The sequence below is a fragment of the Heterodontus francisci genome, unplaced genomic scaffold, assembly GCF_036365525.1.
Source record: "Heterodontus francisci isolate sHetFra1 unplaced genomic scaffold, sHetFra1.hap1 HAP1_SCAFFOLD_43, whole genome shotgun sequence".
Lineage (NCBI taxonomy): Eukaryota > Metazoa > Chordata > Chondrichthyes > Heterodontiformes > Heterodontidae > Heterodontus > Heterodontus francisci.
The window spans coordinates 13,326,229-13,398,317 of NW_027141852.1; the positions used below are offsets into that span (position 1 = coordinate 13,326,229).

The 72,089-nt window shown below is 46.4% G+C and overlaps 1 protein-coding gene across 1 annotated transcript; it reads left to right on the forward strand.

The window, feature by feature from the left end:
• The first annotated feature begins 25,374 nt into the window (after nt 1–25,374).
• On the forward strand, nt 25,375–25,785 carry LOC137365022 (histone H3). Its single transcript, XM_068027894.1, has one exon. It carries the CDS (start codon nt 25,375–25,377, stop codon nt 25,783–25,785), a length of 411 nt encoding a protein of 136 aa, XP_067883995.1.
• Nucleotides 25,786–72,089: the final 46,304 nt, after the last annotated feature.

The following is a 72,089-nucleotide window of genomic DNA, read 5'->3' on the forward strand; positions in this document are numbered from 1 at the left end:
CCAGTACCCGTCCACTTCTAATGTGTGGGTGTGATTTTTAATCTGTGCATGTCATTCTCTGATGGGAGTAGGGGTTTTATTCTGTACGTGTGTGGATTTTACACCATATCTCTTATTGTCTAGGATGTGATTGTGATTTTTAATCATTGTGTCCCAGTTTCTGACATGTTGGTGTGATTTTTACTCCATACATTTCATTCTCTGGTATTGGACTGTAGATTTTATTCCATACCTGTCAGTTTCTAATATGTGAGTGCAAGTTGTAGTCTGTATCTGGTATATAAATCTGCTTAATTGTGTGTGGGTTTTACTCTGTATCTGTCAGAGTCTGAAGTGTGAGAATAGGGTTTTCTTTGTACATGTCAGGTTCTGGTATGTATGAGAGATTTTCACTCTATACCTGTCAATTTCCAGTATTTCAGTATGGATTTCACTCTGCATCTGTCAGTGCGTAAATGTTTTATTCTGTATCTCTCATTTTCTGGGATGCAAATGTCGATTTTACCGGCTGTTTCTGGTATGTGAGTCTGGGTTTCAATCTGTATCTGCCAGGTTCTGGTACGTGTCTGCTATTTTAATCTGGACCTGTCATTTTTCTGGTATATGGTTGGGGCTTTTGATCTGTACCTCTCAGTATCTGTTACTTGAGTGCGTTTTACTTTGTACCTGTCAGTTTCTGGTATCTGAGTATCAGTTTTAATCTGTATCTGTAGGTTTTGGGTATGTGAGCGTGGGTTTATTCTGTATCATTCAATCTCTAGCATATGAGTAGCAGCTCTTCTCTGTATCTGTTGGTTTCTGGTATGTGACTGTGTGTTTTAATTTGCATCTTTCAGTTTCTGATTCATGTGTATGTGTTTTTCTGTAGCTATCAACGTCTGTGTGTCATTCTTACCTTTCAATTTTTGTTATAGAGGAATTGATTCCACTCTGGACCTCTCTGTTTTTGGTATATGTCTGTGTGTTTTACATTGTAACTGTCCATCTTTGTTTTGGGAATCTGGTTTATTCTGTATCTGGCAGTCTCTGGTATATGAGTGGTTTATTTTATTCACTGTACATGTCAGTTTCTGTTTTGTGAGTGAGGATTTTAATCTTTATTTAAACTTTTCAAATACTTTTTAATGTGCTTTTCACACTGTATCTGTCAGTTTCCAGTAGATAAGTGTGCGTTTTATTGTGTACAAATCTTGTATCTTCACCTTGGAATGTGTGTCTCAGTTAAACTCCTCTGTATCTGTCAGTCCCTGATGTGGGCATGTTTATTTTAATCTATATCTGTTAGTCTCATTTAAATGATTGTTTCTGTGTGTGTCTGTGTGTTTAGTATTTACTTTCAATAACCAGAACACCAACCACATCTGCACCCAACCCCTCACCTATTTCTAACTCTTGCATTTGTCAAAATATCTAAAATTCAATTACATTCACAGAATCCTGCTAATTTTCAGATTTTTAATTGTGAATTACTACCACAATTTCTGTCCATTAAATACCAACTCAGCTTTCAGTTGTTTGATAACTGTCACAGTTCTATATCTGATACTCATTGAGGCAGTTTGTGTGTGTGAGATTCATTAAGTGTCAGTCAGTCGCTTGAACTTGATCTATTCTGTGTCTTTCTGTGTTAATGTGTGTCAGAGTGTGAATATTTTTATATTTGCCAGTCCGTACTGCTATGTGCCATTGTGGGATTAATTTTAATCTGTCAGTCTCTGGTACTACATGTGAATGTGTGCATATGTAATTGTGAGTCTCTCGTACTGTGTGAGAGTTAGATTAAATCTGTACAACATAGTCTCCAGTGCTGTACGTTAGTATGAAATTGAATCTGTGCTTGTCCGCAATGTGCTGTATGAGAGTCTGTCACATTTTTCCAAATGTTCTTCTGTGCTATTGTATGTTAATTAGTCATTCATTTTGTATCTCTGTCAATCTGTGGTGATGTATGTCAATATGAGATTTATTCTCCAACTGTCACTCACTGCTACTGCATGTTTTGTGGGATTTATTTCTGTGTCTGACAGTCTCTGTTACTCTTTGTGAAACTTTTAAATCTTGAAGTTCAGAGTCTTGGGTGCAGTCGTACAAGGAACACAAAGTCAGCTTGCAAATACTGCAAACAATTAGGAAGGCAGATGGCATGTTAGCCTTTATTAAAAGGACATTGGAGTCCAAGCATAAGGAAGACTTGCTACAATTGTGGAGGGTTTTGATGAGACCACACATGCAGCTGTGTGTGCTCTTCCTGGTTTCCATATTTAAGGAAGGATATACTTGCATTGGAGATGGTGAAATGAATATTCACTCGATTGATTCCGGAGATTAGAGTGTTGTACTATGATGAGAGCTGACTAAATTGGTTGTTTATTCTGTTACGAAAAGGTGAGAAGGGGTCCAGGGGTTCCCTCTCAGTCTTTGCCTGGTTTAATCGTAACAGGGTTCAATTTTTAAAACACCGTGCTTTTAGCTCCCCCTTAGTGAATCCTTGTTCATTGCTCCAGTTGTAAGGCAAAGAAATCAAACAGATTTCCTTAGATTTAAACAAGAAAGTTAGAAGTTTATTAACCTTAAACTCTAATCTGGTTAACGACTATGAATACGCGAAGTGACCAGGCTAGCATACCCGATAAACACAGGTGCAGATAGAGACAGAATACATAGAAGGAATAAAGGGGGAACAGTTTGAGGCAATATCTGGTATTTACAGTCCTTTAGGTTCAACATGGAGTCTTTGGTTGCCAGTAAGTCTTGCAATTCGTTGGGGCTGATTTCACACTTCAACTTGTTCCGATGTAGGAGTCTTTTCTCTCTTGAGGTTTATGTGTCTTCTGTGGGTCCGGTGGCTTGGGTGAAAGGAGGAGAGCCAGGCGAGAGACGTGTTTGTTTCAACTACAGTTGCACACCGCCTTCTGAATTCAAACTGTCCTGTGGCAAGTTCAAAAAACCTGGACCAGCCAGTTAGTCATGTGACCAGCTGGTTTAACCGGTCCTGGCTCTGTGAATTGCATCATCTTAGCAGGGCCTGGAATGTGCTTCCTTACACCTTCAATGTCTGGTGATCAAAATCCATTTGGGGTTAATTAGAGCAGGGAAACAGTCCTTTATCTCCACATGCAGCATCTCTTAGAATGTAAATAACCTACCAGCCCAGTGTCTGGTGATCTTCAAGCAAGTTATTTCTTCATTCCAGCAACAGTTTAAAATCAATGTTCATTTGACAAAAGTAATATGCCTCATTCTTGGCAGGTGGGGCCAGCGAAATGAAATGCAAATTGTTTTTAAAGTGCATTTCATTAAAAGGGACTGGAGAGAAAATTAGGAATGGAACACATACACTCATCTCTCACACTCATTCAGAACCCTAACGATTGTTACAGGCTGTCTTTTCTTGGTCGCAGTGCTGCTTTAAACGGCATTTTCTGACATCCCAATAAACATGTGGATTTTGGGGAAGGTATTTTTTACAGTTTACGTATTTCCAAGATTGTCCAAGGTGTCTTTGTTCCAATTGAGGTAAAAGCCTGCTACCCAACCCGAACCTGACGGGACCCGATGACGTGTCGGGTTCGGGTCAGGCCTCTCTTCCGGGTCCACCTTCGGGCCGGACGCACACTGCAAGAATTGCAGGTAAGTATTAAGAGTTAAAAACGTACCAGAGCTGCGAGTCCAGAATGTCAAGCAGGGAAACTCTGAATCTGCGCAGTGAGCATCTTTATGACGTCATCACACTTGTGCTGCAGCTTCCTGAAGATTGGGAGTTGGAAGGTAAGTCAAGAGAACATTGCGGGGGTTGGGTCGGGTCGGGCTGGGCTCGGGGGGAAAATGGAGGGAACTCAGGCCGGGTTGGGTCCAATGTGATTCTGTCGGGTTCGGGTTGGGTTTTTTTTGTTATCTGAGCAGGCCTTTATGTTGAGGTCTGCAGAGGGGAGGGTTAGGTTTAAGTAGACCTCGGTGAGAGTTCTGCTCAGGGGTGGGGGCAGTGGGCAGTTCCACTCTGAATTCTCTTTCAGTGCTTTGATGAGTCATGCAAGGGCTCTTCACTCAGGGAACGGCTGATTCCCTTTTTTCCTGACTGTGGGGGTGGATTGTTTGCTAATCCACCCCCATTCTCCTCTGGGACAAACCTGCCTGCAGGTATTTGTCCAATTTCTGCTGCAATCCCCTGCGTTACTTCGACTAGGTGAGGCATCACCTGCAATGTTTCTCTGCCTCTTGAGAACTTTATTTGTCTCTGCAGATGCCTGAAAATGCTGCTAGCAACTCTGGTGGGGTGCTTCTAGTGTCTGCATTTACATAGGAGGATGTGGTGTTTAATTTTTCAAACATTTTAGGGTTTGCTGACTGGACAGTGGGGGTTTCATCCGGGATTCTTTCCAGACTTCCTTTAACCTGCCCTCTTGGTCCCTTTTCCCCCGTTCCTTTCTCACCTTTTGCCAGCCTGATGCCTGGCCTATTCCCTTTCGTTCTCAGCAGGAGTCCCTTACAGTTCACCAGCCTTCTGCTGTCGGGGCCTCCAAACACCGATACAGGACTTAGAGGTGTAGATTTCACTGCAGGCTGGGGTTTCCCCTCAATCTGGCACATGTGGAAACTCCTACAGTACTCCACTACATCTTTGTAGAGTTTTAGCCAGTCAAACCGCTGTGCTATGTGGGCTCTGGGTTTTTGTACACCGACATATACAGCCACTGTAGTCCCGTGGGCCATTCTTAATATTTCTCTCCGGTCCCTCTGTGGCAGCACTAACTGGTGAACCACTGTCCACTCCTTGCTCTCAGGTCTGTGACGAGAACTCCACTTCTTCATCAGTTCCTCATTCTTTAAACAGTAGCAATCAGGGACTCCCTCTGCTTCAATTTCAGAATAGGTAGCCTGCGCTAACTCTCTCAATACTGGGTCAGCTCGCTGAGCCTCAGCTGGGGAAGATCTATTTAACTGATTCCCTGGGTCTTCTAACTTTCCAAAGAAAGTCTCGGACAGGCAGACCTCATGGTCATCTGCCAGCAGTGCCAATTCAGTCTCCTCTGGGGGAGCTGGTTTGATCATGGCCTCACTCATTACATTCAGAGAAACTGCAGAGGACCATCTCCTGCCACTGCCCTGTCTCTCTCACCTCCTGCGGTCTCTCTTTCACTACTGGGGAAGCTACCACCTTTGTCCCTGCCCGATCATTACCTAGGAGCAGGTCAACCCCATCCACAGGCAAACTAGGGACAATCCCTATGGTCACCGGTCCTAAAAATAGGTCGCACTCCAAGTGCACCTGGTGCAAAGGTACAGGCATACGCTGCCCTCCAATACCATTTACCACTATTCCGTAGTTTACTGCACTCTCTGGGGCAAAGGTCAGGCCTTTTCCCAGTAAAAGGGATCTAGTGACCCTGTGTCCCTGAGAATTACTATGGGCTTGCTGGCCCCACTCCAGTGGTATGGGGTTACTCTTCCTTCAGACACACATCCCTGATAACCTTCAGGAATCCTATTAAATTTTCCTGCACTTGCAACGGTAGACTTCCTGGGTCTCACTCTTACTGCAGTTAAAGCCATAACTTGTTCTGCTGTGCTTTCCATCAGGGTCCTTTCTTCACTGAGCGGGTGTGCCCTGATTAACCCGACAGGTTTTCCTTTTAGTTTCCAGCAGTCAGCTCTTAAATGCCCTGCTTTATTACAAATGGAAGCACACAGGTCTCCGGGTCTCACTCCTACTTACAGCACTTTCCTTTTTGGCTGAAGGAGGGTCCCCTGTGTTTCCTGCTTTTCTTCCCCTCCCAGTATTGCTTGGGCTTCTATCACCTTCCCACCCTCTGCCCTTTTCGGATTTGTAGGGGTGATTAGGAAAGGTTTTCCCCTGGGAAACTGATTTATAAATGAGAGCAAACTCATCGGCCAGGACTGCTGCCTGCTGTGCTTTATGAGCCTTTTGTTCCTCCACATGTGTCTTTATGGAGAGCAGGAGAGAGTTTTTAAATTCCTCTAACAAAATTACTTCTCTGAGATTTTCATAGCTGAGCTGTACTTTAAGAGCCCTCAGCCACTGGTCAAAAGCCACCTGCTTATTTCTCTCAAACTCCAGGTAATTTTGATCAGCTTGTTTTTGAGGGTCTAAATATTTGGCGATAGGCTTCTGGTACTAACTCATATGCCCCGAAGATAGCATTTTTTGTCAGTTCATAATTTCATGAACTCTCATCTGGCAACATGGAATAAACCTCATCAGCTTTTCCCACTAATTTGCTCTATAACAACAGAGTCCAAGCCTCAGCTGGTCACTTTAACTGCCTTATCAGTTTTTCAAAATACACAGAAAATGCTTCCATGTCTCCCTCATTGAATTTTGGGATCAGTTGGGAAAGTTTTAACAATCCTGTACCCAGCCCTGAATTGTGTTCCTCCATATTGGCCATGCTTTCACTGTGGTTACTCTGTCGCCCCTGAGTTAACTCAATCCATCTCAGCTCTCTTTCTTTGCATTCTTTCTGGAAGGTTTTTTCTCTTTCCCTCTCCTCTCTCTCTCTTTCCCTGTCTTCTAATTCAAGTTTCCTCTGTTCCAATTGTACCTTTGCTAGCAATACCCTGTCAGAGTCTACTTCTAACCCTGTTTCTGCTTCTTCAGATTCAAGGGTAAAATGATTGGCCACTGGTCTTAGGAGTTCAGACTTACTCACCTTGTCACGTACAGTGATCCCACACTGCTCAGCCATTTTCCTCAACTCCTCCATAGTCAGTGCTTTTAACTTATTCCAAGTTACTTCCCCCTGGCTTGGGGAGCTACTAGCTTCCATCGCAGACATGTAAGTATTCCAGCACACACAACCACGAGAAAACCTGTATTGAAATATTTTCTCTTTGTTGATTGGGAAAATATTGTCTTCCCACTTCCAATTTCCCTTTTGTCTATGGGTAAAATCTCAGATGCTCGCCCCCAAATTTCTCTTATGACCAGGTGAGAAGGGGTCGAGGGGTTCCCTCTCAGCCTTTGCCTGGTTTAACTGTAACAGGGGTTAATTTTTAAAACACTGTGTTTTTAATTCCCCCTTAGAGAATCTTTGTTCACTGCTCCAATTGTAAGGCAAAGAAATCAAATAGGTTTCCTTAGATTTAAACAAGGTAAAAGTTTATTAATCTTAACCTCTAATCAGGTTAATGATTATGAACATGCGATGCGACCAGGCTAGCATGCATATACGATAAACACACGCAGATAGAGACAGAAAAAGTAGAAGGAATAAATGGGAAATGTTTGAGGCAATATCTGGTAGGTACAGTCCTTTAAGTTCAATGTGGAGTCTTTGGTTGTCGATAGGTCTTGCAATTTGTTGGGGCACAGGTTCTGATGTAGCAGTCTTTTCTCCATTGAGATTTACGTGTCTTCCATATCCAGTGCCGTAAGTCGTTTCTTGATATCATGTGGAGTGAATCGAATTGGCTGAAGTCTGGCATCCGTGATGCTGGGGACTTCAGGAGGAGGCCGAGATGGATCATCAACTCGGCACTTCTGGCTGAGGATTGTTGCAAATGCTTCAGCCTTATCTTTCACACTGATGTGCTGGGCTCCTGCATCATTGAGGATGGGGATATTTGTGGAGCCACCTCCTCCAGTTAGTTGTTTAGTTGTCCACCACCATTCATGGCTGCATGTGGCACGACTGCAGAGCTTAGATCTGATCCGTTGGTTATGGGATCACTTAGCTCTGTCTATTGCATGCTGCTTACGCAGTTTGGCACGCATATAGTCCTGTGTTGTAGTTTCACCAGGTTGACACCTCATTTTGAGGTATGCCTGGTGCTGCTCCTGGCATGCCCTCCTGCACTCTTCATTGAATTAGGGTTGGTCTCCTGGCTTGATGGAGTAGAGTGGGGGATATGCCGGGCCATGCGGTTACAGATTGTGGTTGAGTACAATTCTGCTGCTGCTGATGGCCCACAGCGCCTCATGGATGCCCAGTTTTGCATTGCTAGATCTGTTCAAAATCAATCCCATTTAGCACGGTGATAGTGCCACACAACACGGTGGACGGTATCCTCAATGTGAAGGCGGGACTTTGTCTCCACAAGGACTGTGTGGTGGTCACTCCTATCAATACAGTCATGAACAGATGCATCTGCAGCAGGCAGATTGGTCAGGACGAAGTCAAGTATGTTTTCCCCTCTTGTTGGTTCCCTCACCACCTGCCACATACCCAGTCTAGCAGATATGTCCTTTAGGACTCGGCCAGCTCGGTCCGTAGTGGTGCTACCGAGCCACTGTTGGTGATGGACATTGAGGTCACCACCCAGAGTACATTCTGTGCCCTCGCCACCCTCAGTGCTTCCTCCAAGTGCTGTTCAACATGGAGGAGTACTGACTCATCAGCTGAGGGAGGGCGGTAGGTGGTAATCAGCAGGAGGTTTCCTTGTCCATGTTTGATCTGATGCCATGAGACATCATGGGGTCCAGAGTCAATGTTGAGGACTCCCAGAGCAACTCCCTCCCTACTGTATACCACTATGCCGCCACCTCTGGTGGGTCTGTCCTGCCGGTGGGACAGGACATACACGGGGATGGTGATGGCAGTGTCTGGGACACTGTCTGTCAGGTATGATTCCGTGAGTATGACTATGTCATGCTGTTGCTTGACTAGTCAGTGGGACAGCTCTCCCAACTTTGGTACAAGCCCCCAGATGTTAGTAAGGAGGACTTTGCAGGGTCGACAGGGCTGGGTTTGCCATTGTCGCTTCCGGTGCCTGGGTCGATGCCGGGTGGATCGTCCAGTTTCATTCCTTTTTATTGACTTCGTTGCGGTTAGGTACAACTGAGTGGCTTGTTGGGCCATTTCAGAGGGCATGTAAGAGTTAACCACATTGCTGTGGGTCTGTGCTAAATTATTCGGATTCATTCTGTACCTTTCCATCAGCTGCTCTACCTCATATTTAATTTGTAGCTTCGGGTGCACTCTTGTGGGATTGATCCGGTGCCTTTCAATCTGATAGTTGGTGTGATTTTGAACTGAGATTGATGGATCTACCTTTGAGCAGGACTAAGTTGGGGTGAATTGGAAACAACTTCTGCCTCTCCTGCTTTGTTTGATTGTCTGCTGGATTGAAAATGTGTCTCTGGAACTTGGGATCAGTGTGAGTCTGACTGTTTCTGCTCTCTGTGACTGTGGAACTCATGGCCTGTCTGTGCCTCTGAGCTCTGGGAGTGATAATGTACCTACTCTGTGTTAGAAGGAGTGGACTGTACATATCCTTGTGCCGGGGAATCATCACAATCCTTCTGGTTCCTTCAAGTATTTGCCAACAGAAAGAAAGAAAAATATCTCTTGTAACTCAAGATCAATTGAGGTGGAAACTAGAAAAGACATGAATGTAATATTTCAATTAATAATCATTATGACCAACCACACAGGATGATCAGTAATACAAAGAGTGTCAGTGTCTGATTCCACTGCAGCACTCAGCTTCTGCTGATCAGGTTTTCTTTGGTAGTTTTATAACAATTTAGTGACATCCAGGAACAAGCCAACATCTGCACTGCTCCATGAATGGGAATACCTGCTGGAGCAGGGATATTTGCACAAGTCAGATTTTTAATTCCACCTGGCATTATAATGCAAGAACTAGTAGCAGGATTAGGCCATCTGCCAGTCGAGTCTGTTCCACCATTCAATCAGATCATGGCAGATCTAATCATAGTCTCAACTCCACTGTCCTGCCTGTCCCCATAACACTTCACTCCCTTGCAAATCAAAAGTCAGTCTAACTCAGCCTTGAATATATTCAATGACCAGCTTCCACCATCCTCTTGGGTAGAGAATTCCAAAGAACAACAGCCCTTTGAGAGAAGAAATTCCTCCTCAATTCCATCGAAAATGGGAGATCCCTTATGTTGAAACTGTTCCCCCGAGTTCTTGTTTCCCCTCATGAGGGGAAACATCATCTCAACATCATCAAGCCCCTCAGTATCCTATATGTTTCAAAAGATCACCTCTCATTCTTCTGAACTCCAATGAGTGTAGCACAACCTGGTCAACCTTTCCTCACAAGACAACCATTCATCCCAGGAATCAACCTAGTGACACTTGCCTGAACTACCTCCAATGCAAATATATTCCTCCTTAAATAAGGATACCAAAACTGTAGGCAACACTCAAGGTGTGGTCTCACCAACACCCTGTTCAGTTGCAGCAAGACTTTCCTACATTTATACCACATCCCCCTTGCAATAACGGCCAACATTCCATTAGCCTTCCTAATTACTTGCTCTACTTTCATGCTAACTTTTTGGGATGCATACACAAGGACACCCAGATCCCTCTGTACCACAGCATTCTGCAGTCGCTCTCCATTTAAATAATATTCTGCTTTTCTATACAGTCTACCAAAGTGGATAACCTCACATTTTCCCCACACTATACTTAATTTGCCAAATTTTTGCCCACACATTTAACCTGTCTTTATCCCTTTGCAGACTCTTTGTGTCCTCCTCACAACTTGCTTTCCCACCTATCTTTGTATCAGTAAATTGAGTTACAATACATTCTGAAGGGGGAGGTGAAAGGGAAAAGGACATGTAACAGTAAACAAAGGAGAAGGCCTGATGAACCACGAGTAGTCATGTCTGACATAAACCAGACAAGGGTGAAAGTTTCATGTGTTCGTGCCTTGCTAATGATTGGATAGTACAATGTATACCTGCTTAGAATGTAATTGGGTAACCTAGCTATGTACAAGTAGACACAACTGGATTGAGATAAGAGACAAGACTGTGTAACAGAATGATTGGTAAATGTAAATGAGCTGCTATCTGTAAAATGGTATAAAAATGATGTTTTTGGAACTATTTGGGGAGTTCGTACACCATCTCGAATGGGTACGGTCTCCCTTGCAGATGCTTGCAATAAACCGGTGAACAAAGAGCTTGAGTCTCGTGTGGTCTATTATGGACAGAGGGTGACTGAACTCCTTTTCACACTCGGTCCCTTCATCAAAATCATTAATATAGATTGTAAGTAGTTGAGGCCCCAGCACTGATCCCTGTGGCACCCCACTAGTTACAGTTTGCCAACCTGAAAATGACCCATTTATCCCAGTTCTGTTTCTTGTTCAATAGTCAATCCTCTGTCCATGCTGATATATTACCCCACAATACCATGAGCTCTTACCTTGTGTTGTAATCTTATACATGGCACTTTAGCAAATACCTTTTAAAAGTCCAAATACAATACATCTACTGGTTCCCCTGCATCTACCCTGCTTGTTACATCCTCAAAGAACTCTACTAATTTTGTCAAACATGATTTCCCTTTCATAAATCCATGTTGACTCTGCATGATTGTATTATAAATGTTCTTTTGCTCCTTACTTCATCATGGATTCCAGCATTTTCCCAATGACACCCATTAGGCTAGCAGGCCTGTCATTGCCTGCTTTCTCTCTTCCTCCTTTCCTGAATAGGGACGTTACATTTGTGGTTTTAATATCCACTGGGACTGTTCCAGAATCGAGGGAATTTAAGAAGATTACAACCAATGCATCCACTATCTCTGCAGCCACTTCTTTTAAACCGATGCAAGCCATCAGGTCCAGGGGACCCGTCAGCCTTTAGTCCCATTAGTTTTCTTCGTACATTTTCTCTAGTGATAGTGATTGTTTCAAATTCCTCCCTCCTTTTCTGCCTTGATTTTCTACTATTCTTGGGATGCTTTTAGTGTCTTCAGTGAAGACATGCAAAATTCTTGTTCAAAGTCTCTGCCATTTCCTTATTTCTCATTCCACCAACCATTCAAACGAAACCGACAGCCGCTGTTCAAACCCTTAACACTTCTCACCTGGTGCCAGCCATAGGTATCGTTTGCATAACTGTCCCCATCCCTCCTGTCCGGCTCTGTTCCCTCTATTCACTGCTCAATAACAACAAACAGTGTGAAACTGGAGCTAAACCAGGAACATGCATTACAGGTTTGAGGATAGAAAACAACAATTATTTTCAACAGCAGCTTCTTCCCGTTCTGTCTCCCTTACCTTGTCCACAAATCGCCTGAGAAAGGCTTCTCCTTCCGCGCTCACTCCATGTTCCGGGACCAGTCCCTGCTCCCTCCGCCTCTTAGAAACAGCCCCCGAACTTGCTCCAGAGTCAATGTTGATCTCTGAGCCCCTCTGCGGACAGGCTCCCAAAACAACGTGCTGCTGGAAGGAGACTGCTGTTTACTCGCTTACACCGGGACTCCCATCTGTTTCAAACAAACTTCTTCCGCTCACAGAGTAAATGACGCGAAAGGACACTGCGAGGGGAGGGGAGAGCGCATGCGCTCTTCTGCTCCTGAACAGTGGGGCGGGTGGGACTGCATCGCGCATGCGCTTCTTTCCCCACTCATTCAGAAAATAAAAATGAATTGGAACTTTCCCCAGTTCAGTTTTCTCCGAGTTTGAGCAAAGGAACTGGGGCTGTGGGGAAAGGTCAGAGAACGTTTCAAGCTGGGGGATTCCCCCTTTCTGAAGCTCAGTTTGAGATCATTCCCTGCAGTGTGTTTGCTCTTCATTCACCCGTCTTCTCAAAGCAATCCTCTGAGGGAGTCGCTGTGTTTGCTGCGATCGCACAGGAGTTAATATCTGACAGTAACAGTCCCAGATTAATGTCATCACATTGAAACTGTCCCTCACTGACAGTCATATCGAACGGTGTGAGCTGAAAGATTACAGAGATCAACAGGGCCAAGAGCGTTAAATTTGGAACATTGTTCACCTCACGAACTGTTTCACAGAGTCGAGGAATAATAATGTGTCTGTTTATGACACAGTATCAGTTAGAGATGAGACTGCACCGTCTGTCTCCCAGGGGATCTTTCAAAATAAAATGAGGCTTCCAGGTCAGCCTGTAACTGCTGATGGGGATCTCTCTCTGTCTCACCTCTCATCACCCCCCGCCCGTTTCCACCCCGCCCCCGTCTCTCTCAATTTTTCACTATCAGCTCTGTCTCTCGTGCTCTATATAAACGTGGGATCCAGTTATTGGGTGTGACATGGACATACTGATAGTAAATGCACTATTGATACTGTCTCTCTTCCTCTCTAAATGCTGTACATATGTTTGGGATACATTATTGTTCTCAAAGTTATTGAGTGTGATACGTGTGCACTTTATTGTGTTACTGATACTGTCTCTGATGATACATATGAATGTGTAATACAGTGTGATATGGGCACACTGTTAGGAATGGTCGGACTTATTCTCTGCGGTGCTGTATATGAAGGGGGATAATGTTAGTGAACATGATAGAATCATAGAAGGTTTAAGGCAGAGAAAGAGGCCACTTGGCCCATCATGATCTGTGGCAGCAGAAAAAGGGCTAACATAAAGGAATGGCAGGGGTGCTTCAACCTCGAGAATGCACCTCTTGTGCTATGTGGGAGCTCCAGGATGCTTCCCGTATCCTGGAGAACCATTTGTGCCAGGAAGTATTGTCAATTGCAGCTGCTTAAGCTCTGGGTTTGGAACTTAAGAGGCAGCTGGTGAAACTGCGGTGCATTCGTGAGAAGTGAGTTATATGGATAGTATGTTTATAGATGTGGTCACCCCACAGATTAAGAGTATGCAGGGAGACAGGGAATGGGTGACCACTAGGCAGTCAAAGAGAATCAGGCAGGGAGTGCAGGACACCCTGAGTGCATCACACTCTCCGACAGGTTCTGAACACAGAGGACAGTGATGCTTCAGTTGGGGAGTGCAGCCAGAGCCAAATCCATGGCACCACGGGTGGCTCAGCTGCAAAGGGGAGTACAGGGAAGACTGGAAAAGCCATAGTGATAGATGATTCAATAGTCAAGGGAACAATCAGGCATTTCTGTGGCTGTAGACGTGAATCCCAGAATACTGTGGTGCCTCCCTGCTGCCAGGGTCAAGGACGTCATTAAGCAGTTACAGAGCATCCTCAAGGGGGAGGGTGAACAGCCAGCAGCTGTGGTCCACATCGGAACCAATGACAAAGTTGAAAGAAGGATGTTGTCCTCCAGTCAGAATTTAGGGAGCTCGGTAAGAAATTAGCATCAAAAGCAGTATTCTCCGGATTACTCCCAGTGCCAGGCAAAAATGAGTACAGGAATAGAAGGATAAGACAGATAAATGCCTGGCTGGAAAGATGGTGCAGGAGGGAGGGCTTTAGATTCTTGGGACAGCTCGGATGGGTTACACCTGAACAGAGCCGGGATGGAGTTCCTTGTGGGACATTTGCTAGTAATGTTGGGCAGGGTTTAAACTCATTTGGCAGGGGGGTGGGGACTGGAAGGTAGACTCAGATGGGACAAAATTAAAAATGAAAATGGAAGGCAGAAAATTAATGGATGAGTCTGGAAGACAGAGGAAACAAAGGTTAGAGATTTTTTTTAAAGTTTGGCAGTGCTCAAGAGTATCAATTTCAACGCAAGGAGTATAGAAAACGAAGCAGATGAGCTGAGGGCACAGATAGACACGTAGCAGTATGATATCATAGCTATTACAGAAACATGGCTTAAGGAGGGACAGGAATGGCAGCTCAACATTACTGGTTACAGGGTTTTCAGACACGATAGGGAGGAGGATAACAAAGGAGGGAGAGTGGCAATTTTGGTCAAAGAAACTAATCCAGCTGTGAGGAGGAATGATATGTTGGAAGGTTTATCAAATGAGGCCGTATAGATTGAGCTAAGGAAAAAAAAAAGGGGCAATCACACTGCTGGGAGTGTACTAAAGACCCCCAAACAGTCAGAGGGAGATAGAAGAGCAGATATGTAGGCAAATCTCTAAGAAGTGCAAGAACAATAGGGCAGTAACAGGAGGGGATTTTAACCACCCCAACATGAACTGGGATACTTTTAGTGTGAAAGGAATTGAGGGAGCAGAATTCTTGTGATGCATTCAGGAGAACTTTTTTTTAGCCAATATGTAGCAAGTGCAACAAGAGAGGGTGAAGTTTTAGATGTAGTTTTAGGAAATGAAGATGGGCAGGTGGAAGGAGTGGCAGTGGGAGAGCATTTTGGTGGTAGTGATCATGATTCAGTCAGAGTTAACATAATTATTAAAGGACAAGGATAGAACAGGAGTTAAAGTTCTCAGTTGGGGCAAGGACAACTTTACTAAGCTGAAGAGTGATTTAGCAAAAGTGGACTGGAAACAGGTACTTGAAGGTAAATCAGTGTCAGAGCAGTGGGAAGAATTCAAAGGGAAGATTCAAGGGGTTCGGAGTCAACATGTTCCCACAAAGAAAAAGGGTGGGAAGGCCAAATCTAGAGCCCCATGGATGTCAAGGAGCTTATGGGTATGATAAGGCAGTAAAGGAAAAATTAAGCCCGACATAGAGAACTCAATACTACAGAAAGCCGAGAGGGGTATAGAATGTGGAGTGGAGCGGGGGGGGGGGGGCGGGGGGGGTGGGGGGGGGATGCGAACTCAACATCGAAATTAGGGAAACTAAGAGCGGGCATGGAAGAATATTGGTAATCAAAATCAAGGTGAACACAAAAATGTTTTATCAATGCATTAAGAGTAAAAGGATAACTAAGGAAAGAGTTGGGCACAGAAAAGACCAAAAAGGCAACCTATGTGTAGAGGCAGAAGATGCTGGCATTGTTCTTCATGAATAATTTGCATCTGTCTTCACAAAAGAGGGGGACGATGCAGATACTGTAGATAACGAAGAGGGGTGTGAAGTATTAGACGTGATCAACAGAGGGAGAGAGGACATATTAATGGAATTAGCTTATTTGAAAATTGATAAATCACCAGGGCCGGATGAAATGAACCCCAGGCTCTTCAAAAGCAAGAGAGGAAATAGCGGAAGGTCTGACCATCGTTTTTCAGACCTCACTGGACTCAGGTGTGATGCTGGAGGATTGGAGGACTGCTAACATTGTACCTCTGTTTAAAAAGGGAGTGAGGGATAGACCGAATAATTACAGGACAGTCAGTCTGACCTCAGTAGTGGGAAAATTATTGGAATCTATTCAGAGAGACAGGATAAAATGTCACTCAGAAAGGCACAGATTAATCAAGGATAGTCCAGCATGGATTTGTTAAGGGAAGATCTTGTCTGACCAACTTGAACAAAATTTTGAAGAATTAAAAAGGAAGATAGTTGAGGGCAGTGCAGCTGATGTAGTCCACATGGATGTAAATGTAGGAGGCATGATCAAGAAGTTTGCAGATGACACAAAGATTGGCCATGTGGTAAATAGCAAGGAGGATAACTGGAGGCTGCAGGAAGATCTTCATGGTTTGGCCAGATGGGCAGAAAAATGGCAAATGGAATTCAATCCAGAGAAGTGTGAGGTGATGCATTTGGGGAGGTCAAACAAGGCAAAGGAATACACAATTAATAGGAAAATGCTGAAAGGTGTAGAGAAAGTGAGGGACCTTGGGGTAAATGTCCACAGATCCCTGAAGGTAGCAGGACAGGTCGATAAGGTGGTAAGAAGGCATATGGAATCCTTTCCTTTATTAGCCGAGGGATAGATATAAGAGCAGAGAGGTTATGCTGGAACCGTATAAATCATTAGTCAGGCCACAACTTGAGTAATGTGTGCAGTTCTGAGCACCTCATTACAGAAAGGATGTAATTGCCCTCGAGAGAGTACAGAGGATATTTACGAGGATGTTGCTGGGACTGGAACAATGCAGCTGTGAGGAAAGATTGGATAGGCTGGGGCGGTTCCCCTTGGCACAGAGAAGGCTGAGGGGAGATCTGACTGAAATGAACAAAATTTTGTGGATTCTGGATAGAGTTGAAGTGAAGGGCCTGTTTACCTTAGCAAAGAAATCAGTGACTCGGGGAATAGATTTTCAGTGATTGGCAGAAAGATGACAGGGGAGATGAGGAAAAACAATTTTCAGCCAGAGGGTGGTGGGTGTCTGGAACTCACTGCCTGAAAGGGTAGTTGAGGCAGAAACCCTCAACTCATTCAAAAGGAGTCTGGATATACACTTCAAATGCCGTAATCTGCAGGGGTACCGACCAAATGCTGAAATGTGGGATTAGAATGGGTGGAAAGTTTTTCATCTGGCACAGACATGATGGGCCAAATGGCCTCTTGCTGTGCCATAAACTTGCTTTGATTCTATAAATTATCCAGCTGCTGCAGTGGAATTTGAACTCATGTCTCTGGACCATTAGTGGAGAATTTTGGATTACTCGTCCTTTAATGTAACCACAAAATCACCATACCTCTGTTTGAGAGTTTTTACTGGTTTGTCATGTGGAGTTCAGTCTGCACAAATGGAATTGATAATCTATTTCACTCTGATCATGTATGAGATGTTTTTGGCTGGTAAATAATGTGGATCACAGTCAACTGTATTTTTCAATTCTGCAGCCTGGGTGAGTTCTACCCAGGCATCTAATTTACATCACAGTTTACACTTCGTATCAGCATTGCTCAGTCTGATACTGTATGTGATTTTTGGACTGGCAATGTTTAGATAAATTTACAGTAAAGGAATTGATACTGTATTTCAGTTTGATATTGTATCAGTTTTTAGAATGGGATGTAATGTTTAGATCAATCTGCACTAATAGAATTGATACTGTGTGTTTTTAGAATGGTATACAATGTTTAGATCAATCTACATGAATAGTATTGATACTGTATTTCAGTTTGGTATTGTATGAGTTTTTAGAATGGTATATAATGTTTAGACCAATCTACACTAATGGAATTGATTCCGTATCTTTCCATTTCACAGTGTGGGTGAGTTCTGAACTGGTATCTAATTTGTGTCTCAGCTTACAATATCTTTCAGCACCTTTGAAACTTTCACTGTAATGAATGTTGGACTTGTTTGCGACATGTATCTCAGGGTACACCATGGGGATGTTTCAACATCCTTTATAATCAATGGGTGTGAGCTTTGGGTATGGTATTTAATTTAAATCTCAGGGTACATCATTAGGTTAGATTCTGTGCCAATCAATCAGTCTTCTTCTTCTTTGGCCTCATTGTCTCGAGAGACAATGGGTAATTGCCCAGAGGCAGTCAGTGGTTTGTGAAGCAGCTCCTGGAGTGGCTATAAAGGCCAATTCTCGAGTGACAAACTCTTCCACAGGCACTGCAGATAAAATTGGTTGTCGGGGCTGTTACACAGTTGGCTCTCTCCTTGTGCTTCTGTCTTTTTTCCTGCAATCTGCTAAATCTCTTCGACTCGCCAGTCTTTAGCCCCGCTTTTATGGCTGCCCGCCAGCTCTGGCAATCTCTGGCAACTGACTCCCATGACTTGTGGTCAATGTCACAGGACTGCATGTCGCGTTTGCACATGTCCTTAAAGCGGAGACATGGATGGCCGGTGGGTCTGATACCAGTGACGAGTTCCCTGCACAATGCGAGATGGGGATCCTGTCATCTTCCATGTGGCTCACATGGCCAAGCCATCTCAAGCGCCGCTGGCTCAGTAGGGTGTATATGCTGGGAATGCTGACCGTCACGAAGACTTCTGCATTGGAGATACAGTCCTGCCACCTGATGCCAAGGATTCTGCGGTGGCAGCAAATATGGAATGAGTTGAGATGTCACTCTTGGCTGACGTACGTTGTCTAGCCTTGCTGCTGTAGAGCAAGGTACTGAGGACACAGGCTTGATAAACTTGGACTTTTGTGTTCTGTGTCAGTGCATCATTTTCCCACACCCTCTTGGCCAGTCTGGATAAAGCAGCAGATGCCTTTCCCATGCGCTTGTTGATTTCTGCATCGAGAAATAGGTTACTCGTGATAGTTGAGCCTAGGTAGGTGAACTCTTGAACCACTTCCAGAGTGTGGTCGCCGATATTGATGGAATCAATAACAAACAGTAACGTGTACCAATTCTATCTGATATTTAATTGATAGCTAAGTCTGCATTATATTTAGATTGACACATTGCATTTCAATCTGCTAGTGGGTGTGATTTTGACCTGGGATTGATGTATCTGACTGTCAGTGGGACTGAATTGGGTGAAATGGAAACAACTTCTTTCTCTCCTGCTTTGTTTGATTGTTGGATTGAAAATGTGTCTCTGGAACTTGGGATCCATGTGGGCCTGACTACTTCTGCAGTCTGAGACTAGGGAATTAACGAACCATCTGTACCTCTGTACTCTGAGTGATAATGTACCTACTGTGTGTGAGAGGAGCTGGCTGCACTGTTCCTTGTGCCTCGAGTGCAGCAACCATCACATTCATCATGATTCCTTCAAGTATTTGCCTGTATGAAGAAAAAATATATCTTATAACTCAAGAACAGGTGAGGTGCAAAATATCAAATATGTGAATTTACTTTCTGAATTAATAATTATTAAGAACACACACAATTGAAAACCCATGTCAGTATCTGCCTCCACTGAAGTACTGAAGCTCCCAGCTCCTGCATCACAAGTGTTCTGGGCAGATCCATCCAGACAAAACACTGCACTGGGATCGTCCCAACTGCTCTATGCTCTACACAATATTTCCAGCCATCCTGCATCATTTGCATAAATAAAGAAAAATAAAGCCTGATATGTATATTGCTCAATTCATTTCTCCCCATACACTTGCTCACTTGTTCCACCTACCCTTACGTGCATCAATACTATTCACCTCAATCTCTCCATGTGATAGAAAATTCCAGATTCTATCCATTCACTGCGTAAATACAATTTTCATGAATTCCTCATTGGCTTTAGGAATGATGATTTTATATTTTTGGCTCTTGTTTCAGACACCACCACAAGTGGAAACATGTCTCCGTGTATTCCATAAAAGCCCTTCACTATTTCCTCACTTTTTTCATTTGTTATGTGACGTGAATGTTACTTGCCACTTATCAGCCTAAGCCTGGATGTTGTCCAGGTCTTGCTGCATCTGGGTTCGGGCTGCTTCAGTATCTGAGGAGTCATGAATGGTGCTGAACATTGCACAATCATCAGTGAACATCCCCACTTTCAGCCTTGTGATGGAGGGAAGGTCATTGATGAAGCAGCTGAAGATGGTTGGGCCTAGAACATGAGCCTGAGGAATTCCAGCTGTAATGTCCTGAGACTGAGATGATTGACCTGAACAACCACAGCCATCTTCCTTTGTGCTAGGTATGACTCCAACCAGCAGAGAGTTTTGCCCAATTCCCATTTACTCCAGTTTTGCTTGGGCTCCTTGATGCCATACATGGTCAATAGCTGCCTTGATATCAAGGGCAGTCACTCTCACCTCACAAGGCAATGTTTCTTTAACTCTAAAATAAAAGCAAAATTCTGCAGATGCTGCAAATCTGAAATTTAAAAAAACAAAATAGCTGGAAATACTTAGCAGTTCAGGCAGCGTATGTGGAGAGAGAAACAGAATTAACATTTCACGTCTGTGTCCTTTCATCTTACAATATGTTTTATGTCCTGGTATGTAATGGTCAAGTTCATTCAGTTTGCAGTAATGGAATTAATACTGTGTCTTCCGCTCTGACCATTTGTGAGATTTGTGGAGTGATGTGTAACATGGAGCTCAGTCTGCAGTCTGGGTACATTATTGGGATAAATTCTGTACTTTCCAATCAGGTTCTGTTTGTCTGCTGTATCTGACATTGAATTTGTAGTTCAGGCTGCACTCTTGTGAGAGTGACACAGTGCCTTGCAATCTGATAGTGGGTGTGATTTTGGACTGGGATTGATGTATCTCCTGGTCAGTTGGGGTGAAATGGAGACAACTTCAGTCTTTCCTGCTCTGAGTGACTGTTGGATTGAATAAATGTTTCTGGAACTTGGGATCAGTGCCGGTCTGACTACTTCTGCTGGCGGTAATTGTGGAATTGATGTCTCTGCTCTCTGTGAGTGACACTGTACTTACTGTGTGTGAGGAGCTGGCTGCACTTCCTCTTGTGTCGAGGAATCACTGCATTTATTCTGCTTCCTTCAAGTATTTGCCTATGGAAAGAAAAAAGTATTTATTATAATTCAGGAAGAGATGTGGTAGAAGATACAAAAGTGACCAAAACAATTTTTCAATTAATAATCATTGTGAACAATCACAAAGGAAACCCAGCAATGCAAACAGAGTCAGTGTCTGATTCCACTGCAGTCCTGCAGCCCCCAGCTACTGCATACCAGGGGCTTTGGCCATTTTACAACAATTAAATGACATCCAGAAACAATCCACTGGGACATGAATGGGACTGACCGACGGAACAGGGACTTTTACACAGGTCAGATTTCCAGTTCCCGCTCCCATGGTCTAACCATTCAAGCGAAACCAAACAGCCGCTGTTTAAAATGTGTCCTTCACATTTCTCACCTGGTGCCGATAATAGATTCTCTTTGTGAAACTCCCCACATCCTGACTGTCCGCATCTGTTTCCACACTTCACTGTCCAATAACAAGAAACTGTGGGATGAGGCTGGATCGCTCTCTTTGCGCTGGCACGGACATGATGGGCCGAATGGCCTCATTCTGCGCCGGAAATTTTCCATGTTTCTGTTTGCTGAATTGTTGCAGAAATCTGCGCCTGCGCTCCCCTCCCCCAGCACTGCCTGTGAGCGGAAGAAGATGGTTGAAAACAGCCGCGAATGGAGAGATCCCAGTCCCGGGGGAAGGGAGCAAACAGCAGCCTCCTTCCAGCAGCACATCGCTTTGGGAGCGTGTCCGCAGATAGACTCAGAGATCAGCATCAAGTCCGGGGCAAGTTCAGGCGGAGGCGGGGGCTGTTTGTAAGAGGTGGAATGGAGCAGTAACTGGTCCCGGAACATGGAATGAGTGGGGGAAGGGAGAGGCCATTTTCGGGCTGTGTGTGGACAGGGAAAGGAGACGGAATGGGAAGAACCTGTTACTGCAGTGCAGTCAAACAATGATAATATTTGTATGGCTGGGCTTCCTTTGTGGGCGTTCATTATTATTTGAGAGATTAAATTCTTTAAAATCCTGTATGTTCTACCTTCCCTGTATTTCAGTTATAAACATACTTTTGTTCAAACAGGCAAATAATTGAATGAACCGGAATAAATGTGATGTTTCCTCCACCCAAGTTACAAGGAAGACTGTCACCAGCTCCTTCTCATACAGTCCGTACATTATCACTCACAGAGCGCAGACGCACAGACAGGTCATCAGTTCCACAGTCTCAGACAGCAGAAATAGATCCAGAGACACATTTTCAATCCCTCAATCAAACAGAGCAGGAGAGACAGACGTTGTTTCCATGTCACCCCAACTCATAAATCCCAGTCCAAATTCTCACCGACTATCAAATTATCACTGTGCCAATCCCACGATCGTGCAACCTCAGCTACAAATTATGGTTCCCGTTTCAAAGTTACAGAATTAACCTCAATAATGGAGGCATTCAGTGTGCTTATGGGCGGCACAGTGGTTATCACCGCAGCCGCACAGTTCCAGCGACCCCCGGGTTCAGTTCTGGGTACTGCCTGTGCGGAGTTTGCGAGTTCTCCCTGTGTCTGCGTGGATTTCCGCCGGCTGCTCCGGTTTCCTCCCACCTCCAAAGACATGCAGGTTGATAGATTAATTGGCCATTGTAAATTGCCCCCAGTGTAGGGAGGTGGCAGGAGAATGGTGGGGATGTGTTCGAGAATATGGGATTAATGTAGGATTAGGATAAATGGGTGGTTGTTGGTTGGCACAGACTCAGTGGGCCGAAGGGCCTGTTTCAATGCTGTATCTCTAAATAATATAAAAATTTTCTCTGAGATTCAAGTTAAATACCAGCCCAAGATCCCCAGTACGCAAACTCCAAGTGTCACTACGTGCTGAGGTTCTATCTGTCCCCGGTGTTGCGAAGGATGGGCCTGGTCACATTGCCGCGGAACGCTCCATGCAGTTGGGCGGTGCCGTACCATCTATCCTTCGTGGAGCAGTTTCTGTGGGAAAACACCTTTGACCACCGGTCCATCAGGCAGTGGTCTGCACGGAATGTCCTCAAGGCCCTACGGGAAAAGGAAACGGTGGATCCTGTCGGATGGTTCCCCGAGGAGACCGTCAAAGTCATTTGGCGGAATGCCTCATCACCAGAACTTTCAAACAAGCACCAAGACGTAGCTTGGCTGGTGGTGAGAAGGGCCCTCCCCGTCAGATCCTTCATGCACACCCGAAGTCTCGCCCACTCCGCACAGTGCCCCCGCGTTGGCTGTGGTGGGGAAGAGACGGTCGCCCACCTCCTCCTGGAATGTGCCTTTGCAAAGCAGGTGTGGAAAGAGATGCAGTGGTTTTTGTCAAGGTTCATCCCAAGCAGCTCTGTAACACAGGAGTCTGTGATCTGCGGGCTGTTCCCAGGGACGCACACCGAGACAAACATCATCTGCTGCTGGAGGACTATCAATTCGGTGAAAGACGCCCTTTGGTCTGCCCGAAACTTGCTGGTCTTCCAGCGCAAGGAGTTGTCCACCACCGAATGTTGCAGACTGGCACATTCCAAGGTCCAGGACTACGTGCTGAGGGACGCACTAAAGCTTGAGGCAGCCGCAGCAAAGGCTCAATGGGGAAAGACCACAGTGTAAGGTTCCCCCACCAAGCTGGACTGAGGGGCTGGATCAATGGGAAACCCCTCGAACTGTTTCGTTAATATTCTCAATTGCTGTAAATGTAAAACTGTAATTGACATGACAATTGTGAAACGGAAGGGTTGGGAAGAAACTCATGACAGTATTGAAGGAAACTGATCTCCCTTGCAATGTTTGTATTTTTTGGTGCTGTTTGGAAACTGTTTGGCAATGTAATTTTTACAGATTTTTATGAATAAAGTATATTTTGGAAAAAAAAAGAAGAAAGCAGCTCCTAAGAAGGGCGCCAAGAAAACCTTAAGTAAACCGTCAGCAAAGGGCGGCAAGAGGCGCAGAATGTCGAGGAAGGAGAGTTACTCCATCTACATCTACAAAGTGATGAAGCAGGTTCACCCCGACACCGGCATCTCCTCCAAGGCCATGAGCATCCTGAACTCGTTTGTGAACGATATTTTCGGGCGCATCGCGGGTGAGGCTTCCCGCCTGGCCCATTACAACAAGCGCAGAACCATCAGCTCCCGGGAGATCCAGACCGCCGTGCGCCTGCTGCTGCCCGGGGAGCTGGCCAAGCACGCCGTGTCGGAAGGGACAAAGGCGGTGACCAAGTACACCAGCTCCAAGTAAAACTGCACAATGGACTGAAAAACATCCCAAATACAACGGCTCTTTTAAAAGCCACCCACAATCTCTCTGAAAATGCTACAACTTCATCTCTATGGTATCGATTTGTTTTGTTTCTTATATATGAAAAGTCTGGAACTTTCTAATTGCCTTTGTGATCTCTGTTTTATCCCAAGTATATTTGGGTGATTCACTTTCACTGTCTGTGAGATCTTTGTGTCTCTACTTAATGATGCCGTTTAAATTAATTACTGACCACTGACCGCAAGTGCGCTTTGATTTCGGACGCGTTCATATTCGGCCCCTTTCCTGTATTCCGCTAATAAAAGCTGACAGATCAGTTCTCAGTCACTTGTTTCCCTTGTTCAAGCTTGGCCTCAATAATTAATAAGTACAAGACAGGGCTAAATTGTGGCGAGTCGAAGAGACTTAGTCGTTGGCAGGAAAAAAGACAGAGGCGCAAGGGGAGAGCCAACTGTGCAACAGCCCCAACAAACAAATTTCTCTGCAGCACCTGTGGAAGAGCCTGTCACTCCAGAATTGGCCTTTATAGCCACTCCAGGCGCTGCTTCACAAACCACTGACCACCTCCAGGCGCGTATCCATTGTCTCTCGAGATAAGGAGGCCCAAAAGAAAAAAGAAAAAAAAGAACATTATCTGGAAACCCCGCTGTTGTAGGAAACCTCAGTCTCACATTTCAACACCTGACAGTAAAAATCTTCTCTCCGCTTTTGTCTTCCACAAATAGGTTCAATCTCGAATCAGTGATTCGGTATCTTGACAAAGATTGACCTGAAATGTATCCGTTTGCAGAATGCTGTGAAAGAGACTTTCTGCCGCCGCTTACAGACTGTTTCAAAAAGGACGGAGAATAAACGCGAATAGATACCAGATTGGAAAAGTGTATCTGGAACTTGTGACAAAGTGTAGAATAATACAAGAGAAAGAGTTTAAAATCTTTGCTGTAAAAGATCTTTGCTGACAAATATCATTGAAATGTTCTGATCATGTTCATAAGATGAATTAATGCAAATTTCTCCTTTGTCAAAACCGTTGTTTCCGGCACTGATATTGGCGGTTTTTAAAAAATTGAGTAATCAGTAATAATCGACCAATCGGAGGCAATAGCTTCCTGTGTTTCTGTTTATTATCGGAGTTTGGTTTAAACTGACTGGGCGTCGGGTTCCAGCCAATTACTGCTCAGGGCGGTTCCTCACAGAGTTTAAAAAGGCGGATGTGCAGCAGATTCAGTATTAACAGTCTGTGTGTCTCAGATTGTGCAGAATCCGTTGAGAAAATGGCCCGGACAAAGCAGACAGCGCGTAAATCGACCGGAGGCAAAGCTCCTCGCAAACAGCTGGCTACCAAAGCGGCCCGGAAGAGCGCTCCAGCCACGGGTGGAGTAAAGAAGCCTCATCGCTACAGACCCGGCACTGTGGCTCTGAGGGAGATCCGCCGCTACCAGAAATCCACTGAGCTCCTCATCCGCAAACTGCCCTTCCAGCGCCTGGTCAGAGAGATCGCTCAGGACTTCAAGACAGACCTGCGCTTCCAGAGCTCGGCCGTCATGGCCCTGCAGGAGGCCAGCGAGGCTTACCTGGTGGGGCTCTTTGAGGACACCAACCTGTGCGCCATCCACGCAAAGCGAGTCACCATCATGCCCAAAGACATCCAGCTGGCCCGCCGCATCCGCGGGGAACGCGCCTAAAACCCGGCTTCAGTAACAAGTGTAACAAGGGCTCTTTTCAGAGCCACCAAATCAGCAAAGGAAAGACCTTCCATCTCTGTTCATCATCAAACCCATTAGATTGGAGGGGCGGCCACATGGTTTCTGTTTTGTCACATCACTTTCCCGAAAGGCCTGTCGGACTGAGAGCTGATCTGGAATTTAGAAAGCAGCATTACCGGAGACTCATTGCTGTTCAGCACAATCTCAACCCTGCTCCTGGGATCCGTTAGCTGACATTTGGGGAAAAGAAATAGATCCCAGTTTTATTTGGAAGGAATTAATGGAGCCAGCTCCGTTCACATGAGGGTTATTTACAAACATTACCCAATGAGTTCGCTAATAGTTGAATCCCTTGGAGATCGGTACACAGGACATGTAAGGCAGCTCGGTCACACTGACTCGAACTGCCAGTTCCCCGGGGTTGTAAACCCTGACACTGCGAGGAGAGAATCCCCGACTCTCCCGCCGCCGGGGGAGTAGACAGCTTTGTGTCCGGAGAATAGGGAGGGCCGGGGGGGAAGGCACATATTAAAGCGCTGCAATGGACTCAGCTCCCGTGTGTGAGCAACTCTCAGATTCCGTCCTCTGGGAACAGTGCGGTCTAAACAAATCAGGTTAGGAGAGAAACATACAGCCCGACAATGGCCTCTTCCTGCATTTACTCTGCTCCGGGAGCAAATTCTCATTGAGAAGCCGGAGAGAGAGAAAAAACAGAATTCAAACTGTCTGCATGCGAAACAGGTCAATCCACTGTTACAATAACTCCATCTCTGATTCCCTCCTGACAGTAACCAGCCCTTTCACAGAGACTGTGGGTGGCTCTGAAAAGAGCCTTTGGTTTATTGGATGATATTTTCGCCTCTTTACTTTTTCTGGGAGCTCTGAGCACTGGTTTTCTTGGGCAGCAGCACGGCCTGGATATTAGGCAGCACCCCACCCTGAGCGATGGTCACTCCTCCCAGCAGCTTGTTGAGCTCCTCGTCGTTGCGGACGGCCAGCTGCAGGTGTCTGGGGATGATGCGGCTCTTCTTGTTGTCCCGGGCCGCGTTCCCGGCCAGCTCGAGGATTTCAGCGGTCAGATACTCGAGCACAACAGCCAGATAGACCGGGGCTCCGGCACCCACACGCTCAGCATAGTTACCCTTTCTCAGGAGTCTGTGAACACGGCCCACTGGGAACTGCAGTCTAGCCCGGGAGGAGTGAGACTTGGCCTTGGCCCGAGCTTTCCCGCTGGTCTTTCCTCTTCCTTTTTTCTTTTAATTTCCAAAATATACTTTATTCATAAAAATCTGTAAAAATTACATTGCCAAACAGTTTCCAAACAGCACGAAAAAATACAAACATTGCAAAAGAGATCAGTTTCTTTCAATAATGTCATGAGTTTCTTCCCAACCCTTCCGTTTCACAATTGTCATGTCAATTACAGTTTTACATTTACAGCAATTGAGAATATTAACGATACAGTTCGAGGGGCTTCCCATGGTTCCAGCCCCTCAGTCCAGCTTGGTGGGGGAACCTTACACTGTGGTCTTTCCCCATTGAGCCTTTGCTGCGGCTGCCCCAAGCTTTAGTGCGTCCCTCAGCACGTAGTCCTGGACCTTGGAATGTGCCAGTCTGCAACATTCGGTGGTGGACAACTCTTTGCGCTGGAAGACCAGCATGTTTCGGGCAGACCAAAGGGCGTCTTTCACCGAATTGATAGTCCTCCAGCAGCAGTTGATGTTTGTCCCAGTGTGCGTCCCTGGGAATAGCCCGTAGAGCACAGACTCCTGTGTTACAGAGCTGCTTGGGATGAACCTTGACAAAAACTACTGCATCTCTTTCCACACCTGCTTTGCAAAGGCACATTCCAGGAGGAGGTGGGCGACCGTCTCTTCCCCACCACAGCCAACGCGGGGGCACTGTGCGGAAAGGGCGAGACTTCGGGTGTGCATGAAGGATCTGACGGGGAGGGCCCTTCTCACCACCAGCCAAGCTACGTCTTGGTGCTTGTTTGAAAGTTCTGGTGATGAGGCATTCCGCCAAATGACTTTGAAGGTCTGCTCGGGGAACCATCCGACAGGATCCACCGTTTCCTTTTCCCGTAGGGCCTTGAGGACATTCCGTGCAGACCACTGCCTGATGGACCGGTGGTCAAAGGTGTTTTTCCGCAGAAACTGCTCCACGAAGAATACGTGGTACGGCGCCGCCCAACTGCATGGTGCGTTCCGCGGCAATGTGACCAGGCCCATCCTTCGCAACACCGGGGACAGATAGAACCTCAGCACGTAGTGACACTTGGAGTTTGCGTACTGGGGATCTACACATAACTTGATGCAGCCGCACACGAAGGTGGTCATCAGGATGAGGGCCACGTTGGGTACATTTTTCCCGCCCATGTCCAGAGATTTGAACATCGTGTCCCTCCGGACCCGGTCCATTTTAGATCCCCAGACGAAGCGGAAAATGGCTCGGTTGACTGCCACGGCGCAGGAGTGGGGTATGGGCCAGACCTGCGCCACGTAGAGCAACAACGTGAGCGCCTCGCACCTGATGACCAGGTTCTTACCCACAATGGAGAGAGATCGCTGCCCCCACATGCCCAACTTTTGTCGTACCTTGGCTACTCGCTCCTCCCATGTTTTGGTGCACGCCCCGGCACTTCCGAACCATATCCCCAGCACCTTCAGGTAATCTGACCTGACGGTGAAGGGGACAAAGGATCGGTCAGCCCAGTTGCCAAAGAACATGGCCTCGCTCTTGCCGTGGTTAACTTTGGCTCCCGAGGCCAGTTCGAACTGGTCGCAGATGCTCATCAGTCTGCGCACGGACAGCGGATCCAAGCAGAAGACGGTGACGTCATCCATGTACAGGGAGGTTTTGACCTGAGTGCCTCCGCTGCCTGGAATTGTCACCCCTTTTATGCTCGCATCCTTCCTAATAGACTCAGCAAAGGGTTCAATACAGCAAACAAACAAGACCGGGGACAGAGGACAGCCCTGTCTGACTCCAGATTTGATCGGGAAACTTTCAGATTCCCACCCGTTGATTGACACTGCGCTACTGATGTTTGTGTAGAGCAGTTGGATCCAATTGCAGATTCCCTCCCCAAACCCCATTTTGGAAAGCACGTCCATCATGTAGGTGTGCGATATCAACAATCTCACAAATACTTTGACGAAGAATGGTTATTTTCCGCAGCATTTACTGTACTTATAGACTGAGAACTCATCTCATTGGTCGGTACTTAATTCACCTCATTTGCCTATATTCTTCACCAATCAGGACACTGACAAACGGAAGAGGGCTGGATTTACCCGCCACACTATCAGAAGCAGAGAATTTGTCAATTTCACAAAGCCCGCCAATTTCATTCTCGGAAAAGAGCGGATTAAAATAAATGTCATCCTTAGTCAAAGATTTCAAATCCCTTCTCTTTTTTTTGTTTTATTCAATTCTTTCCGTCACCAATCACAAGCGCGGTTTAAAAATGTTGTTTAAATTGTGGTTCATTCTACAATCGTTTACAAACTGTTCCAGGTGGGAATAAATCCCTGTTCATAGCATTTCCCTGAAGGAAAACACTCAGTTTAGTCTTCAATCAGAGCCCAGTGTCCTTCTCTGAAAAGTGGAAGCCGGATCTGCTCAATCTGCTCTGTTCCTGTTTTGGCGAGTTGCTGTGAATAAAACGATGAATCAGTTCACATTTCAGGAATAGAGTGAAGGGACTAAGGTCTGACCTTTACAGCTCAAAACAGCTGTTAATGCAGTCATTCAGGAGCTGTGCAATAATAACAGCTTTAAGCAAAAAAGCGAAGGCGGATGAGCGGATTATGTGTCCGTGTACAGTTTATGGGACAGAAGACACAGGTACAGCAGTGGGAACGTTATTATGTTATACATTGTTTTAAAATAATTTAATAGAGATGTTCGGATGCAGCTTTTTCAGAGAGATTGTGGGTGGCTCTTAAAAGAGCCGTTGTGTTTGGGATCTTTTTCAGTCCATTGTGCAGTTTTACTTGGAGCTGGTGTACTTGGTCACCGCCTTTGTCCCTTCCGACACAGCGTGCTTGGCCAGCTCCCCGGGCAGCAGCAGGCGCACGGCGGTCTGGATCTCCAGGGAGCTGATGGTGCTGCGCTTGTTGTAATGGGCCAGGCGGGAAGCCTCACCCGCGATGCGCTCGAAAATATCGTTCACAAACGAGTTCATGATGCTCATGGCCTTGGAGGAGATGCCGGTGTCGGGGTGAACCTGCTTCATCACTTTGTAGATGTAGATGGAGTAACTCTCCTTCCTCGACTTTCTCCGCTTCTTGCCGCCCTTTGCTGACGGTTTATTTAAGGCTTTCTTGGCGCCCTTCTTAGGAGCTGCTTTCTTCTCTTCAGGCATTTTCAGATTCAATTTCAGACACAGAAATAAACCAAACCCCTTCCGAGTGCGGATTAAATAGACAACCCCACAGCTCTATGCTAATGAGGGATGGGGGGAAAGTAAAGATTGTGATTGGGTGATTGGGAGTGATGTCATAAAGGTTTTTTAACTGTAATTCTCTAATTGGTGTTTTTCCCCATCCAATCAGAATAAACATTTGCAACCAATCACAAACACCCTTCCTGCAATCAGGAAGGATATTTCACGAAGATCCTCCGGCCCCAGTTGATATTGAAAGAACCGCTCCCTGTGTACAGCTCCCTGGAAATGTCCTGGCTGTTGGTGGGAGGACACTTATTGTTGATTCTCTGTCGTTGTGTCTCTGCTATTGCATGTGAATGTGCAATTAATTCCACTGCTTTTAGTCTGTGGTACTGTGTTTGCACATGTTATGTAATTCGGTAGCTCTCGGTCTCTGGTGCTGTATGGATTCCTTATCTATCTGTCAGACTCTGGTACTGTGTTTGAGTATGACATCCATTCTGTATCTGTCAGTCTCTGGGATGGTACGTGAATTTGGGACTGACTCTGAATCTGTCAGTGGTTCTGTATGTGTAGAATTCAAGCTATCTGTGTCAGCATCTCACAATATGTAGGAGTTCACGATTTATTTGTCAGTCTCTGGTAATTTTGGCAGTTACTGAATCTGCCAGTGGTACTGTAGGAGTGTTTGTGATTGATTTTGTATGTGTCAGTCTTTGCTGCTACATCGGAGTGTGGGATTAATTTTGTATCTCTCAACCTCTGGTAGTGTGTGAGATTGTGGGATGAATTGATCAGCAGTCAGTGGTGCTCTATGTGAATGTGGAAATCATTCTGTAACTCCGTCTCATATTGTCATGTGCGAGTGGGAATCACATGTATCTTTTAATACCTAGTGGTGTGTGTGAGCATGGGATTCATCCTGTACTTGTCGGTGGTACTGTATGCATCTGTGGGATTGATTCTGTACCTTTCAGTCACTGGTATTGTGTATGAAAGTGAGATGAATTCTGGATCTGCCACACACTGGTTGTGTGTGTGTGTGTACACGTGTGTGTAAGAATATAATAAGATACGAAATAGGAGCAGAAATAGGCCATTTGACCCATCAAGCCTGCTCTGCCATTCGATAAGATCATGGCTCTTCTGATTGTGACCTTAATTTCACCTTCCTGCCTGCGCCCATAACCATTGATTCCCAACCATTGATTCCCATGTAGATCAAAAATTTGTCTAACAGAGCCTTGATTCAATGACTCAGCCTCCACAGTCCTCTGGGGCACAGAATTCCAAAGATGAACAACCCTCTGAGAGAAGAAATTCCTCTTCATCTCCTTCTTGAATGGAAGACCACTTAGCTTGAAACTCTCGCCCCTACATTCCCCCACAAGGAGAAACATCCTCTCAGCATCTACCTGTCCAGCCCACTGAGAATCTTATAGGTTTCAATAAGATCACCTCTCAATCTTCTAACTACAGTGGGTATAGGCCCAACCTGCTCAACTTTGTCTCATAAGGCAATCCTTCATCACAGAAATCAGCCTAGTGAACCTTCTTTGAATTGATTCCAATTCAAGTATATCCCTCCTTAAGTAAGGAGACCAAAACTGTATGGAGTCCTTTAGTTGGGTTGTCACTAATGCCCTAGACAGTTATAGTAAAACTTCCCTACTTTTATACTCCATTCCCCTTGCTAAAAATGCCAACATTCCATTTTCCTTCCTAATTACTTGCTATACCTTCATGCTAACTTTTTGTAATTCATGTACCTGGCACCCAGATCCCTTGGTACAGCAGCATTCTGCAGTCTCTCTCTATGTAAGTAATATTCTGTTTTTCTATTCTTCCTGCCAAATTAGACAACCTCACATTTTCCCACATTATACTCCAGCTGCCAAACTTTTGCCCATTGACTTAACCTATCTATATCTCTTTGCAGACACTTTATCCTCTTCATAACTTGCTTTCCTATCGATCTTTGTCACATCCATAAATTTGGCAACAATACACTTGATCGCTTCATGTAAGTTATTAATATAGACCATACATAGTTGAGGCACCAGCACTGATCATTGTGGCACTCCATTAGTTAGATTGCGAAAATGAAAATGCCCAATTTATCCCCACTCTCTGTTTCCTGTGAGTTAGCTCATCCTAGATCCATGTGTGTATAGTCTTCAGTTTGTATCTGTCAGCATCGAGTGCTCCATGTGAGTTTTGGACTCTTTCTCAATCTCTCAGTGCTACTATTTGTGTGTTAGATTGCTTTAGATGACTCAGGCTGAGGAATTGTGAGCGAGTGCAGTCATCAACCGATGCCTTTCAGCACCTGGCACTGAGCATGTGTTTCAGCATCACTCTCTATCTGGCAGTGTCTGGTACTCTGTATGAGTATGGGATTCATTATATAATCTTCTGTCCCTGGGACTGTTTGCAAGTCTGGATTCATTCTACATAAAATGTCAGCACAGCAACAGGCCACTGATGTGGTCGGTTTTAAGCAGACAATACGTTTGAGGTTTTGCCTAGTATTAAATATCTGTCACTGTGAACACAATAGTGAAAGATAATGTATCCTACAATCTAATACCGGATTGGTGTGCAAGTGTAACTCAGACTGTACGAAGCAATTTGATCAGTGTCATTCAGTCGGACAGTGAGAATTTTGGACTTGCATGTAAAATGAGCTCAGTCTGGAACTGTACAGTATCTTCCATCTGACACTATATGTGGTTTTTAGACTGGTAGAAAACTTATAGCTCACTAGACAAATCAAATTTATATTGTATCTTTTAGTTCCACAATCCAGATAAGTGTTAAACTGGAATCTGAGTTTGTATCTTAGGTTATACTGTTTTTCATAATCTCTCAATCTGATTATGCAGTTGAGATATGGACGAGTGTCCAAATGCGGGTGATGCAGTGGTTAGCACCGCAGCCTCACAGCTCCAGTGACCCGGGTTCAGTTCTGGGTACTGCCTGTGTGGAGTTTGCAAGTCCTCCCTGTGACCGCGTGGGTTTCCGCCGCGTGCTCCGGTTTCCTCCCACAGCCAAAGACTTGCAGGTTGATCAGTAAATTGGCCATTGTAAATTTCCCCTAGTGTAGGTCGGTGGTTGGAGAATGGTGGGGATGTGGTAGGGAGTATGGGATTAATGTAGGATTAATATAAATGGGTGGTTGTTGGTCGGCACAGACCCGGTGGGCGGATAGGCCTGTTTCAATGCTGTATCTCTAAATAAAAATAAATACATTATGGGAATTAATACTGCAACTTCTAACCTCATAACGTGTAAATATTTAGCTGGTATTTAACCTGAATCTCAGAGTACATTATTGAGGTTAATTCTGTAACTTTGAAACGGGAACCACGTGCCAGTTCTATATGTATTTAAATTGTAGCTGAGGTTAGTCATAGAGTCAGAGTTATACAGCATAGAAACAGGCCCTTCAGCCCATCGTGTCCATGTCAGCCATCAAGCACCTATCTATTCTAATCCTATTTTCTAGCACTTGGCCTGTAGCCTTGTATGCTATGGCATTTCAAGTGCTTATCTAAATTATTCTTAAATGTTGTGAGGGTTCCTGCCTCTACCGCCCCTTCAAACAGTGTGTTCCAGATTCCAACCCCTCTCTGGGAGAAAAGGTTTTTCCTCAATTCCCCGCTCAACCTCTTGCCCCTTACCTTAAATCCATGCCCCCTGGTTATTGACACCTCTGCTAAGGGAAAAAAAGTTTCTTCCTATCTACCGTATCCATGCCACTCATAATTTCTTATACCTCAATCAGGTCCCCCCTCGGCCTTCTCTGTTCTAAGGAAAACAACCATGGCCTATCCAGTCTCTCTTCACAGCTGAAATGTTCCAGCTCATGCAACATCCTGGTGAATCTCCTCTGCAACCTCTCCAGTGCAATCACATCCTTCCCATAGTGTGGCGACCAGAACTGTACACAGTACTCCAGCTGTGGCCGAACGAGCATTTTATACAACTCCATCATAACCTCCCTGCTGTTATATTCTATGCCTCGGCTAATAAAGGCAACTATCCCATATGTCTTCCTAACCACCTTTTCCACCTGTGCTGCTGCCTTCGGTGTTCAATGGACAAGTATACCAATGTCCCTCTGTACTTCCTGTGGTCCTTTCATCTATTGTATATTCTCTTGCCTTGTTAGTCCTCCCAAAATGCATCACCTCACACTTCTCAGAATTAAATTTTATCTGCCACTGCTCTGCCCACCTTACCAACCCATCTATATCGTCCGTAATCCAAGGCTTTCCTCCTCACTATTTACGACACCCACCAATTTTCATGTCATCTGCGAACTTACTGATCATATCACCTCTCTTCACATCTAAATCATTAATGTACACTGCAAACAGCAAGGGTCCCTGCACCAATCCCTGCGTACACCACTGGTCACAGGCTTTCAATCGCAAAAACAACCCTCGACCATCACCCTCTGCCTCCTGCCAATAAGCCAATTTTGGATCCAATTTGCCAAATTGCTCTGGATCCCATGGACTCTTACCTTCTTGACCAATCTCCCATGTGGGACCTTATCAAAAGCCTTACTGAAGTCCATGTAGACTACATCAACTGCTTTAACCTCATCTACATGCCGAATCACCACCTCACAAAATTCAATCAAATTTGTTAGACACGATCTCCCCCTGACAAAGCCATACTGACTATCCCTGATTGATCCCTGCCTCTCCAAGTGGAGATCTCTACACCAACATCGTCCTTCTCCATAGTGAACACAGAAGAAAAGTAACCAACCAAAACCTCGCTTACATCCTCCGGCTCCACATACAGATTGCCACGTTGGTCCCTAATGGGCCCTACTCTTTCCCTGGTTATCCTCTTGCCCTTAATATATTTATAAAATGCCTTGGGATTTTCCTTTATCTTGCCCACCAGTGTTTTTTCATGCCCCCTCTTCGCTCTCTTAATTACTTTTTTTTTAATGTACCCCCCCCCCACCTGCACTTTCTATACTCCTCGAGGGCCTTTGCTGTTTTCAACCCTCTGAATCTGCCATAAGCCTTTTTTTTTCCTTATTCAATCCTTGATATCCCTTGACATTCAGGGTTCCCTAAACTTGTTGGTCCTACCCTTCATCTTTCCGGGAACATGTGGGCCCTGAACTCTCACTATCTCCTTTATAAATGACTCCCGCTGGTCTGATGTCGACTTTCCTAGAAGTAGCTGCTCCCAGTCCACTTTGGCCAGATCCTGTTTTATCATATTGAAATTGACCTTCCCCCAAAACAGTACCTTTATTTCCAGTTCATTTTTGTCCTTTTCCATAACTGCCTTAAATCTTAGAGTTATGGTCACTATCCATGAAATGCTCCCCCACTGACACTTCCACCACTTGTTCGGCTTCATTCCCCGAGATTAGGTCCAGTACCACTTTCTCTTGCAGGACTCTCTACGTGCTTGCTCAAAAAGCTCTCCCGAATGCACTTTCAGAATTCCACCCCCTTTAACCTTTTGCACTACGACTATCCCAGTTAATATTGGGGAAGTTGAAATTCCCTCTTATTACCCTATTATTTTTACACCCCTTTTAGATTTACCTACATATCTGCTCCTCTATCTCTCCCTGACTGTTTGGAGGCGTGTAGTACACTCCCAGACAAGTGCTTGCCCCATTTTTGTTTTTAAGTTCTAACCATATGGCCTCATTTAAAGAACCTTTTAATATATCATCCTTCCTTACTGTAGTAAATGATTCCTTGGTCAATAGTGCAATGCCACCTCCTCTTTGACATTCACCCCACCCCATCCCCATCCCCATCCCCATCCCCCTCCCCCTCCCTCTTGCCCCCATTCCAGTCCTTGTCACACCTGAAGATTCTATACCCTGGAATATTGAGCTGTCAGTCCTGCCCTTCCCACAACCATGTTTCTGTGATAGCAATATCATATTGCCATGTGTTAATCAACGCCCTCAATTCATCTTCGGAGTTCTGAAGAAGGGTCACTGACCTTTTAATTTTTTATTTAGAGATACAGCAATGAAACAGGCCCTTTGGCCCACCGAGTCTGTGCCGACCATCAACCACCCATCCATACTAATCCTGCACTAATTGCATATTCCTACCACATCCCCACCTGTCCCTATGTTTCCCGACTACATACCTATACTAGGGGCCATTTATAATGGCCAATTTTACCTATCAACCTGCAAGTCTTTGGCATGTGGGAGGAAACCGGAGCACCCGGAGAAAACCCACGCAGACACAGGGAGAACTTGCAAACTCCACACAGGCAGCACCCAGAATTGAACCCGGGTCGCTGGAGCTGTGAGGCTGCGGTGCTAACCACTGTGCTGCCCCAAATGCCCTGAAATGGTAACTCTGCTTCTCTCTCCACAGATGCTGCCAGACCTGCTGAGTATTTTGAGCATTTCTTGTTTTTAGCCCTCAATTCATCTGCCTTACTTGTAAGACGCCTCGCGTTAAAATAGATGAAATCCAGCCTTGCATTATTCGCTTGCAATATTGTGGGATTGACACAGTGATAATTTGATAGTGAGAGAGAATTTGGACTGGGATTTATGTATCTACCTGTCAGTGGTACTGAGTTGGGGTGACATGGAAACAACGTCTGTCTCTCCTGCTCTGTTTGATTGATGGATTGAAAATGTGTCTCTGGAACGATTTCTGCTGTCTGAGACTGTGGAACTGATGACCTGTCTGTGTCTCTGCGCTGTGTGTGTGATAATGTACGGACTGTGTGTGAGAAGGAGCTGGTGGTTGGGCTTTGTCTGTGAATGGCTCTGTGGTGTAGTAGACAGCACGTCACTGTTATATTAAATATACGTCACCATCCAGTTGATGAAACCCTCCATTCTTTAACCATTGCACTGCCCCATGACAGGTAGATGGGGGAGGGGAGCGCAGGTGCAGATTTCTGCAAGAATTCACCAAACAGAAACATCAAAAAGTTCCAGCACAGAATTAGGCCATTTGGCCCATCGTATCCACACCAATGCAAAGGCAGCAATCCAGTCTAATCCCATAGTTTGTTATTGGACAGTGGGATGTGGGGAGTTACACAAAGAGAATCTATTATAGGCACCAGGTGAGAAGTGTGAAGGACACATTTTAAACAGTGGCTGTTTGGTTTCGCTTGAACGGTTAGACCATGGGAGCGGGAACTGGAAATCTGACCTGTGTAAAAGTCCCTGCTCCGTCGGTCAGTCCTATTCATGGCCCAGTGGATTGTTTCTGGATGTCATTTAATTGTTGTAAAATGGCCAAAGCCCCTGGTATGCAGTAGCTGGGGGCTGCAGGACTGCAGTGGAATCAGACACTGACTCTGTTTGTGTTGCTGGGTTTCCTTTGTGATTGTTCATAATGATTATTAATTGAAAAATTGTTTTGGTCACTTTTGTATCTTCTACCACATCTCTTCCTGAATTATAATAAATACATTTCCTTTCTACAGGCAAATACTTGATGGAAGCAGAATAAATGTCGTGATTCCTCGACACAAGAGGAAGTGCAGCCAGCTCCTCACACACAGTAAGTACAGTATCACTCACAGAGAGCAGAGACATCAGTTCCACAATCACCGACAGCAAACGTAGTCAGACCGGCACTGATCCCAAGTTCCAGACACATTTATTCAATCCAACAGTCACACAGCGCAGGACAGACTGCGGTTGGTTCCATTTCACCCCAACTCTGTCCCAGGTAGATACATCAATCTCCGCACAAAATCACACCCACTATCAGATTGCAAGGCACTGTGTCATTCTCACAAGAGTGCAGCCTGAACTACAAATTCTATGTCAGATGGGAAAGACAAACAGGACCTGATAGTAAAGTACAGAATTAATCTCAATAATGTTAGATTGCAGACTGAGCTGCATGTTACACACTACTCCACAAAACTCATAAATGGTAAAAATGGAAGACATAGTCTTCCATTACTGCAAACTGAGCACAAGTAGGAGGAGGATCAGGCCATTCAGCCCCTCAAGCCTGGCCCGCCATTCAATAAGATCATGGCTGATTTCTCCCATGCCTCAACTCCTCTTTTGGGCCTGCTCCGCTTAACCCTCCACTCCCTGAGATTTCAAAAATCTATCTACCACCTCCTTAAATACACTTCGTGACCTAGCCTCCACAACTCTCTGAGGTAGAGAATTCCAGAGATTCACCACCCTCAGAGAAAAAAATTCATACACATCTCAGTTTTAAATGTGTGCCCCCTTATTCTGTAACAATGTCCCCTAGTTCGAGATTCCCCCACCAGTGGAAATATATTCTCAACATCTACCCTGTCAAGCCCCCTTAGAATCTTATTTGTTTCATTAAGATCACCTCTCATTCTGTTCTTGATAAGACATCCCCTGCATTCCAGGAATCAGCCTAGTGAACCTTTTCTGAACTGCCTCCAATGCTTGGATATCCTTCCTTAAATACAGTGACCAAAACTGTACGCAGTACTCCACGTGTGGCCTCACCAACACCCTGTACAGTTGTAATAAGACTTTCCTATTTTTAAACTCTCACCCCTGAGCAATAAAGGCCAAAATTCCATTTGCCTTCCTAATTATTTGCTACACCTGCATGCTAACTTTTTGTGTTTCCTGCACAAGAACACCCAGATCCCTCTGAACTGCATTTTGAATTTTGTAGTTTTTCTCCATCTAAATAATAATCTGCCTTTTTATTCTTCCTGCCAAAGTGGATTACCTCACACTTTCCCACATTGAACTCCATCTGCCAAGTTTTTGCCCACTCACTTAACATATCCCTTTACAGTTTCTTTGTGTCCTCATCACAACATGCCTTTCCATCTATTTTTGTATCGTCAGCAAATGTGGATACTCTACAATCTGTCCCTTCCTCCAGGTCATTAATATAGATAGTAAATAGTTGAGGCCCTAGGACTGATCCTTGTGGCACCCCACTAAATACGGCTTTCCAACCTGAAAAAGACCAATTAATCCCGACACTCTGCCTTCTGTGTGTTAGCCAATCCTCAATCCATGCTAACACATTACCCCCAATACCCTGAGCTCCTATTTTGTGCAATAACCTTTTATGTGGCGCCTTCTGAAAATCCAAATACACTACATCTACTGGTTCCCCTTTATCCACTCTGCTTGTTATATCCTCAAAGAGCTCTAACAAGTTTGTCAAACATGATTTCCCTTTCATAAAACCATGTTGACTCTGTTTGATTGCATTATGTTTTTCTAAATGTCCTGCTGTTTCTTCCTCAATAATGGACTCTAGCATTTTCCCAATGACAGATGTTAAGCTAACTGGTCTATAGTTTCCTGCCTTCTGTCTCCCTCCTTTCTTGAATAAGGGCGTCGCATTAGCGGTTTTCCAATCCGCTGGCACCCTACGGAATCCAGTGAATTTTGGTATATTATGACCAATGCCCCTACTATCTCTGCAGCCACTTCTTTTAAAACCCTTGGATGGAGGCCATCAGGTCTTGGCGACTTGTCTGTCTTTAGTCCCATCAGTTTGTCCAGCACCTTTTCCCTCGTGATAGAGATTGTTACAAGTTCCTCCCTCCCATTTACACCTTGCTCATCTATTATTGTTGGGATGTTTATAGTGTCTTCCACCGTGAAGACCGATGCAAAATATTGGCTTAAATTATCTGCCATTCCCCTGTTCCATGTTATTTATTCCCCAGTCTCATCTTCTAAGGGTCCCACATGTACTTTAGCTACTCTCTTCCTTTTTATGTTCAAGGATATTCGATATTCCAGAAGAATAGGGAGAAAGGAAAAGGAGGTGGGGTAGCTTTGTTATTAAAGGAAGGGATCAGTGCAGTTGTGAGGAATGATATCGGTGTAATAGATGGTGATGTAGAATCAGTTTGGGTGAAAATAAGGAATAGCAAGGGAAAGAAATCACGCATTGGAGTGGTCTATAGGCCCCCGAGCTCTTGCTGTTTGTTTTTATATTTCTTGCCAATTTACTCTCAATCAATTTTCCCTCTTTATTCATTTTTTAAGTCATGCACTGCTGGTTTCTAAAAAATTCCCATTCCTCTGGCCTAGCACTAGCTTTTGCTGCTTTGTATGCCTTTGCTTTTGATTTGATACTCTCCTTAACTTACTTTGTTATCCTCGGGTGGTTCATCGTTCTCCTCGAGTCCTTCCTTCTGACCGGAATAAATGTTTGCTGAGTGTTATGAAATATCTGCTTAAAAGTCTGCCACTGCTCATCGACTGACTTCCCCCGTAGTCTATTTTCCCAGCCTGCTTTCGGCAACTCATTCTTCCTACCTCTGTAATTGCCCTTGTTCAAGTTGAAGACACTGGTTTGAGACCCCAGTTGCTCACCCTCAAACTGAATTTGAAATTCGACCATGTTATGATCACTGCCCCCTAGAGGATCCTTAACTACGAGATATTTTCTTTAAAGGTGCGGAGCTCCGTGGACTCGGCCTCATTTCCCGGCGGAGCAGCAGGAGAAGGTAGCGACTCTTCGGTGGGTAAGTGAAGGCAACAGGAGCTGTGTTTTAAAAGTTGTACTTACTGTTTTCCTTGTGTTCAAGTTACTTTTGGCGCGGGAGGAACCGGAAGCTGGACGGCAGCAAGGACTCCTGGGTAGGTATTTTCTTTAAAGGTGCGGAGCTCCGTGGACTCGGCCTCATTTCCCGGCGGAGCAGCAGGAGAAGGTAGCGACTCTTCGGTGGGTAAGTGAAGGCAACAGGAGCTGTGTTTTAAAAGTTGTACTTACTGTTTTCCTTGTGTTCAAGTTACTTTTGGCGCGGGAGGAACCGGAAGCTGGACGGCAGCAAGGACTCCTGGGTAGGTATTTTCTTTAAAGGTGCGGAGCTCCGTGGACTCGGCCTCATTTCCCGGCGGAGCAGCAGGAGAAGGTAGCGACTCTTCGGTGGGTAAGTGAAGGCAACAGGAGCTGTGTTTTAAAAGTTGTACTTACTGTTTTCCTTGTGTTCAAGTTACTTTTGGCGCGGGAGGAACCGGAAGCTGGACGGCAGCAAGGACTCCTGGGTAGGTATTTTCTTTAAAGGTGCGGAGCTCCGTGGACTCGGCCTCATTTCCCGGCGGAGCAGCAGGAGAAGGTAGCGACTCTTCGGTGGGTAAGTGAAGGCAACAGGAGCTGTGTTTTAAAAGTTGTACTTACTGTTTTCCTTGTGTTCAAGTTACTTTTGGCGCGGGAGGAACCGGAAGCTGGACGGCAGCAAGGACTCCTGGGTAGGTATTTTCTTTAAAGGTGCGGAGCAGAGTTAACCCGAGACCCTTTTTACCCTCCTCCTCTAGCCAAAAAGGACTGAACAGGTAAGCTATTTCACTGTTTTTGTTAATATCTATATTTGTACTTAATTAAGGGGTAATTGAGTAAAATAAATGGCAGCCAGGGGAGTGCAGTGCTCCTCCTGCAGTATGTTCGAGGTGAGGGGAACCTCCGGTGACCCTGCCGACTTCACCTGCTGGAAGTGCATCCGTCTCCAGCTCCTATCAGACCGTGTTAGGGAACTGGAGCTGGAGCTGGATGAACTGAGGATCATTCGGGAAGCTGAGGGGGTGATAGATAGAAGCTACAGGGATGTCGTTACTCCACAAAACAAAGGCAGCTGGGTAACAGTTAGAGGTGGGAAGAGGTCAGTGCAGGGATCTCCTGTGGTCGTTCCCCTCAGCAACAAGTATACAGTTTTAGATACTGTTGGGGGGGACGGCCTATCGGGGGCAGGCTGCAGTGAACGGGCCTCTGGCACGGGGTCCTGCACTGTGGCTCAGAAGGGAAGGAGGGAGAATGGGAGAGCACTAGTCATCGGGGACTCGATGGTGAGGAGTACCGACAGGCGGTTCTGTGGGCGCAAGCGAGACGCACGGATGGTTTGTTGCCTACCTGGTGCCAGGGTCCGTGATGTTTGTGATCGCGTCTTCAGGATCCTTAAAGGGGAGGGGGAGCAGCCAGAGGTCGTGGTGCACATTGGCACCAACGACGTAGGAAGGAAGGGTGGCACAGATGTTAGAAGTGAGTTTAGGGAGTTAGGCTGGAAGCTGAAAGCTCGGACGGACAGAGTTGTTATCTCTGGTTTGTTGCCGGCGCCACGTGATAGTGAGGCTAGGAATAGGGAGAGAGCACAGCTGAACACGTGGCTGCAGGAATGGTGTAGGAGGGAGGGCTTCCAGTTCTTGGATAATTGGACTGCATTCTGGGGAAGATGGGACCTGTTCAAACAGGACGGGCTGCATCTGAACCAGAGGGGCACCAATATCCTGGGAGGGAGGTTTGCTAGTACTGTTCGGGAGGGTTTAAACTAGTTTGGGAGGGGGATGGGAACCGGACTTGTAGTCCAGGGACCAGTGGGTCCACTCAGAAAGACAAAGAGTGTAGTGAGGTATTGGGGAAGGTAGCACTGTCGCAGAGGACAGATGGGCACGGAGAAGGGTTAAAGTGCGTATACTTCAACGCAAGAAGCATCAGGAATAAGGTGAGTGAATTGAAGGCGTGGATGGGCACTTGGGACTACGATGTTGTGGCCATCACTGAAACGTGGATAGATGAGGGGGAGGAATGGTTCTTGGAGGTACCTGGTTATAGATGTTTTCATAAGATTAGGAATGGTGATAAAAGAGGTGGGGGGGGTGGCATTGTTAGTTAGAAATAGTGTAACAAGTGCTGAAAGAATTTTCGAGGAGGATCTGCCGACTGAGGCACTGTGGGTTGAGGTCAGGAACAGGAAAGGAGCAGTCACCTTGATGGGAGTTTTCTATCGGCCCCCCAATAGCAGCAGGGAGGTGGAAGAGCAGATTGGGAAACAGATTTTGGAAAGGAGCAGAAGTCACAGGGTAGTAATTATGGGGGATTTCAACTTCCCAAATATTGATTGGCAACTCTTTAGATCGAATAGTTTGGATGGGGTAGTGTTTGTGCAGTATGTCCAGGAAGCTTTTCTGACTCAGTATGTAGACTGCCCGACCAGAGGGGAGGCAATATTGGATTTTGTACTAGGTAATGAACCAGGGCAAGTGATAGAGCTGTTGGTGGGCGAGCACTTTGGAGATAGTGATCACAATTCTGTAGCATTCACTGTGGTAATGGAGAGGGATAGGTATGTGCAACAGGGCAAGGTTTACAATTGGGGGAAGGGTAGATATGATGCTGTCAGGCAGGAACTGAGGAGCATAAGTTGGGAGCATATGCTGGCAGGGAAGGGCACGGTCGAAATGTGGAACTTTTTCAAGGAGCAGATAGTAGGGGCCATTGATAAGCATGTCCCTGTCAGACAGGGAAGGGATGGTCATGTGAGGGAACCGTGGTTGACAAGAGAGGTTGAGAGTCTTGTTAGGAAGAAGAAGGATGCGTATATAAGGTTGAGGAAAAAGGGCACAGGCATAGCTCTGGAGGGATACAAGATGGCCAGGAAGGATCTGAAGAAAGGGATTAGGAGAGCTAAGAGAGGGCATGAAAAATGCTTGGCGGGTAGGATAAAAGAAAACCCCAAGGCCTTTTACGCGTATGTCAGAAATATGAGGATGACTAGGGGGACTGTAGGTCCGGTCAAGGACAATAGCGGGAGACTGTGTGTTGAGCCGGAAGAGATAAGTGAGGTTTTGAATGAGTACTTCTCTTCGGTATTTACGAATGAGAAGGGGTGTATTACTGAAGAGGACGGTGTGAAACAGACTGGTAAGCTCGAGGAAGTGCTCGTTAGGAGGGAAGATGTGTTGGGGTTTTTGAATAACTTGAAGATAGACAAGTCTCCCGGGCCTGACGGGGTATATCCAAGGATGTTATGGGAAGCAAGGGATGAAATTGCAGAGCCGCTGGCAATGATCTTTTCATCTTCTCTGTTGACGGGGGTGGTACCAGGTGATTGGAGGGTGGCAAATGTTGTGCCCCTGTTCAAGAAAGGGAATAGGAACAACCCTGGGAATTACAGGCCAGTTAGTCTTACTTCGGTGGTAGGCAAGTTGATGGAAAAGGTGCTGAGGGATAGGATTTCTGAGCATCTGGAAAGACACTGCTTGATTCGGGACAGTCAGCACGGTTTTGTGAGGGGTAGGTCTTGCCTCACAAGCCTGATTGAATTCTTTGAGCAGGTGACCATGCAAGTGGATGAGGGTAAACCAGTGGATGTGGTGTACATGGATTTTAGTAAGGCATTTGATAAGGTCCCCCATGGTAGACTTATGGAGAAAGTCAGGAGGCATGGGATAGTGGGGAATGTGGCCAGTTGGATTAAGAATTGGCTAACTGATAGAAGGCAGAGAGTGGTCTTAGATGGTAAATACTCAGCCTGGAGCCCAGTTACCAGTGGCGTGCCACAGGGATCAGTTCTGGGTCCTCTCCTGTTTGTGATTTTTATTAACGACTTGGATGAGGAAGTCGAAGGGTGGGTCAGTAAATTTGCAGATACAAAGGTTGGTGGAGTTGTGGATACCGAGGAGGGCTATTGTCGTCTGCAAAGGGACTTGGATAGGTTGCAGTGCTGGGCTGAAAAGTGGCAGATGGAGTTTAACCCTGAAAAGTGTGAGGTCGTCCATTTTGGAAGGACAAACACGAATGCAAAATACTGGGTTAACGGTAGGGTTCTTGGGCATGTGGAGGAGCAGAGAGACCTTGGGGTCTATGTGCATAGATCGTTGAAAGTTGCAACTCAAGTGGATAGGGCTGTGAAGAAGGCATATGGGGTGTTAGCGTTCATTAGCAGAGGGATTGAATTTAAGAGCCGTGAGGTGATGATGCAGCTGTACAGGACCTTGGTAAGGCCTCATTTGGAGTACTGTGTGCAGTTCTGGTCGCCTCATTTTAGGAAGGATGTGGAAGCCTTGGAGAGGGTGCAGAGGAGATTTACCAGGATGTTGCCTGGAATGGAGAATAAGTCTTACGAGGAAAGGCTGAACATTATAGGCCTCTTCTCATTAGAACGGAGAAGGATGAGGGGTGACATGATAGAGGTTTATAAGATGATCAGGGGAATAGATAGGGTAGACAGTCAGAAACTTTTTCCCCGGGTGGAGCAAAGCGTTACAAGGGGTCATAAATTTAAGGTGAAGGGTGGGAGATATAAGGGGGATGTCAGGGGAAGGTTCTTTACCCAGAGAGTGGTCGGGGCATGGAATGCCTTGCCTGGGGAAGTTGTTGAGTCAGAAACTTTAGGGACTTTCAAACGGCTTTTAGATAGGTATATGGATAAAGGAGAATGATGGGGTATAGATTAAATTGTCCTTGACAGAGGACAAAGGATCGGCACAACATCGTGGGCCGAAGGGCCTGTTCTGTGCTGTATTTTTCTATGTTCTATGTTCTATGTTCTATATCTTATTAATCCTACCTCATTACACATTACCAAGTCTAAAATAGCCTGTTCCCGGGTAGGTTCTGCAATGTATTGTTCTAAGTAACAATCCCTGATGCATTCTACATATTCATCTTCCATGCTACCCTTGCCAATTTGATTTGTCCAGTCTATATGAAGATTAAAATCACCCACGATAATTGCAGTGTTCTTCTTACACGCCTCCATTATTTCCTGATTAATATTTTGTCCTACAGAGGCACAACTCCTCAGGGGCCAATAGACCATTCCCATCAGTAATTTCTTCCCCTTGCTATTCCTTATTTCCACCCAAACTGATTCTACATTACCATCTATTACACCTATATCATTCCTCACAACTGCACTGATCCCTTCCTTTAACAAAGCTACCCCACCTCCTTTTCCTTTCTGCCTATTCTTCCGGAACGTCGACTATCCTTGAACATTGAGATTCCAGTCCTGGTCATCCTGCAACCACGTCTCAGTGATAGCTATCAAATCATATTCATTTATTTCTCTCTGTGCCGTCAGCTCATCTATCTTGTTACAAATGCGATGTGCATTCAGATAAAGAGCCTGAAGCTTTGACTTATTCCCATTTTTACCTATTCTAGTTCTAATGTCTACTGTACTCTTATGCTTGTATTCTCTGTTCCTACCGGTCACACTCTGATTAATGTATGCCCCTTCACGACCCTGCACCTCTGTTCTCTCGTTACTTTTCAACTTTATAAACTTCCCTTCAACAGAACCCTCCACCCCACTATTTAGTTTAAAGCCTTATCTACAAGCCTAGTTGTACGATTCGCCAGGACACTGGTCCCAGCATGGTTCAGGTGCAGCCCATCCCAATGGAACAGCTCTCTCTTTCTCCAGTACTGGTGCCAGTGTCCCATGAATTGGAACTCATTTCTCCCACACCAATCTTTGAGCCACGCATTTACCTCTCTAATATTATTTACCCTGTGCCAATTTGCACGTGGCTCAGATAGTAATCCGGAGATTATTACCTTTGTGGTTCTGCTTTTTAATTTAGACTCAAGCTGCTCATAGTCCCTCAGCAGAACCTCTTTCCTAGTCCGACCTATGTTGTTGGTATCTATGTGGATCACAAGAACTGGATCCTTTCCTTCCCACTCCAAATTCCTCTCTCGCCCGGAAAAGACGTCCTTAACCTTGGCACCAGGTAGGCAACACAATCTTCGGGACTCTCTATATATTTGCTGTGGATAACAGTATCTATTCCCCTAACTATGCTATCCCCTATGACTACAATATTTCTCTTTTCTCCCCCCACTTGAATGGCGCTCTGAACCAGGGTGGTCAGTTCACTCATCCTCCCTGCAGCCTGTGACCTTATCCACATTGGAAGCAAAAATCTCGTACCTATTGGATAAGGGCACTGGCTGAGGCTCCTCCAAAGCTAAATTCTGGATCCCCATACCTGCCTCACTCGCAGTCACACCCTCCTGTCCCTGACCATGGTCCAAATTGGATGTAATTAATCTAAGGGGTGTGACTGTCTCCTGAAACAGTGTCCAGGTAACTTTCGCCCTCCCTGATGCGTCGCAGTGTCCACAGCTCGGACTCCAGCTCATCAACTCTGAGCCAAAGTTCCTCAATCAGCTAACACTTGCTGAAGATGTGGTCACCGTGGATTGCATTGGCGTCCACCAGCTCCCACATACTACAGCTGTAACACATCGCCTGCCCAGCCATCTCTATACTATTTAATTAATTAATTTGGATTGCAGTATTTAAAAAAAAAATATTTAATTGTAATCTTAACCTGTAATGACATCTCCTGATTTAAATCACTTGGCCAAAACAAAACAGACATGGAAGAAATACCCACCAATCACTTACCGGCTCTCCTGTGATGTCACACTTCGATTATTGCTGGTCAAGCAGGTCCACAGAACTGAACAGAGCTCTTGCCACCGACACTGTCACTGCTTCTGTTCTCGGGCCTCGGCTCACTGCTCTTTATACCCCAGCTCCTCTCGCCACCGACACTGTCACTGCTTCTGGTCTCGGGCCTCGGCTCACTGCTCTTTATACCCCAGCTCCTCTCGCCACCGACACTGTCACTGCTTCTGGTCTCGGGCCTCGGCTCACTGCTCTTTATACCCCAGCTCCTCTCGCCACCGACACTGTCACTGCTTCTGGTCTCGGGCCTCGGCTCACTGCTCTTTATACCCCAGCTCCTCTCGCCACCGACACTGTCACTGCTTCTGGTCTCGGGCCTCGGCTCACTGCTCTTTTCCCCCAGCTCCTCTCGCCACCGACACTGTCACTGCTTCTGGTCTCGGGCCTCGGCTCACTGCTCTTTATACCCCAGCTCCTCTCGCCACCGACACTGTCACTGCTTCTGGTCTCGGGCCTCGGCTCACTGCTCTTGATACCCCAGCTCCTCTCGCCACCGACACTGTCACTGCTTCTGGTCTCAGGCCTCGGCTCACTGCTCTTTATACCCCGGCTCCTCTCGCCACCGACACTGTCACTGCTTCTGGTCTCGGGCCTCGGCTCACTGCTCTTTATACCCCAGCTCCTCTCGCCACCGACACTGTCACTGCTTCTGGTCTCGGGCCTCAGCTCACCGCTCTTTATCCCCAGGCTCCTCTCTCCACCGACACTGTCACTGCTTCTGGTCTCGGGCCTCGGCTCACTGCTCTTTATACCCCAGCTCCTCTCGCCACCGACACTGTCACTGCTTCTGGTCTCAGGCCTCGGCCCACTGCTCTTTATACCCCGGCTCCTCTCGTCACCGACACTGTCACTGCTTCTGGTCTCGAACCTCGGCTCACTGCTCTTTATACCCCAGCTCCTCTCGCCCCGACACTGTCACTGCTTCTGGTCTCAGGCCTCGGCTCACTGCTCTTTATACCCCGTCTCCTCTCGCCACCGACACTGTCACTGCTTCTGGTCTCGGGCCTCGGCTCACTGCTCTTTATACCCCAGCTCCTCTCTCCACCGACACTGTCACTGCTTCTCGTCTCGGGCCTCAGCTCGCCGCTCTTTATCCCCAGGCTCCTCTCGCCACCGACACTGTCACTGCTTCTGGTCTCGGGCCTCGGCTCACTGCGCTTTATACCCCAGCTCCTCTCGCCACCGACACTGTCACTGCTTCTGGTCTCGGGCCTCGGCTCACTGCTCTTTATACCCCAGCTCCTCTCGCCACCGACACTGTCACTGCTTCTGGTCTCGGGCCTCGGCTCACTGCTCTTTATACCCCAGCTCCTCTCGCCACCGACACTGTCACTGCTTCTGGTCTCGGGCCTCGGCTCACCGCACTTTATACCCCAGCTCCTCTCGCCACCGACACTGTCACTGCTTCTGGTCTCGGGCCTCGGCTCACTGCTCTTTATACCCCAGCTCCTCTCGCCACCGACACTGTCACTGCTTCTGGTCTCGGGCCTCGGCTCACTGCTCTTTATACCCCAGCTCCTCTCGCCACCGACACTGTCACTGCTTCTGGTCTCGGGCCTCGGCTCACTGCTCTTTATACCCCAGCTCCTCTCGCCACCGACACTGTCACTGCTTCTGGTCTCGGGCCTCGGCTCACTGCTCTTTATACCCCAGCTCCTCTCGCCACCGACACTGTCACTGCTTCTGGTCTCGGGCCTCGGCTCACTGCTCTTTATACCCCAGCTCCTCTCGCCACCGACACTGTCACTGCTTCTGGTCTCGGGCCTCGGCTCACTGCTCTTTATACCCCAGCACCTCTCGCCACCGACACTGTCACTGCTTCTGGTCTCGGGCCTCGGCTCACTGCTCTTTATACCCCAGCTCCTCTCGCCACCGACACTGTCACTGCTTCTGGTCTCGGGCCTCGGCTCACTGCTCTTTATACCCCAGCGCCTCTCGCCACCGACACTGTCACTGCTTCTGGTCTCGGGCCTCGGCTCACTGCTCTTTATACCCCAGCTCCTCTCGCCACCGACACTGTCACTGCTTCTGGTCTCAGGCCTCGGCTCACTGCTCTTTATACCCCGGCTCCTCTCGCCACCGACACTGTCACTGCTTCTGGTCTCGGGCCTCGGCTCACTGCTCTTTATACCCCAGCTCCTCTCGCCAACGACACTGTCACTGCTTCTGGTCTCGGGCCTCAGCTCACCGCTCTTTATATCCAGGCTCCTCTCGCCACCGACACTGTCACTGCTTCTGGTCTCGGGCCTCGGCTCACCGCTCTTTATACCCCAGCTCCTCTCGCCACCGACACTGTCACTGCTTCTGGTCTCGGGCCTCGGCTCACCGCTCTTTCTACCCCGGCTCCTCTCGCCACCGACACTGTCACTGCTTCTGGTCTTGGGCCTCGGCTCACTGCTCTTTGTACCCCAGCTCCTCTCGCCACCGACACTGTCACTGCTTCTGGTTTCGGGCCTCGGCTCACTGCTCTTTATACCCCAGCTCCTCTCGCCACCGAGACTGTCACTGCTTCTGGTCTCGGGCCTCGGCTCACTGCTCTTTACACCCCAGCTCCTCTCGCCACCGACACTGTCACTGCTTCTGGTCTCAGGCCTCGGCTCACTGCTCTTTATACCCCGGCTCCTCTCGCCACCGACACTGTCACTGCTTCTGGTCTCGGGCCTCGGCTCACTGCTCTTTATACCCCAGCTCCTCTCGCCACCGACACTGTCACTGCTTCTGGTCTCGGGCCTCAGCTCACCGCTCTTTATCCCCAGGCTCCTCTCGCCACCGACACTGTCACTGCTTCTGGTCTCGGGCCTCGGCTCACTGCTCTTTATACCCCAGCTCCTCTCGCCACCGACACTGTCACTGCTTCTGGTCTCAGGCCTCGGCTCACTGCTCTTTATACCCCGGCTCCTATCGTCACCGACACTGTCACTGCTTCTGGTCTCGGGCCTCGGCTCACTGCTCTTTATACCCCAGCTCCTCTCGCCACCGACACTGTCACTGCTTCTGGTCTCGGGCTCAGCTCACCGCTCTTTTTACCCAGGCTCCTCTCGCCACCGACACTGTCACTGCTTCTGGTCTCGGGCCTCGGCTCACCGCTCTTTATACCCCAGCTCCTCTCGCCATGGACACTGTCACTGCTTCTGGTCTCGGGCCTCGGCTCACTGCTCTTTATACCCCAGCTCCTCTCGCCACCGACACTGTCACTGCTTCTGGTCTCGGGCCTCGGCTCACTGCTCTTTATACCCCAGCTCCTCTCGCCACGACACTGTCACTGCTTCTGGTCTCAGGCCTCGGCTCACTGCTCTTTATACCCCGGCTCCTCTCGCCACCGACACTGTCACTGCTTCTGGTCTCGGGCCTCGGCTCACTGCTCTTTTTACCCCAGCTCCTCTCGCCACCGACACTGTCACTGCTTCTCGTCTCGGGCCTCAGCTCGCCGCTCTTTATCCCCAGGCTACTCTCGCCACCGACACTGTCACTGCTTCTGGTCTCGGGCCTCGGCTTACCGCTCTTTATACCCCTGCTCCTCTCGCCACCGACAATGTCACTGCTTCTGGTCTCGGGCCTCGGCTCACCGCTCTTTATACCCCGGCTCCTCTCGCCACCGACACTGTCACTGCTTCTGGTCTCGGGCCTCGGCTCACTGCTCTTTATACCCCAGCTCCTCTCGCCACCGACACTGTCACTGCTTCTGGTCTCGCGCCTCGGCTCACTGCTCTTTATACCCCAGCTCCTCTCGCCACCGACACTGTCACTGCTTCTGGTCTCGGGCCTCGGCTCACTGCTCTTTGTTCCCCAGCTCCTCTCGCCACCGACACTGTCACTGCTTCTGGTCTCGGGCCTCGGCTCACTGCTCTTTATACCCCAGCTCCTCTCGCCACCGACACTGTCACTGCTTCTGGTCTCGGGCCTCGGCTCACTGCTCTTTATACCCCAGCTCCTCTCGCCACCGACACTGTCACTGCTTCTGGTCTCGGGCCTCGGCTCACTGCTCTTTATACCCCAGCTCCTCTCGCCACCGACACTGTCACTGCTTCTGGTCTCGGGCCTCGGCTCACTGCTCTTTATACCCCAGCGCCTCTCGCCACCGACACTGTCACTGCTTCTGGTCTCGGGCCTCGGCTCACTGCTCTTTATACCCCAGCTCCTCTCGACACGACACTGTCAATGCTTCTGGTCTCAGGCCTCGGCTCACTGCTCTTTATACCCCGGCTCCTCTCGCCACCGACACTGTCACTGCTTCTGGTCTCGGGCCTCGGCTCACTGCTCTTTATACCCCAGCTCCTCTCGCCACCGACACTGTCACTGCTTCTGGTCTCGGGCCTCAGCTCGCCGCTCTTTATCCCCAGGCTCCTCTCGCCACCGACACTGTCACTGCTTCTGGTTTCGGGCCTCGGCTCACCGCTCTTTATACCCCAGCTCCTCTCGCCACCGACACTGTCACTGCTTCTGGTCTCGGGCCTCGGCTCACTGCTCTTTATACCCCAGCTCCTCTCGCCACCGACACTGTCACTGCTTCTGGTCTCGGGCCTCGGCTCACTGCTCTTTATACCCCAGCTCCTCTCGCCACCGACACTGTCACTGCTTCTGGTCTCGGGCCTCGGCTCACTGCTCTTTGTACCCCAGCTCCTCTCGCCACCGACACTGTCACTGCTTCTGGTCTCGGGCCTCGGCTCACTGCTCTTTATACCCCAGCTCCTCTCGCCACCGACACTGTCACTGCTTCTGGTCTCGGGCCTCGGCTCACTGCTCTTTATACCCCAGCTCCTCTCGCCACCGACACTGTCACTGCTTCTGGTCTCGGGCCTCGGCTCACTGCTCTTTATACCCCAGCTCCTCTCGCCACCGACACTGTCACTGCTTCTGGTCTCGGGCCTCGGCTCACTGCTCTTTATACCCCAGCGCCTCTCGCCACCGACACTGTCACTGCTTCTGGTCTCGGGCCTCGGCTCACTGCTCTTTATACCCCAGCTCCTCTCGCCACCGACACTGTCACTGCTTCTGGTCTCGGGCCTCGGCTCACTGCTCTTTATACCCCGGATCCTCTCGCCACCGACACTGTCACTGCTTCTCGTCTCGGGCCTCGGCTCACTGCTCTTTATACCCCAGCTCCTCTCGCCACCGACACTGTCACTGCTTCTGGTCTCAGGCCTCGGCTCACTGCTCTTTATACCCCGGCTCCTCTCGCCACCGACACTGTCACTGCTTCTGATCTCGGGCCTCGGCTCACTGCTCTTTATACCCCAGCTCCTCTCGCCACCGACACTGTCACTGCTTCTGGTCTCGGGCCTCAGCTCACCGCTCTTTATCCCCAGGCTCCTCTCGCCACCGACACCGTCACTGCTTCTGGACTCGGGCCTCGGCTCACTGCTCTTTATACCCCAGCTCCTCTCGCCACCGACACTGTCACTGCTTCTGGTCTCAGGCCTCGGCTCACTGCTCTTTATACCCCGGCTCCTCTCGTCACCGACACTGTCACTGCTTCTGGTCTCGGGCCTCGGCTCACCGCTCTTTATAACCCAGCTCCTCTCGCCACCGACACTGTCACTGCTTCTGGTCTCGGGCCTCAGCTCACCGCTCTTTTTACCCAGGCTCCTCTCGCCACCGACACTGTCACTGCTTCTGGTCTCGGGCCTCGGCTCACCGCTCTTTATACCCCAGCTCCTCTCGCCACCGACACTGTCACTGCTTCTGGTCTCGGGCCTCGGCTCACCGCTCTTTATACCCCGGCTCCTCTCGCCACCGACACTGTCACTGCTTCTGGTCTCGGGCCTCGGCTCACTGCTCTTTATACCCCAGCTCCTCTCGCCACCGACACTGTCACTGCTTCTGGTCTCGGGCCTCGGCTCACTGCTCTTTATACCCCAGCTTTTCTCGCCACGACACTGTCACTGCTTCTGGTCTCAGGCCTCGGCTCACTGCTCTTTATACCCCAGCTCCTCTCGCCACCGACACTGTCACTGCTTCTGGTCTCGGGCCTCAGCTCGCCGCTCTTTATCCCCAGGCTCCTCTCGCCACCGACACTGTCACTGCTTCTGGTTTCGGGCCTCGGCTCACCGCTCTTTATACCCCAGCTCCTCTCGCCACCGACACTGTCACTGCTTCTGGTCTCGGGCCTCGGCTCACCGCTCTTTATACCCCGGCTCCTCTCGCCACCGACACTGTCACTGCTTCTGGTCTCGGGCCTCGGCTCACTGCTCTTTATACCCCAGCTCCTCTCGCCACCGACACTGTCACTGCTTCTGGTCTCGGGCCTCGGCTCACTGCTCTTTATACCCCGCCTATCACCTGACCTTACATACCGGGACATAAAACATATTGTAAGATGAAAGGACACAGACCTGAAACCTTTATTGTGTTTCACTCTCCACATTTGCTGCCTGAAGGCCTGAGTATTTGCAGCACTTTTGTTTTTTTTTTTCAAAATTCCAGCAGCTGCAGTATTTTGCTTTTGTTTTAGGGTTAAAGCAACACTGCCTTGTGAGGTGAGAGTGACTGCCTTTGACATCAAGGCAGCCTTTGTCCGTGTATGGTACCATGGAGCCCAAGCAAAACTAGAGTAAATGGGAATCAGGAGTAAAACTCTCCGCTGGTTGGAATCAGACCTAACATAAAGGAAGATGGCTATGGTTGTTCATGTCAATCATCTCAGTCACAGGACATTACTGCTGGAGTTCCTCAGGCTAGTGTTCTAGGCCCAACCATCTTCAGCTGCTTCATCAATGACCTTCCCTCCATCACAAGGCCAGAAGTGGCGATATTCACAATGTTCAGCACCATTCGTGACTCCTCAGATAGCCCATGATCAGATGCAGCAAGACCTGGTCAACATCCAGGCTTGGGCTGATGAGTGGCAGTAACATTCATGCCACATAAGTGCCAGGCAATGACCATCTCAAACAAGAGAGAATCTAATCATCTCTCCTTGATGATCAATGGCATTACCATCACTTAATCCACCACCATCAACATCCTGGAGGTTACCATTGACCAGAAACTGAACTGGACCAGCCACATAAATGCTGTGGCTACAACAGCAGGTCAGAGGCTAGGAACTCTGTGGCGAATAACTCACCTCCTGTCTCCCCACATCTGTCCACCATTTACAAGGCACAAGTCAGGAGTGTGATGCAATACTCTCCACTTGTCTGGATAAGTGCAGCTCCAACAACACTCAAGTAGCCTGTTTGATTGCCCCCATCCGCCACCTTCAACATTCATCACCGATGCACAGTGGCAGCAGTGTGTACCATCTACAAGTTGCACTGCAGCAACTCACCAACGCTCCTTCGACAGCACCTTCCAAACCCGCAACCTCTACTACCTAAAAGGACAAGTGTAGCAGATGCATGGGAACACCAAGTTCCCCTGCAAGCCACAAACCATCCTGACTTGGAACTATATCGCCATTCCTTCATTGTCGCTGGGTAAAAATCCTGGAACTCCCTTCCAAACAGCACTGTTGGTGTTCCGACATCTCAAGGACTGCAGCGGCTCAAGAAGGCAGCTCACTACCACTTTGTTTAGGGCAATTTGGAATGGGCAATGAATGCTGGCATAGCCAGTGATGCCGACATCCCATGAACAAATGAAAAAAGTGAGGAAATAATGAACGGCTTTTATAAAGTACAAGGAGGCATGTTTACTTTTGTGGTGAAACAAGAGCCAAAAATATAAAATCGCCATTCATAAAACCAATGAGGAATTCATGAAATATGTATTTATGTAGTGAATGGTTAGAAGCTGGGATTTGCTATCACAGGGAGAGGTTGAGGCAAATAGTATCGATGCAGGGAAGGTGGAACAAGTGTCTGGGGAGAAAGGAATTGAGAGATATACATATCGGACTTTATTTATCTTTCATTCATATGAAGCAAGATGGTTGGAAATATATGTAGAGCATAGAGCAGTTGGAACAATCCCAGTGCAGTGTTTTGTCTGGATGGATAAACTGCATTTATTTTAATGCAAGAAGCCTTACAGGTAAGGCAGATGAACTCAGAGCATGGATCGGTACATGGGATTGTGATATTATAGCTATTACGGAATTGTAGTTGAGGGATGGGCAGGACTGGCAGCTCAATGTTCTGGGGTACCGATCCTTCCGGTGTGACAGAGGTGGAGGTAAGAGACGAGGGGGAGTTGCACTATTGATTAGGGAAGACATCACGGCAGTACTTAGAGAGGATATCCCGGGGTGAATGTCCAGTGAGGCCAAATGGGTAGAACTTAGAAATAAGAAAGGGGTGATCCCTTTGATGGGATTATACTATAGACCCCCCAATAGTCAGAGGGAAGTGGAGGAGCATATAGGTAGGGAAATCACACATAGGTGTAGGAATTATAGGGTTGTAATAGTAGGTGATTTTAACTTCCCTCATATTGACTGGGACTGCCTTCGTGCTGAGGGATCAGATGGTAAGAAAGTTTTAAATGTGTCCAGGATAGTTTTCTGAAGCAGTATGTGGATGGCCCGACTAGAGAAGGGGCTACACTCGACCTCCTCTTAGGAAATGAGGATGGGCAGGTGGTTGATGTGTCAGTGGGGGAGCAGTTTGGGACCAGTGAACATAATTCTATTAGCTTCAAGATAGTTATGGAAAAGGATAGGACTGGTCCTCAGGTTGAAGTCCTAAATTGGGGGAAGGCTAATTTTGATGGCATCAGACAGGAATTCTCAAAAGTTGAATGGGAGAGGTTGTTTACAGGTAAAGGGACGTCTGGCAAGTGGGAGGCTTTTAAAAGTGAGATAGGAAGAGTTCAGGGCCAGCATGTTCCTGTTAGATGGAAGGGCAAGGCTGGCAAGTTTAGGGAACCTTGGTTGACGAGGGATATTGAGGGTCTGGTCAGGACAAAGAAGGAGGCACATGTCAGGTATAGGCAGCTGGGATCGAGTGAGTCCCTCGAGGAGTATAGGGGATGTAGGACTACACGTAAGAAGGAAATAGGAAATTAGGAGGGTCGCCACATGACCAGAAGGACGTGGAGGCTTTGGAGAGGGTATAGAAGAGGTTTACCAGGATGTTGCCTGGTCTGGAGGGCATCAGCTATGAGGAGAGGTTGGATAAACTCATTGTTTTCACTGGAACGACGGAGGTGGAGGGGCGACATGATAGAGGTTTTCAAAGTTCTAAGCGGCATGGACAGAGTGGATAGTCAGAAGCTCTTTCCCAGGGTGGAAGAGTCAGTTACTAGGGGACATAGGTTTAAGGTGATAGGGGCAAAGTTTAGAGGGGATGTGCGAGGCAAGTTCTTTACACAGAGGTTGGTGAGTGCCTGGAACTTGCTGCCGGGGGAAGTGGTGGAAGCAGGTACGATAGCGACGTTTAAGAGGCATCTTGACAAATACATGAATAGGAAGGGAATAGAGGGATACGGTCCCCGGAAGTGCAGAAGGTTTTAGTTTAGGCAGGCATCAAGATCGGCGCAGGCTTGGAGGGCCGAATGGCCTGTTACTGTGCTGTACTGTTCTTTGTTCTTTGAAAAGGGGCCATGAGATTTCCCTGGCACATAAGATAAAGGAGAATCCTAAAAGATTCTATAAGTATATTTAGAGTAAGAGGGTAGCTAGGGAGACAGTAGGTCCCCTTAAGGATCAGTGTGGCAATCTATGTGTGGAGCCACAGGAAATGGGCGAGGTCTTAAATGAATATTTTTCGTCCGTATTTACCGTGGAGAAGGTCATGGAATCTAGTGAGTTCAAGGGAGGGAACAGCAATATCCTGGAGCATATCAACATTACAAAGGAGGTGGTGTTGGAGGTTTTGAAGTGCATTAAGGTGGATAAATCCTCAGGGTCTGACCAGGTGTATCCTAGGATGCTATGGGAAGCAAGGGAGGAGATTGCTGGGGCCCTGGCAGAGATTTTTGTATCATCGTTAGCCACGGCTGAGGTACCGGAAGACTGGAGGATAGCTGATGTTGTGCCTTTATTTAAGAAGGGCTGCAGGGATAAGCCAGGGAACTGCAGGCCGGTGAGCCTTACATCAGTGGAGGGAAAGTTATTGAAAGGGATTCTGAGAGACAGGAATTATATGCATTTGGAAAGGCATGGTCTGATTAGGGATAGTCAGCATGGCTTTGTGCGTGGGAAATCATGTCTAATGAATTTGATTGAGTTTCTCGAGGAGGTGACCAAGAGGCTTGATGAGGGCAGAGCGATGGACGTTTTCTACATGGACTTTAGCAAGGCCTTTAGCAAGGCCCCGCAAGGTAGGCTGGTCCGGAAGGTTCGAACACATGGGATCCAGGGTAAGCTAGCAAATTGGATACAAAATTGGCTTGGTGATTGGAGGCAGAAGGTGGTAGTGGAGGGTTGTTTTTCCGATCGGAGGCCGGTGACCAGTGGTGTGCCGCAGGGGTCGGTGCTTTGCCCTCTGTTTGTCATATATATTAATGACTTAGATGTGAATGTTGGGGGCATGATTAGTAAGTTTGCAGATGACACCAAAATTGGTGGTATACTGGACAATGAAGAAGGTTGTCTAAGGTTACAACAGGATATAGATAAACTGGGAAAGTGGGCAAGGGATTGGCAAATGGAATTTAACGCAGACAAGTGTGAAGTGATGCATTTTGGGAAGTTACACCAGGGCAGGACATATATAGTGAATGGCAGGGCCTTGGGGAGTGTTGTTGAGCAGAGAGACCTTGGGGTGCAAGTACATAGTTCCCTGAAAGTAGCAACACCGGTAGACAGGATGGTGAAGAAGGCATCTGGCATGCTTGACTTCATCGGCTGAGGCATTGAGTACAAGAGTTGGGACAACATGTTACAGTTGTACATAACGTTGGTTAGGCTGCATTTGGAGTACGGTGTGCAGTTCTGGTCGCCACACGACAGGAAAGATGTGATTAAGCTAGAGAGGGTGCAGAAAAGATTCACAAGGATGTTGCCTGGTTTGGAGGGCTTGAGTTATAAAGAGAGATTGGATAGGCTGGGTCTGTTTTCCGTGAAGCGAAGGAGTCTGAGAGGGGACATGATAGAGGTATATAAAATTATGAGGCATAGGTGGGTGGACAGCCAGAGTCTGTTTCCCATGGTAGGGGTGACTAAAACTAGATGGCATAGATTTAACGTGAGAGGGAGGAGGTTTAAAGAGGATCAAAGGGGTAAATTTTTCACACAAAGAGTAGTGGGTATCTGGAATGAGCTGCCTGAGGTGGTGGTGGAGGCAGGAACAGTAGCAACATTTAAGAGGCATCCGGACAGGTACTTGAATGAGCAAGGCATAGAGGGATATGGAATTAATGCAGGCAGGTGTGATTAGTATGGATGGGCATTGTGGTCGGCATGGACGCGGTGGGCTGAAGGGCCTGTTTCTATGCCGTATGACTCTATGACTCTATGGATCTGCCCAGAACACTTGTGATGCAGGAGCTGGGAGCTTCAGTACTTCGGTGGAGGCAGATACTGACACTGGTCTACATTTGTGGCTGTTATTAATGATTATTCATTGAGAAATTTAATTCATCTGATATTTTGCACCGCATCTGTTCTTGAGTTATAAGATATACTTTTTCTTCATGCAGGCAGATACTTGAAGGAATTGTGATGGTTCCTGCACTTGAGGCACAAGGAACTGTGCAGCCAGCTCCTCTCTCACACAGTAGGTACATTATCACTCAGAGTACAGAGGCACAGACAGTTCATCAGGTCCCTAGTCTCGGACTGCAGAAGTAGTCAGGCTCACATTGATCCCAAGTTCCAGAGGCACATTTTCAATCCAACAATCAAACAAAGCAGGAGAGAAAGAGGTGTTTCCATTTCACCCCAATTCAGTCCCATTGACAGTCAGATACCTCAATCCCAGGTCAAAATCACACCCACTAGCAGATTGAAATGCAATGTGTCAGTCTAAATATAATGCAGACTTAGCTAGCAATTAAATATCAGATAGAATTGGCCCACGGTACTGATTGAATGGCACAGAATCTGACCTAATGATATAGCCTGATATTTAAATTAAATACCATACCCAAAGCTCACACCCATGATAAAGGATGTTTAAATATCCCCATAGTGTACCTTGAGTGACATACAAGTCCAACATTTTTTACAATGAAAGCTTCAAAGGTGCTGAAAGATACTGTAACCTGAGACACAAATTAGATACCAGTTCAGAACTCACCCACACCGTGAAATTGAAAGATGCAGTATAAATTCCAATCGTGCAGATTGATCTAAACATTGCCAATCCAAAAATCACATACAGTATTAGATTGAGCAAAACTGATATGAAGTGTAAACTGTGATATAAATTAGATGCCTGCACAGAACTCATCCAGACTGCGGAATTGAAAAATACAAAGACAGAGATACACATTATTTACCAGTCAAAAAATTCATACATTATCAGAGTGAAACAGATTATCAATTCCATTTGTGTATACTGAAATCCACATTACAAACCAGTAAAAAATCTCAGAGGTATGGTGATTTTGTGGTTACTTTACAGGACGAGTAATCCAGAAGTCTCCACGAATGGTCCAAAGACATGAGTTCAAATTCCACTAAAGCAGCTGGGTAATTTATAGAATCATAGAAAGTTGAAGGCACAGAAAGAGGCCACTTGGCCCATTGTGTCTGTGCCAGATGAAAAACATTCTACCCATTCGAATCCCACCTTCCAACATTTGGTCCGCAGCCCTGCAGATTATGGCATTTGAGGTGCATATCCAGACTCCTTTTGAATGAGTTGAAGGTTTCTGTCTCAACTCCCCTTTCAGGCAGTGGGTTCCAGACCCTCACCACCCTCTGGTTGAAAAAACATTTCCTCTCCTCTCCTGTAACCTTTCGACCAATCACTTTAAATCTATGCCCCGAGTCACTGATCTCTCTGCTCAGGTGAATAGACCCTTCACCTCAACTCTATCCAGACCCCTCAAAATTTTGTACATTTCAGTCTTCTCTGTACCAAGGAGAACAGCCCCAGCCTATCCAATCTTTCCTCATAGCTGCATTTTTCCAGTCCCGGCAACATCCTCGTAAATCTCCTCTGTACCCTCTCTAGTGCAATTACATCCTTTCTGTAATGAGATGATCACAACTGCACACAGTACTCATGTTGTGGCCTGACTTATGATTTATACAGTTACAGCACAACCTCCCTGCTCTTATATTCTATACCTCGGCTCATAAAGAAAAGGATTCCACATACCTTCTGACCACATTATCGACCTGTCCTGCTACCTTCAGGGATCTGTGGACATTTACTCCAAGGTCCCTCACTTTCTCTACACCTATCAGCATTTTCTTATTAATCGTGTCTTCCTTTGCCTTGTTTGACCTCCCCAAATGCTTCACCACACACTTCTCCAGGTTGAATTCCATTTGCCATTTTTCTGCCCACCTGACCAGACCATCAATATCTTTGTGCAGCCGACAGCTATCCTCCATGCTATTTACCAGATGGCCAATCTTTGTGTCATCTGCAAATTTCTTGGATCGTGACCCGCACGTTTACGTCCATGTAGACTACATCAACTGCACGACCCTCGTCTATCTTCCCAGTTACTTCTTCAAAAAATTCAATCAAGTTGGTCAGACAGGATCTTCCCAAAACAAATCCATGCTGACTATGCTTGATTTATCTGTGCCTTTCTAAGTGACAGTTTATCCTGTCGCTCTGAATGGTTTCCAATAATTTGCCCACTACTGAGGTTAGTCTGGCTGGCCTGTAATTATTCGGTCTATCCCTCACTCCCTTTTTAAACAGATGTACAACGTTAGCAGTTCTCCAAAACAACACCTGTATCCAGTGAGGACTGGAAAATGATGGTCAGACCTTCTGCTGTTTCCTCTCTTTGTTCTTTTAACAGCCTGGGGTACTTTTCATCCTGCCCTGGTGATTTATCAACTTTCAAATACACTAATCCTATTAATATGTCCTCTCTCCCTCTGTTGATCACATCCAATACTTCACACCGCTCTTCCTTAACTACAACACCTGCATCGTCCCCTCTCTTTTGTGAAGACAGATGGAAAGTATTCATTAAGAACATTACCAACATCTTCTGCCCCGACACACAAGTTACCTTTCTGGTCTTTTATGGGCCATACAATTTCCTTAGTTATCCTTTTACTCTTAATGTATTGATCAAACATCTCTGGGTTCACCTTGATTTTGATTGCCAATATTCTTTCATGCTTTCTCTTCAGTTTCCTAATTTCATTTTTGATTTCCCCCCTCCACATTCTATACTCCTCTTGGCTTTCTGCAGTATTGAGTTCTCTGTGTCGGGCATAAGCTTTCCTTTACTGCCTTATTATACCCATAAGCTCCTTGACATCCATGGGGCTCTAGATTTGGCCTTCCCACCCTTTTTCTTTGTGGGAACATGTTGACTCTGAACCCCTTGAATCTCCCGTTTGAATGATCCCACTGCTCTGACACTGATTTACCTTCATGTAGCTGTTTCCAATCCACTTTCGCTGAATCACTCCTCAGCTTCGTAAAGTTGGCCTTGCCCCAATTGAGAACTCTAACTCCTGTTGTATCCTTGTCCTTTCCATAATTATGTTAAAACTGACTGAATTATGATCACTCCCACCAAAATGCTCTCCTACTGCCACTCCTTCCACCTGCCCATCTTCATTTCCTAAAACTAAGTCTAAAACTGCACCCTCTCTTGTTGAACTTGCGACATATTGGCTAAAAATGTTCTCCCGAATGCAGCTCAAGAATTCTGCTCCCTCAATTCTTTTCATATTAAAACTATCCCAGTTCATGTTGGTTAAAATCGCCTACTATTTTTTTTTTTAATTTCCAAAATATACTTTATTCATAAAAATCTGTAAAAATTACATTGCCAAACAGTTTCCAAACAGCACGAAAAAATACAAACATTGCAAAAGAGATCAGTTTCTTTCAATAATGTCATGAGTTTCTTCCCAACTCTTCCGTTTCACAATTGTCATGTCAATTACAGTTTTACATTTACAGCAATTGAGAATATTAACGATACAGTTCGAGGGGCTTCCCATGGTTCCAGCCCCTCAGTCCAGCTTGGTGGGGGAACCTTACACTGTGGTCTTTCCCCATTGAGCCTTTGCTGCGGCTGCCCCAAGCTTCAGTGCGTCCCTCAGCACGTAGTCCTGGACCTTGGAATGTGCCAGTCCGCAACATTCGGTCCTGGACAACTCTTTGCGCTGGAAGACCAGAAAGTTTCGGGCAGACCAAAGGGTGTCTTTCACCGAATAGATAGTTCTCCAGCAGCAGTTGATGTTTGTCTCGGAGTTCGTCCCTGGGAACAGCCCGCAGAGCACAGAGTCCTGTGTTACAGAGGTGCGAAGGATGAACCTCAACAAAAACCACTGCATCTCTTTCCACACCTGCTTTGCAAAGACACATTCCAGAACGAGGATGGGCAACTGTCTCTTCCCCACCACAGCCACTTCGAGGGCATCGTGCAGAGGGTGTGTGACTCCGGGCGTGCAGGAAGGATCTGACGGGGAGGGCTCTTCTCACCACCAGCCAAGCTACATCTTGGTGCTTGTTTGAAAGTTCTGGTGATGAGGTATTCTGCCAAATGACTTTGGCAGTCTGCTCAGGCCACAATCTCACAAATACTTTCACAAAGAATGCTGAAATCCGCTGACATTGGTCCCTCTGGGCTGGGATGGTAGTGGTGAAGGCTGCTGATTGGTCACTCTGTTACTGCATCTCATGATGTGGTTCATGTTTCCAATCCCAGAGCTGCTTAATTCACCAATCCGGAGATTCCACACTGAATAACGGCGGAAAATAACGGCGCTAAATTGTCAGACTCCAACCGATTTTTTAAATTTGAAAAGCCCGCTAATACATCTGTAAAACAAGGAGCAGCTTCAATATAGAATATCGCATTAACAGGCAATTTCATTTTACAGCAAAAAAATTTAAAATCTTTCTCCTCTTGTATTATTCTACACTTTGTCACAAGTTCCAGATACACTTTTACAATCCGGTATCTATTCGGGTTTATTCTCAATCCTTTTTGAAACAGTCTGTAAGCGGAGGCAGAAAGTCTCATTCACAGCATTCTGCAAGCTGACACATTTCAGATCAATCTTTGTCAAGATACCGCATCACTGATTCTAGATTCTAGAGAGGAAGTTGTCGAGCGAGGGAGCCGTGGTTTACTAAAGAAGTTGAAGCGCATGTCAAGAGGAAGAAGAAGGCTTATGTTCGGATGAGATGTGAAGGCTCGGTTAGGGCGCTTGAGAGTTACAGGCTAGCCAGGAAGGATCTAAAGGGAGAGCAAAGAAGAGCAAGGAGAGGACACGAGAAGTCATTGGCGGATCGGATCAGGGAAAAACCTAACGGTTTCTATTGGCATATCAGGAATCAAAGAATGACTAGAGTTAGATTCGGGCCAATCAAGGATAGTAGTGGGAAGTTGTGTGTGGAATCAGAGGAGATAGGGGAAGCGTTAAATGAATATTTTTCATCAGTATTTACAGTAGAGAAAGAAAATGTTGTCGAGGAGAATACTGAGATTCAGGCGACTAGGCTAGATGGGATTGAGGTTCACAAGGAGGAGGTGTTAGCAATTTTGGAGAGTGTGAAAATGGATAAGTCCCCTGGGCCAGATGGGATTTATCCGAGGATTCTCTGGGAAGCTAGGGAGGAGATTGCAGAGCCTTTGTCCTTGATCTTTATGTCGTCATTGTCGACAGGAATAGTGCCGGAAGACTGGAGGATAGCAAATGTTGTCCCCTTGTTCAAGAAGGGGAGTAGAGACAGCCCTGGTAATTATAGACCGGTGAACCTTAAATCGGTTGTGGGTAAAATGTTGGAAAAGGTTATAAGAGACAGGATTTATAATCATCTTGAAAAGAATAAGTTCATTAGCGATAGTCAGCACGGTTTTGTGAAGGGTAGGTCGTGCCTCACAAACCGTATTGAGTTTTTCGAGAAGGTGACCAAACAGGTGGATGAGGGTAAAGCAGTGGATGTGGTGTATATGGATTTCAGTAAGGTGTTTGATAAGGTTCCCCACGGTAGGCTATTGCAGAAAATACGGAAGTATGGGGTTGAAAGTGATTTAGAGCTTTGTATCAGAAATTGGCTAGCTGAAAGAAGACAGAGGGCGGTGGTTGATGGCAAATGTTCATCCTGGAGTCTAGTTACTAGTGGTGTACCGCAAGGATCTGTTTTGGGGCCACTGCTGTTTGTCATTTTTATAAATGACCTGGAAGAGGGTGTAGAAGGGTGGGTTAGTAAATTTGCGAGTGACACGAAGGTTGGTGGAGTTGTGGATAGTGCCGAAGGATGTTGTAGGGTACAGAGGGACATAGATAGGCTGCAGAGCTGGGCTGAGAGATGGCAAATGGAGTTTAATGCGGAAAAGTGCGAGGTGATTCACTTTGGAAGGAGTAACAGGAATGCAGAGTACTGGGCTAATGGGAAGATTCTTGGTAGTGTAGATGAACAGAGAGATCTTGGTGTCCAGGTACATAAATCCCTGAAAATTGCTACCCAGGTTAATAGGGCTGTTAAGAAGGCATATGGTGTGTTAGCTGTTATTAGTAGGGGGATCGAGTTTCGGAGCCACGAGGTCATGCTGCAGCTGTCCAAAACTCTGTGAGACCGCACCTGGAGTATTGCGTGCAGTTCTGGTCACCGCATTATAGGAAGGATGTGGAAGCTTTGGAAAGGGTGCAGAGGAGATTTACTAGGATGTTGCCTGGTATGGAGGGAAGGTCTTACGAGGAAAGGCTGAGGGACTTGAGGTTGTTTTCGTTGGAGAGAAGGAGGAGGAGAGGTGACTTAATAGAGACATATAAGATAATCAGAGGGTTAGATAGGGTGGATAGTGAGCGTCTTTTTCCTCGGATGGTGATGGCAAACACGAGGAGACATCGCTTTAAGTTGAGGGGTGATAGATATAGGACAGATGTCAGAGGTAGTTTCTTTACTCAGAGAGTAGTAGGGGCGTGGAACGCCCTGCCTGCAGCAGTAGTAGACTCACCAACTTTAAGGAAATTTAAGTGGTCATTGGATAGACATATGGATGAAAATGGAATAGTGTAGGTCAGATGGTTTCACAGGTCGGCGCAACATCGAGGGCTGAAGGGCCTGTACTGCGCTGTAATGTTCTAATTCTAAAAAAGAAAAATAGGTATGTAATGTGTAGCTCAGGCTGCAATAATTAATTGAGACAGTATCTTTCATTCGAACACTATAGATTTATGGCGTGCTATGTTATCTGTACTTCAGTCTGTTCCAATGGAATATATAATGTTATTTCTCAGTCTGATACTGCTTGTTTATTCATTCACAGGATGTTGACATCGCTGGCAAGGTCAGTATTTATTGCCCATCAGTAATTACTCTTACAATTATGCTGAGTGGTTTACTGGGCCATTTCAGAGGACAGTTAAGATTGAATCACATTCCTGTGGGTCTGGAATCACTTATCGGCCAGACTGGGTCAGAATGGCAGATTTCCTTCTCTTTAGGACATTCCTGGATCTGATGGATTTTCTTGCAACAATCTAGTAGTTCCAAGGTCACTAGTATTGATACTAGATTTTTTAATTCCAGATTTTTTTAATTAACTGAAATTAAATTACTCAGATTCTGTCGTAGAATTTGAACTCATGTCTCTGGATCATTACTCGAGACTTCTGGATTATTAGTCTTGTAGCATAATAACTAAAACAACCTGATATGAGATTTTTTTTAGACTGGTTTGTAATGTGGAGCTCAGTCCACACAAATGGAATTGATAATCTATTTCACTCTGATAATGTATGAGATGTTTTTGGCTGGTAAATAATCCGTATCTCAGTCTACTGTATTTTTCAATTCCGCAGTCTGGGTAAGTTCTGCACTGGCATCTAATTTACATCAGTTTAGACTTCATATCAGCATTGCTCAATCTGATACTGCATGTGATTTTTGCACTGGTATTGTTTCGATCAATCTATATGAATGGAATCAATACTGTATTTCAGTTTGATATTGTTTGAGTTTTTAGAATGGTATATAATGTTTAGATCTAATGGAATTGATTCTGTATCTTTCAATTTTACAGTGTGGGTGAGTTCTGAACTGGCATCTAATTTGTGTCTCAGGTTACAATATCTTTCAGCAGCTTTAAATATTTCACTGTAATGAATGTTGGACTTGCATGTAACTTGTATCTTAAGGTACACTATGGGGATGTTTAAACATCCTTTATAATCAATCGATGTGAACTTTGCCTATGGTATTTAATTTAAATGTCAGGGTATTCCATTAGGTTAGATTCTGTGTCATCCAATCAGTACCATGTGCCAATTCTATCTGATATTTAATTGATAGCTAAGTCTGCATTATATTTAGATTGACACATTACATTTTAATCAGCTAGTGGGTGTGATTTTGACCTGGGATTGATGTATCTGACTGTCAGTGGGACTGAATTGGGGTGAAATGGAAACAACTTCTTTCTCTCCTGCTTTGTTTGATTCTTGGATTGAAATAATGTCTCTGGAACGTGGGATCAATGTGGGCCTGACTACTTCTGCAGTCTGACACTGTGGAACTGATGAACCAACTGTGGCTCTGCATTCTGAGTGATAATGTACCTACTGTGTGTGAGAGGAGCTGGCTGCACTGTTCCTTGTGCCTCGAGTGCAGCAACCATCACATTCATCATGATTCCTTCAAGTATTTGCCTGGAAGAAGAAAAAGTATATCTTCTAACTCAAGAACAGGTGAGGTGTAAAATATCAAAGTGATCAATTTAATCTCTCAACGAATAATCATTAATAATAGCCACAAGTGAAAACCAGTGTCAGTGTCTGCCTCCACTGAAGTACTGAAGCTCCCAGCTCCTGCAACACAAGTGTTCTGGGCAGATCCATCCAGACAAAACACTGCACTGGGAACATCCCAACTGCTCTATGCTCCACACATATTTCCAGCCATCGTGCTTTATATGAATGAATGAAAGAAAAATAAAGCCCAATGTGTGTATCCCACAATTCCTTTCTCCCCATACACGTGTTCCACCTCCCCTTAAATGTGTCAATACTATCCGCCGCAGCCTCTCCTTGTGAAAGCAAATTCCAGATTCCACTCACCACTCACTACATAAATAGGGTTTTCAAGAATTCGTCAATGGTTTTATTAATGATGATTTTATATTTTTGGCTCTTGTTTCGGACACCAACACAAGTAGAAACATATCTCCGTGTACCCTATCAAAGCCCTTCACCATTTCCTTACCTTTCTTTCATTTGCTCATAGGTTGTGGGCATCATTGGCCAGGCCAGCATTTATTGTCCATTCCTTATTGTCCTTGATATAGTGGTGGTGAGCTGCCTTCTTGAACCACTGCAGTCCTTGCTGTGTAGGTACAACCAAAGCGCTGTTTGGAAGGGAGTACCAGGATTTTGACCCAGTGACAGTGAAGGATTGGCAATTTAGTTCCAAGTCAGGATGGTGTGTGGCTTGGAGGGGAACTTTCAGATGGTGGTTTTCCAATGTGTCTGCTGCCCTTGTCCTTTTAGTTGGGAGAGGTGGCGGGTTTGGAAGGTGCTGTCCAGGAAGCCTTGGTGAGTTGTTGCAGTGCAGCTTGTAGATGGTACACACTGCTGTCACTGTGCATCAGTGGTAATGGGAGTGAATATTTAAGGTGGTGGATGCGATGCCAATCAAGCGGGCTAATTTGTCCTGGATGGCGTCGAGCTTCTTGAGTGTTGTTAAAGCTGCATTCATCCACGCAAGGGGAGAATATTTGATCACACTTCTGACTTGTGCCTTGTCAATAGTGGGCAGGTATTGGGGAGACAGGAGGTGAGTTACTTGCTGAAGAATTCCTAGCCTCTGACCTGCTCTGACAGCCACAGCATTTATGTGGCTGGTATAATTAAGTTTCTGGTCAATGGTATCCCCAAGATGTTAATATTGGGGGATTCAGCAATGGCAATGTCATTGAACATCAAGGGGAGATGATTAGATTCTCTCTTGTTTGAGATGGTCATTGCCTGGCATTTATGTGGCACGAATGTTACTTGCCAGGTATCAGCCCAAGCCTGGATGTTGTCCAGGTCTTGCTGCATCGGGACACGGGCTGCTTCAGTATCTGAGGAGTCATGAATGGTGCTGAACATTGTGCAATCATCAGCCAACATCCCCACTTCTCGCCTTTTGATGGAGGGAAGGTCATTAATGAAGCAGCTGAAGATGGTTGGTGTTTGGACAATACCCTGAGGAACTACTGCAGTGATGTCCTGGGAGTGAGATGATTGACCTGAACAACCACAGCCATCTTCCTTTATGCTTGGTATTAACTTCCTTTTTTTAAAAAAATGTTTTCCCCTAATTCATATTGACTCCAGTTTTGCTAGGGCTCTTTGATGCTAGGCAAGGTCAATGGCTGCCTTGATGTCAAGGGCAGTCACTCTCACCTCACAATGCAATGTTTCTTGAACCCTAAAATAAAAGCAAAATTCTGCAGATGCTGGAAATCTGAAATAAAAACATAAAATACTGAAAATACCCAGCACGTCAGGCAGCATATGTTGAGAGAGAAGCCGAGTTAATTTCTCAGGTCTGTGGCCTTTCATCTTATAATATATTGTTTGTAAGATCAGGTTCATTCAGTTTGCAGTAATGGAATGAACACTGTGTCTTCCACTCTGACCATTTGTGAGATTTGTGGAGTGGTGTGTAACATGTAGCTCAGTCTGCAGTCTGGGTACATTATTGAGATTAATTCTGTATTTTACAATCAGGTGCTGTTTGTCTGTTCCATCTGACATTGAATTTGTAGTTCAGGCTGCTCTCTTGTGAGAGTGACACAATGCCTTGCAATCTGATAGTGGGTGTGATTTTGGACTGGGATTGATGTATCTACCTGTCAGTGGGACTGAGTTGGGGTGAAATGGAAACAACTTCAGTCTTTCCTGCTCTGTGTGACTGTTGGATTGAGTAAATGTCTCTGGAACTTGGGATCAGTGCCGGTCTGACTACTTCTGCTGTCGGTGATTGTGGAACTGATGTCTCGGCTCTCTGTGAGTGATACTGTACTTACTGTGTGTGAGGAGCTGGCTGCACTTCCCCTTGTGTCGAGGAATCATTACATTTATTTTACTTCCTTCAAGTATTTGCCTGTAGAAAGGAGATGTATTTATTATAATTCAGGAAGAGATGTGGTAGAAGATACAAAAGTGACCAAAACAATTTTTCAATGAATAATCATTGTGAACAATCACAAAGGAAATCCAGCAATACAAACAGAGTCAGTGTCTGATTCCACTGCAGTCCTGCAGCCCCCAGCTACTGCATACCAGGGGCTTTGGCCATTTTACAACAATTTAATGACATCCAGAAACAATCCACTGGGCCATGAATGGGACTGACCGACGGAACAGGGACTTTTACACAGGTCAGATTTCCAGTTCCCGCTCCCATGGTCTAACTGTTCAAGCGAAACCAAACAGCCGCTGTTTAAAATGTGTCCTTCACACTTCTCACCTGGTGCCTATAATAGATTCTCTTTGTGTAACTCCCCACATCCTGACTGTCCGCTTCTGTTTCCACACTTCACTGTCGAATAACAACAACTATGGGATGAGGCTGAATCGCTCTCTTTGCGCTGGCGTGGAGAGGATGGGCCGAATGGACTCATTGTTTGCCCCAAATTTTCCTTGTTTCTGTTTGCGGAATTGTTGCAGAAATCTGCGCCTGCGCTCCCCTCCCCCAGCCGCCAATGGAGAGATCCAGGTCCCGGGGGAAGGGAGCAAACAGCAGCCTCCTTCCAGCAGCACATCGCTTTGGGAGCGTGTCCGCAGATAGACTCAGAGATCAGCATCGAGTCCGGAGTCAAGTTCAGGGAGAGGCAGGGCTGTTTGTAAGAGGCTGAATGGAGCAGGAACTGGTCTCGGAACATGGAGTGAGTGGGGGAAGGGAGAGACCATTCTCGGGCTGTGTGGACAAAGGGATGGAGACAGAATGGGAAGAATTTGTTATTGAAATTCAATGCTGCTTCCTCTCCCCAGAACAGCAGTGAATATTCCTGGTTTAGTTCCAATCTCAGCCGGTTTGTTGCTATTTGACAGTGAAGAGTGGAAACAGAGCCAGAAAGGAAGAGTGTGGGGAGTTATACAAAGAGCATCTGTAAGTCGCCAGGTGAGAACTAAGACAGGCTCATTTTAAACAGGTTAATGCCATGGGAGCAAAAAATGGAAATCTGACCAGTGCAAATGTCGCTGCTCCATCGGATATTTCCAAACATGGAGCAGTGCAGGGTTTGGGCTCTGTCTACATATCATTACGTTGTTGTCATAGCGCCCAATACACCAAGGATACAGACCCTGAGTGCTGCAGTACTGCAGTGGAGTCAAACATTTGATAATGTTTGTATCCCTGGGGTTCCTTTGTGGCCGTTCATAATGATTATTAATCGAGACATTAAGCTGATGGTCTTTGTATCTTCCACCTCACCTGTACTTGAGTTGTAAAACATACTTTTGTTTCAACAGGAAAATAAATGAAGAAGCCAGAGTAAATGGGATGTTTCCTCCACCAAGTCACAAGGAAGAGTGTCACCAGCTCCTTCTCACACACAGTCCGTACATTATCACTCACAGAGCGCAGAGACACAGACAGTTCATCAGTTCCACAGTCTCAGACAGCAGAAATAGTTCCAGAGACACATTTTCAATCCATCTATCCAACAGAGCAGGAGAGACAGACGTTGTTTCCCTGTTACCATAACTCAGTACCATTGACAGGTGGATACATAAATCCCAGTCCAAATTCTCACCCACTATCAAATTATCAGTGTGTCAATCCCACAATAGAGCAATCTCAGCTACAAATTAAAGACACATAGAACTGACACATGGTTCCTGTTTCAAAGTTACAGAATTAACCTCAATAAGATAATCTGAGATTCAAATTAAATACCAGCTCAATATTTACTCACGTTATGATTTTATAAGTTTTAGTATTAATTCCCATAGTGCATCCTGACATATACATTAGATACATAATTATTAATGATTTAGACGTGAATATAGCAGGTATGATAAGTAAATTCGCAGATGACACAAAAATTGGTGATGTTGTAATAGTGAGGAGGAAAGCCTTAGGTTACAGGACAGTATCGATGGGCTGATAAGATGGATGGAGCAGTGGCAAATGGAATTTCATCCTGAGAAGTGTGAGGTGATGCACTTTGGGAGGACTAACAAGGCAAGGGAATAGACAATGGATGGTGGCACCCTAGGAAGTACAGAAGGTCCGAGGGGCCTTGGTGTACTTGTCCATAGATCACTGAAGGCAGCAGCACAGGTAGATAAGGTGGTTCGGAAAGCATATGGGGTACTTGTCTTTATTAACGGAGGCATAGAATATAAGAGCAGGGAGGTTATGATGGAGCTGTATAAAACGCTAGTTAGGCCACAGCTGGAGTACTGTGTACAGTTCTGGACACCATACTATAGGAAGGATGTGATTGCACTGGAGAGGGTGCAGAGGAGATTCACCAGGATGTTGCCTGGGCTGGAGCATTTCTGCTATGAAGAGAAACTGAAAAGGCTCAGGTTGTTTTCCTTCGAGCAGAGAAGGCTGAGGGGGGACATCATTGAAGTATACAAAATTATGAGGGGCATTGATAGGTTAGATAGGAAGAGACTTCTTCCCTTAGCGGAGGGGTCAATAACCAGGGGGCAAAGAGTTAAGGTAAAGGGAAAGAGGTT

Excerpts from the sequence above, each read along its gene's own strand:
- LOC137365022 (XM_068027894.1), top strand. The coding sequence starts at position 25,375 with ATGGCCCGGACAAAGCAGACAGCGCGTAAATCGACCGGAGGCAAAGCT.